The 72,089-nt window shown below is 35.9% G+C and overlaps 1 protein-coding gene across 2 annotated transcripts; it reads left to right on the forward strand.

Annotated features, from left to right (window-relative positions):
* The first annotated feature begins 4,396 nt into the window (after positions 1-4,396).
* On the forward strand, positions 4,397-52,097 carry crc (bZIP transcription factor crc). Of its 2 annotated transcripts, XM_081750760.1 has the most exons (3): positions 4,397-4,552; positions 12,578-12,928; positions 50,314-52,097. In XM_081750760.1, exons 2-3 carry the CDS (start codon positions 12,709-12,711, stop codon positions 51,333-51,335), a joined length of 1,242 nt encoding a protein of 413 aa, XP_081606886.1. In that variant the 5' UTR covers positions 4,397-4,552; positions 12,578-12,708; the 3' UTR covers positions 51,336-52,097. The 2 variants fall into 2 exon arrangements, with proteins under 2 accessions (XP_081606886.1, XP_081606887.1); XM_081750761.1 differs by lacking the exons at positions 4,397-4,552; positions 12,578-12,928 and adding an exon at positions 34,355-34,557.
* Positions 52,098-72,089: the final 19,992 nt, after the last annotated feature.

Raw genomic sequence — 72,089 nt, forward strand, 5'->3', positions numbered from 1 at the left:
TCTAGTTTCTTCCCACTTTCGTCTATCCACCATTACCATCCATATCATGATCGTCATCTACCTTAGCTTCAGTGAATAAGTGTGGAAGTGTGGGAACTTAAAAAAAAAAATCTCACCTTACTATACTATTATCCATATTCGTTACTAATTTTGAAATTTCTACCAAAAATAACTAAATAGAGCTCCGTCGTGATTAACTGCGTTGCATTCACATTTTTTATGTGGGAGACATGGTTTCTGCGTCCGATAGGAAAATATGGGTTTGTAAAATGGAAGTTCTAATTTTACTCCCACGGTTATGGCCTTGCAGGGTAAAGCAGATATCATCATCATCAGTGGCGGCGATTGGACGTTAAAAGTGGGGGAGCAAGACATGATCTGGATATTCGGCGAAAGGTTGTATAACTAATAGGATACTATCTTTTTCAGTTAAAATATCGTATATCGTATTTCATATTTTAATAAGTTAATTGACAGAGCAATGCAAGTAGGTACTAGCCCTTTGCACTCTTACAGAACAAAAATGTAAGAAGAGATTTGATTCCTTGCTCATGAACATCTTAAAATTCAGTCAGGAAAATTGTGTGATTACGTTATTTAATAACAAATTTGCGAAACAAATAAATGGAAAGAATAAAATTAATCATAGTAATAAGTAATGAAGCTTGTTTTGTAGAAGTTATATTGAAACTGGAGATTAATGTACAACTTATATTTTTAATTCCACACATGCCATTAAATGTATGCTATTACCCTTAGAAAATGAAAGACAGTAAATACTACAAGCATATGCTACGACATTTAAAGAAATAAGCAATTGCAATATTAATTGCTTTAGATTGCAATTAAAATGCAATTCCTGTAGCTATCTTAACTCCACGGGAAGACAAATAACCAATATGTACTCACACAACAGCAAATATTGTATGGCACCATTTTTTCTATGAACCAGTAGTACATAGAAAAACTTTACATTTCCAAATGAAACTATATACATTAAGGAGTCACTTCAAAAAAGTGGGGGCAACTGCCTCCACTTGCCCCCCCTAATCGCCGCCCATGATCATCATCATAGGTATTCTGCCATTATTGGCAGATAACTTGCCGCAACTGAGAAGCTTCCATGCTCCACGGTATTCCGTTAACCTCTTCGTCATCATGTACGATTTTTCTATTTTGATATCGTACATTCTAGTCTCCTTCGCCCCCTTCCTCTCATTCCTGCCACCATTCCTTCTCACAATGTCCCAATGAGCTTGTTAGCCAATGTCCCAATCACCTTTTCTTCCTCTTCTTAATAATATCTAAAATTATTCTTTTCTCCTCACCATTTCTAAACCATCTCATTCGTTTTCCGCTCGACCCTGTTAATTCTCTCCATTCTTCTCCACATTCACATTTCGAAAGCTTCATGTCTAGGGATGCGTACGAGGCGAGTCGAGACAGAATTTTCCTGAGAAAATTCGAGTCGAGACACAGTTCTTCCAATAGATAAATATACGTTTTTCGAGTCGAGATATGACTTTTACAGCACATTTTCGAGACGAGACAGCCTCAAATCTTGTCTCGTGCGCCTCCCTATTCATGTCGTATCTTTTTCCTCAACTCTTTATTCAATAGTCCCACAAAATAGTACCTTCTTCCTCCTAAAGGCTTCTTTCACCATTCTTATCTTTGCTTTTATTTCACTTTCACACTTAATATCATCACTAATAATATTACCCAGGTATCGAAAATTAGCCGAAAACTGTTCTGTTTTCTCCTCTCCTATCTCCTATCTCCTCTCCTCTCCTCCATCATGGTTCCAGTCATCATAGCTATTGTCTTTCTAACATTTATCTTCATTCCATATTCTTGACAGACCTTCCTCGAGTTTTCTAATATCTTATACAACTGACCAATTAAAGTTGATGAAAATGAAATAATTAGTGGAATGTGAATGTGGGAGAAAATGGGAGAACCTCGCAGTGCATTTTTTAAGAAATCGCTACTGGGTATCCAGGCACAAAAGGGCCCTTGACACACACAGCAAAATTCAAACGCAGAGATTTTTTAAAGTGCATTTTTGTATAATGTACACTTTTGAAACAATGATATTTTTAAAAAATGACGTTTTTGTCAGACTTCTGCTAACTGTTTCATTTCCGATTCAACACATCGCCATTAAAACAAGAGCGAACATTTCCTTTTTTACATTCTGGCTCAGATCCGCCTTAGGTCGGTACTTAAAGATAAAACTATACTGTGCTATCATAATTGGTTATTTTCCTTCATTTATTTATTTATTTATTTATTTATTTTTATGTCCATATTTTAAAAGTTGGACAGACAGGACGAAAAAAAAAAACACGCGACTGATACAGATGGAGAGGATACAAAACAAACAATACAAGACACAAACTATTGGGCCTTTGGCGTGGGAGGCCCGGGTTTGATTCCCGGTGGGAGCTCATGTGGTTCGGATTCCACGTTAATCAGTAGGTCCACGTCTCATATAGCCTCGCTGCTGAACGGGACGTTAAACTCACAATCAACTCAACTCAACAACAAACTATTGAATATGGAAATAACAATACGTGATCTTGACTAAACATTTCCCTAAAGAAATCATTTTATGTGTATACGTCAGTGCATATTGAAGACATTTTCACTAGGAGACATTGGAACTTTTGCATCATGATATGAGATATTAAATTAAAGGTCTTCGTAAGGCCCCGTTACACACTAACATTTTGTGTCAAACATTCAAGTTGCATCGCCTAGAAGAAACATGAAACCAGTGAATACCACACTTTCTGTAATATATTTTGTAAAATATGCATCAGAAGACACAGAAAACATGGTGGATTTAAGCATCCTCAACGAAATGCTATCCTACCTGGATACCCTTAACGAAGTTTTAACTAACTCTATCAAAACTTAGTCTAAAGATGACCGACAATATAAAGCATCAAAAGTAACCAACATGGGCCAAAACAAATGCTGAAAAAGAAGTAATGATTAGAACAATTTTTCGCACATAAATTCAAATATTTTATTTACCAAATGAAAATTTCGAAATTACATATAACACAACGAACAAAAATGTGTTGTAAGCTAAAGATAAGTAAAAAATGCATTTCATAAAAGTTAAATATCGAAACAGCAAGTTCTTTTCTTCTGTTATCTTTTCTCAGAGAATATTCAAAAGGCATATAAGCCAAGTGTCATTTGGACCATTACATATGAGAATTCGACTTCAACCTTTCTACCTCTTTAGTTGTCTATTAACTTTCTCTGTATTAGAGTAGAATGAAAGTGCTAGCATCTGGAGGTAGACAAATGAGTACGCGAAACGAAGGAAAGAGGAATATCTGAAATTTCAAGGGTAAAGCTCTCCAATTTCATACCAATTCACAGAATACAAGCTAATACATATAGTCACAAAACCAAAGTATATTGAAATAATTTTAAATTTACAAAATCCAAGTAATTTATTGTTCAAGTACTCTTTCAGCCACTTAAAAATTTATGAAGTGCACTGGGTATCCATTTGGATACAAAAAGGTAGCTTAAAAAATACCCTGGAACCTCAAGAAAAGCCACGAAAACGATGTTGTCAACTGCAAACTTGCGGGGCCCTCGCACTAGAGGTGAACCACCGGGCTTCCATTATATGGATTGTTTCGAATTCAAGTTTCATGTAATAAAAATTGATATTACACTTCACATAAAGAAGAAATCCAAGTATTTCCTATCATTTATCGCATTAGCGCTTAACAATTACGAAATTAATAAAACATTGTAGTCTGCTAAAATATTGGGAGGAAATATCAAAATTATACTTTAAAAAATTCTAACATAGACGTAAAATGCAGTTTTATGCATTCCAGTTTTGAGAAATTTCGGGGTAAGTATTCTTTTTCCTATTACGCTTCAAAATCTTATTCACCTGCGAACAGACGTACTCTTGATTTTGAGTATTTATGGTTTTAAATCACGCTTACATATTGACAGCGTTATCTTTAATTTACTGATTAGAAGAATACGACAATTGTTCTTTTCTTTTGTTTATATCTGAAGAATTACACGTGTCTCTCTCTCTCTTTTTTTTTTTTTTTTTTTTTTTTTTTTGTTTTAATTCCTTCCACGAAAATTTTGTTTTGAGCGAACTCCCCTTCCTTCTCCTTACATGGTAAATGCCGTGACGTCATTGCTCTCAACTACAAAATCTGATGCAATAATAACACTTCTTAATCCGCGCAGAAATATAGTTCCTCAAGATTATTCAAATTTTAACAAAAAATGAACTTAACCACATATGTAACTTTTTCAAATAAACCAAATATTTAGTCTTCTTTAAGATCATGCAACACTAATAATCAAATATTCAGACTTTACAAAACTCTATAAATTCGTGGTATCATCACGGAATTCCTCGATCATTGCTTACCCATGAAACGAGAAAAGTGGAGGATAGAAAATTTATCTCGGCAAATATTGCGGTGAAAATGGGGTTCTAGTGTAAAAAAACCGCACACGCAAGTGTGCAAAGAAAACTTTGCACTATGAGGTAAGAAATTATATTTTCTTGTTGAAATACGAGTAATACATAATTTTTTAAAAATAATTCTTTCTGCAATAAGGAAGTCGCTGTTAAATGACCGACTTTGCATGTGAGTTTGAAGTACCTTATCCTAATTTGTTATTGTGAAACATAAAGCATAAACATAAATACTCAGTAACGTGTCATTAATTTATATGTAGTATCTTGTAAAAAGTATATTTTAATGAAGATAAATCAAGTGACTTGTGACTTGTTGACAGCGACGTAATTATGTTGAGAAATTGGCGGCAATACGACGAATGTTAAAATTTTACAATATGGAATGAAAATTTCGAACTCTGATGAATTCTGAATGGTACGTGTTGAATATAATAAACAAAAACTTGTAAATATGCCACAGTTAGGTAGTAGGGGCGAGTTAAGAATATGGGTACAATAAAGACGGACTTTCTTGAAGTTCCGTTACCAGTACTATGGAATGCACTATCCAGTAAAAATTCTCGAGCAAGCTATGGTGCAGATTAAGAATATGGGGGCAACACTTGGTAAAATTGTAATGCTTAAATTAGAGCTATCAAATAGCACCCGTCCCAGAACCGGTAAGCTACCATATACTGTATTTTCGGTGCAGGTGTACAATAGTAGGTCAATGTTTTAAAAAAAATACATTTTTCATTCCTGAGACATTATAGACTGTTGTTACCCTTGCGTATGCTCTAATAATAACGTACAGATTGATAATATGCTTGAACAAAATAATAATAGTAAAGTGGGGAATTCTCTTGTATATCTACTCCTACAAATTTTAAAACCTGTTCTAGGGTATATTTGGGAAATCAATACTGATGGACAGTACAATAATTCATAGTACATGATCGTTGAAATTTTAATTCGTAGTTTACGATAGATTCCAGGATTAAATTTGGATGCAGCTACACCCCAACAGCTGTTTTTCACTTTTTTTTTTTTTTTTTTTTTTTTAATAAAAGATCATAGAACATAATGACTAATTTGTGGCAATAAATTATTCCAGGTACTCAAGCTTCGGCACATCATTCCAAATAGGCCAATTATTGAAAAATTATAATTTTTTCACTAATTTCTTTAGTGTACTCCAAAAGATTTGCGCTGGGCGATATGACATTACTGGATTTAGGATATATAAAATTCAAGGGGGCCACCAAAAGTATGTTGAAAATTACAATTGTTTTACGATTTGCATAGAAATACGGCGTCCGGATGTATAACATAAGAGCAACAGTAAAAAAGAAAAAAAACTTACATGTGCTAGGTAACCACTAAAAGGCATGAATGCTATCTAACCGAGTCAGGGCAGGGCGGAGCTGGTGGACACGTAGATAGTGCATCGGAAGTTAGCAGGCGCGTCAACGACGGTAGGTATACTCGTAACCAAGGTAGTGAAAAAAGTATGTTTTTGCAGTGATGCTAGTTTCAATAGCACTTGTCATGGTTTCACACTAGTAATGGTTCACTTGTAATAATATATTGTACCGGTACATCTTCCGTACAGTTTGCAGAAATACACCGCCGGTGGAAAATAGTATCTAATAGAGTATAATCTTTAATATGCACTTATTTAATCCGTATTATATATTGTAGCCTTTTACTTCCGCCCCCGTCATAATTTTGTTCCTCATAAATATGTCTGTTCATGCAGTGTATTGATTTTACCTTGTAATTTTTCCAAAATGTAGCATGCCAAAATTTGTCCAGCACCAATTATTCTTATATTGGTTAGGTTTCTTGTAAAATATAAGAAATAATCTCAGGTCCGATTATTGATGAGTCACATTTTACCATCTATTTGGGAAAGGTTTCCTTGTATTCATATATTGATCTCCTGTTAAATTAAAATTAAATTTACAGGTTTAGGTCCTACGATTATGAGATGTTGGAATGACAATGTAGGAGGAAACAAAATCCATGGACACGATGTCCATCACGAACTTATAGCCTGGAATCGAACTGGGAACCCTATACGCCACAGGTGAGCCCTCTACCACTGAGCCAGCGTCTCCACATTCTCATCACCTTTTGTTATGCACTAAACCTGCGTGTTATTTAGTATCTTCCCCAAATCATTTGCTAGTGACTGGCTCACTTGGTAGTGATTACGGTTCGTTATTTGTAATCGTAGGGCCGCGATGGCTCAGTAGTAGGACCTTTACCTCTGGTGCATGCATTTCCGGATTCAATCTCAGTTCCCGCCAAGTGAACTTTGGGGTGGACAAAAACCGTGAGCGTGGGTTTTCCCGGGGTTCTTCCGTTTCCTCCCACTTTATTCCATTGTTTCATTCATTTCGTATCTTCACCGTCTCCTTTAGCATATCCGGCATAACCGTGGGTCGTAAAACTCAAATATTTCATTTCATTCCATATTTGTAATTGTGATGAGTATAAATACAGTTTGCACATATGGCATAAAAACTACAATGCATAAAACGAATCAACTTGTGCTAGGTGGCCACTAAGAAAAGCACGAATACCATTCAACCTAGTCAGGCCTAGAGCGCAGTAAGGGGGGCCCGAGCGGTTAGCGAGAGGATGCGTCAGTAGGGACCATTCACATCAACGATGGTGGGTATATGCAGAAACGTGGTCGTTTACAACACCTCACTGTAAGTCACAATGTTGGCTTCAGAGCCGTCGATGGATTTGGGGGAGTTATGCTATCCATGAACATCATTATTTTCTTATCTTAGCTTCTGTTTTTCATTTATGTTGATTTTTGATTTTTTTATGTAATTTTTAGTAAGCGTGTATTATGTTATTTAATGAAAATCACAGAACATCGAAATACAGCAATATAATAATGATAAACGTAGTTCACTAGGGCGGAGGCGGAATGGCGTAATGCATGTGCAGAAGACAAGAGAGAGGGAAGAGGCTGCGGCGATGTATTTATAAAATTATATAGACCAGCGTTTCCCAATCTTTCTGATGTCGCAGATCCTTTGTAGCGACTGTAAATTTTCCGCGACCCTCTCTAATGAATTATATATTAATATACTACGGCCGTTCTATTTCAAGTGCACCCTCGGAAAATATGTGAAACACTTCGGCCTCACTCCCACCCCCTCTTACGGAGGAAATCCTCTCTTTGCTTAGGGAAAAAAGTGAATGACCTCGGCTGTGTTGCCAATTTGTCATTCAGTCGTTTGCTCTTGACGACTGAAGATCATAGACTACTTAAAATGGCTAACAGGGCAGTGCAGAACGAAGTCCGTGAAATAATTCATTCTGGCAACGCTTTCTTATCCGAAATTGAAAGATTTCGCCCGGAGCAACTTGCCTTTCCTCTTTCGAGGGAGGTACGGGAAAACACACATCGACAGTAGTCAGACTTGAAATAGAAGGGATCTAATAACAAACCATGAAACTCTTTGACTCTCCCAAACAAAATTGAAATTGCGCTGCAGAATTAATATCTTCCTTTAAGTTCTGTTAATTTGCTGTTTGTTTAGGGATGGTATTCACGATCCCCCAAGTCTATCGACCGCTCCGGAGCCGGTAATGTAACTTACAGTGAGCCGTTGTAAACAACCTTGTTTATGCGTATACCCACCGTCGGTGACGCGCCTAATCCCTACAGACGTATCTCCTTGCTACCGCTCGGGTTCACCTGCTGCGCTCTGGCCCTGACTCAGTTAGATAGTATTTTTGCTTTTTTAGAGGGCCACCTACACAAATTGGTTCGTGTTTTATGCACTGTAGTTTTTATGCCATACGTCCACACTGTATAGTTATTACACTTACAATTAACGAACCATAATCACTACCAAGTGATTCGGAGGAGGGGGAATAATAATCTTTGTTCAATTTATTAATCCGAATGAATATGCTAGACCTGGTACTGCTTGCGTATTAATAGCTTAATTCTTGATTTGAGATGCGTTTTGTATAGATCTATGTCTTTCAATATTGGTTGGTAATTTTATTCCTCCTTTGATCTTGCATTGTATTCTTCTTCTCGGTTGAAACTTAGGTAATGTACATTACAAATATTCCAGTAATGGGCAGCATGATAAAATAGTTTAGCGAAAGGATCTGCGGAGTACAGATTCGGAAACTGACATAGACCATCCAAAACCTTGATTATTAAATGTTCCCCTTCTGAACAATCTCTAACCGTCTGGTGACAGAAGGGAAAACAAAATATGATATCTTGAGAATGTTCTTATCGCAAATATTTTTCTAACTTCTTTTTCACTTCTCATGTGGCTGTGTTTTTCAAACTACATTCTATTAGTCAGAATGTTTACAGATTGTAGTATTTTTGATACATTCCTGAAAATTGTTTTCACATTTTACAAATAGTATTACTAATTGAAAGCCCCATAGTTATACATTGGCATTAATAGAAGAAAATACACATTATTTCCTTTTAATAATTGAAGGCTATTAAGAAAACTTTACACAATAGATAAAAGGATTAGAACTTGACTATAAAATGTAAGTGAAAGACGCTTGTTTATTTAACTTTAAAACTTTGAGGCTTTGTATGTGCTACTAAGTGCACTATAATTTTATTTTTTTCTGTTCTTGTGGATTATTGTGCAGTTTAAAAGGTAGTTCAAGAAACGCTTGTCATAAGATTCCCCATTCTTCATCTAGATCAGGGGTGTGCAACTAAATGGCTTCGCGGTCTTCACTGTAGGTATATCATTTGTACGACAATTGAATAGTATAGTATTAAATGATGGAACATGTTTATCGTAATTTACATCATCATCAACACAAAACAACTGTTATACTGGTAACCAAAATACTGTATTTACCACTAAAGAGGAGCAGAATAATGTATTTAGAACTTAGTCGGTACATCTAGCAATCCTTATACCGAGGGAAGTTTCCCCCAAGTATCTGCGATTGCCAAGTGCTTGTCTTTAAGGTGTTACCACCTTTCGCACCGTGTGATCGATGGAAGATATCCAGTTCACTCTTAACAGGTTTCATCAAAGAGAAAAATTATAATGATTATTGTTTTCAATAACTGACCAGCGGGCCGAAAGACAGGGTTAGGCGGACCGTATATGGCCCGCGGGTCGGCTCTTGCACACGGCTGATCTAGATTGCTGTCTCTGAAACCATTCTTGATTGCCACCCTGCCCGCTTGTCGAGTGGCTAGCGCGCGCCGGCTCGCTTTTAGTGCACGGGGTTCCGTGTTCGATTCTACCTTAAATTGCAGATTCATGTTTCATATAGTCTCGACGCTGAAAGGGTGACTAAACTCTAATCTAACCAACCAACTTGCCTCGGGTCCCTGGTCGCCAAGTGTGCTTTGTGGTGGATAAACACCGTGTCCGTGTTTTTTTTTAGGGGTTGTCCTGTTTCCTCCCACTTCATTTATTCCACCATTGCATTCGTTTCTCAACACCGTCTTTTTGCCAGCATAACAGTGGGACGTAAAACAACGCTTTCATTTCATTCCAACCAACCAACTTCAATTTCTATTATTATTGTATTTCGTGCCCATCCTCAGAACATGACCAAAGCTTTTCGAGTGTCTTCATTGTATGTATTTCTTTAGATCTGCTATGTTCAGTGAATCCCCAATTCATTCATTCTTGATTCTGCCTTCTTTTGTGTTAGATCCACGTAAACGTTCTCATTTTTGGCCTCTCACCTATTTTAAATTTGATCTATATTAATCTTATTTATTCTTTCCTTTGGCTTAACTTAAACCTCATTCCACAGAAGTTATTTGCTTCCAGTTTTTTTTTTTTCTTTCTTTCTTCATCCTATTTGTACCACAATTGTTTGTCTACTGGCGTCATTAAACTGCCAACCGCAAAATCTGTTTGCCGCGGATTAGAACCACAGTAAAGGTATGTGTGCTATGACTTGTTCTACTATTCCTATTACATTGTCTCATTGAGCCTAGCACAGCCGTTGGACGTTTCTCTTATGTACATTTCGTTTGTCTACTTACAATCAAGTCAGATGCTTTATCCTGCCTCAACGTATGTGAAGTCTTCTTTTCTGTATGGAGATGTATAGTCCATTGTTCCAAAGTAGTTTCCATACCTGATTTAACATACAGTGGAAAGGTTTCATAGAGAATACACCATTGCGCTTCTTCTGTTATTCCTGTCACTGTATAAAATATTGCGTTGAACAAAAATGGGTTCGGATTTCAGATGTCAGAGATATATAAAAGTACTAGTCGTAATCGTAACATCCTACAGAAGCATAACTAGTGAGGGAGAGACGTTGACTCACAATTTTTTGGGGGGAGCATGTAAACGTCGATAGGAGACAGGCTGGAAAATCAAATTTATTTTCTTTTCTTTCATAATTGAGAAGTGTTAATTTGTTAACTACAGTTTGCAGTTAATACAAAATTTATTATTTCGTCCTGATATTTTATTTGACGTGCGTGCGAGATATTGACCTAGGTCATTACAGGTGTTTAACAGTAATAAAACCGGCATGAATACATGCTCTGTTGTAGTCTGGTCTCAAATAATTAGTATGTAAATAATATTGCGCCATATAAACATTTCAGATACACATATGGCAAATAATTTCGATAACAGATCGTATTTAATTTGTCATATGTTCGTATTGAAATCTTTTTCTTGTGCTTGATAACAGTTTATGGGCCGAAGTTCTTCGTAAGTTTGATAATCCCTTTTTGTACGTATCCGTTATGAATTGTTCATTAGTTTTTGCATCAAGCATATGGCGTTTAAAATGCTTGATATTAACAGTCGCAAGTGAAAGAACGTTTTCGCTCTGAAGATTAATAGTATTAGTTACTTTTCTGTTCGTTCAGTAATTTCAAGTGTGCTCTGAAATCAGGTAACGAAGTACTGTATTGTATTACTCAGTTTATGAACAAATTTACTGTATGGAGAAACTTTTTTTTTTTTTTTTTTTTTTTTTTTCAAATTTATACATGTGGTCATAACACACGAGACTGTTTCTCTTCAAATGAAATATATTCCCGTATTTAACTGCATCAACTAATCCTTAAATTGCAAAATCACTTAAATAGATTTATCTGTTCTGTTGTGTATATTGAGATTTGTACAAAGTTTTTCTTATCGATATGTACGATATATATTTGTGAGTCGTTTTGTTGTTGTAAGTGGTGCTTGGATAAACTTTGGTTACGTGGTAATTTATCTTAAAAAACTTAAGTAGAATAAGTATTTGAAATACTTTGCATGTTATTAATAATTTTAATGTCTTAATGATGCGAAAAGAAGAAACACTAATTCTAAGTGACAGATTACTGATACTAAATAAGTACAGAAGCTGGATCATAGTTACCCCTTAATGTAAGTGATATTTTGTCGTAGTTATATTAGTGAGTGAAACAAGGGTAGCTCTCAGAATGTAGTCTAATTAAACGTGACAAAGGAGCCAAATTCTCGCAAAATTTGACTTCGTGAGCACTTGTGTGTGTACTGGTCATTGGGAACTAAAATATCGGGTGTTCTAAAAATGGCGCCCATGGATAACACAGCGCTATTCTTCTGGTCAAAATAAAGCGAAAATATTATGTAATGATATACCCTCCGGGGCCTCCTTCAAGCCGCTGTAAGGAATAAAAAGTTTCACTATGTTGCAACGTTGCATATTAACGTAGAACTAGTAGCATTGATCCACGAATCCATTAAACAGTTACATCGATTGTTACGCTAATAAGTGGGTTAGTGTGAAGATGTATCGACTTCAACTACCATCTGGAAAGAATTGATGTAGCTATTTGGTGGATTGGTAGATCTAACTCTGTGGTTCTTTGCGACGTTGCCGTATAGTGCATTTCTTGTCTATAGACGAGGACCCGAAAGTTATATAATTATATATATTTTTTGCTTTATTTTGAGTTATAGAATAGTGTTCTGCAGTCCGTAGGCGCCATTTTTAGAACACCCGATATATATCAACCTTAGAAGTGCATTATGTTTGGGATTTAGTATTTTATATATGAATTGTCACTCGCCAATCTTTGCTTAGTTTTCTAATACACATTTTCTAATTTGAATTCCTATTTCGCAGGTCCAATATGGCGTCGTTTTTTACTCTTTCTGTCGCCTTGTCGACACAAAGTTATTCTTCGATAGTTTACAACAAATACGACCAATTCGTTGGTTTTCTTGGTACTGTAAACGAAGCAAAGACCACAAACAATGGAGTTTTATGTTCCATGGTCATGGAAGGAGGAGCACGACCCTCTGGGTGTGCCCTCTCCAACATCTGAATCATCATGGCTGCTCGATGACGTAGCTCAGCAAGTGCCGTTGGAGCATCAATTGGCAGAGTTGGACAAGACCATCAAGACAGAGCCTGTGTCACGAGGGGAATTGGCCAAAAAACTTTTAGATGATTTGGATGACTGGATCAAAGAAGGTGAGGAATAAGTAATGCTTACACGTTGATTAGTCTAATGATTAATTACTGTTCTCCTCTTTAAATGTAATAATTCAAAAACTAAACATTCTCAAAAAAGGTGATCTATCGCCCACCTGATTTACGCCCATTAACCTATACATCAAAAGTCGAGAAACTGATAAAATTATCAAACTAAGAAGATGAAAAACACAGCATTACATACATATATTTTACATGATATATGAAACTAAAAATATTATACTACTTGCTTTCTAATCCACCACATTGGAAAATTGATCACCACCAATGATTTATCGTAAATAAATTTCTAGACCAAACACGGCACATTCAATAGGACAGTAAGCAGAGCGTTGATGCCGTAATTGTCTCATTTCAGAAATTTTGTTTTAAAAACGATCACAGTAAGTTAAATCTTCCTCAGATGAACACCATTTTTCAGTTTTTCTTGAAGTGAAGGATCATATTAAAAAGATAATGTTTTTATGACTAGCCAATCGTACGGTATATGTAAGAAAGTAGCCGAAATATATAATAATATAAAAGTGAAAAGTTAAAACCTACGTTTATAATATTGTATTTCGTATTACTTTTCGTCCAGTAAGTAATAACTTGTTTTATTGTGCGTTTTCTGTTCTTATAAAATATATTAAACATCGTCTAAACTATTAGTTAATGGACAAGTAACACAAACGGTAATAAATCACATTCATTCAAAAGCCTGAAAGTTAATTTAGACTGTCCTATCCATTTTGAAGGATCTAACACAAATAATTATTTCAATGTATTATTCCTTTGTTGGATCACTCCTGGTGTGTTTCCAGATTTACGCGATCTTATTCAAGTGACTTCTCTGTCCTGCTCAAGGTAAATTATACAGTCATGTAATTCATACTCGACCAAGAAAACAAATGTACTGTCCGGTAGGTCACCTATTGCGAGGATCTCATCTGAACTCCTGGGTTTAGTACGTACGAAGGGTTACTACAACAAATCGAATTTCTATGACCTGAAAATACTCATGCATTAATGCCCTAAAAATGGTAAAATACTTCTGACTGAATGACCTCTAAAAGTAATTATATAATAAGAATTCCTAAGAATAGCAATTTATGAAGAAGTTTACAAAATTACGTTGTTCCGAATATATCTTTAAGCTATGAAGGACAGACCACAATACATTGCTGACCCTATAAAGAAATAAACAGAATGGCGTTTTATTGGAACCTTTACAAAATAATTTTTCTTTGAATAAATGTTCTTACGCCTTGTAACGTCCATCACAACACAATCCTGGTACCATAAAGAGGAAACATAAATGAAAATAGTGTTCATTTTAGCGTAAAAAATAAAGTTCTCTAGAGCTCCGTCGTGGCTAAGCGGTTAGCGTACGCGCCTTTGGCGTGGGAGACTCGGGTTCGATTCCCGGCTGGAGTTCATGTGGTTCGGATTCCACGTTAATCGGTAGGTCCACGTCTCACATAGCCTCGCTGCTGAAAGGGACGTAAAACTCAAAATCAACTCAACTCAAATTTTGCTAATAGTTACACTTAAAAAATTATATACCGCTCTATACAATATGTAGTAAACTGGAGGGGACGCTCGGTCGAAAAAGTGTAAAACGCTTTTTCAGGCCAGCTACTTTGAATGAGGTTTACCTGGGTTTCCCTCATTCACACCAGGCAAATACCGGGATGATACCTAACTTATAGATCCCAGGCCGCTTCCTTCCTTCCCCAATCCTTTCTTCGTTTCATTTTCCCGAATAGTGTGCTCGCCGGGGACGTCATTCCTCAAATGTGAGGGGCTAAATGGCTGTAGATGCTGAAAGCCCAGAAATCTAAAACCTAACCTAACCTAGCAATAAACTGGACTTGAAGGATCACTGCAGAGGTGAAGAAAGGAGGCAAAGGTCGAGGTGACGATGTAGTTTCTCTTTTCGAAGTGTTGATGCTACGCCAGGTTAGGATCTGTTATCCTTGTATTCCTTCAAATCCCGTTGCACAAGACTAAATATTTCTAAGAAAATAAGTTTTAAATCACCTCGTTGCTAGTCTGGCAAATATATTTCTGAGCAATAAGCGAAACTCGCCTAAAATGTGACCAAAAGTATGCTTTTATATCATTCGGGTCTGATATGACTTAAAGCTAAAATGTGGTTTAAATAGGCATTTATATGACCAGTAAAACTACTTTCGTGTTCATAAGAGTAAGAAATGTGTATTTAAATTAGACATAAGATGCCAGGATTAAAATATGAGAAGTCATAGAGATTCGAGTCTAACTTATGATCGACTAAAGAGCATTTGCACGTTTGTGCTCATTACTGTTATTTTTGGCTTTCTGTACCGCTGGCTCGTAAGTTAGAAAATACAATCACTAGATCATCACATAACATTTTCAGTGAGCGTAGAGACGTAACTCATATTGTACATTAAGATCTTCACATGCTTATAACTTCAGTATTAATGGAAATTTTAGGCAGCATTGAACTTTGTGTGGATTTCATCTTTGGTGGTTGGGGAGGCAGGAGACCGCGCCAAGAGGATTGCAGGCAGACGTTAATACGTACATATACTGTAAAATAAGACCTCTGGTGCAAACCCTGGTCCCTCCAAATGAACTTTGTGGTGGACAAACACCGTGTGCGTGGGTTTCCTCGAGGTTCTCCCGTTTCCTCCCACTTTCTTCATTCCACCATTTCATTAATTTCTCATCATCACTGTCTCGTTTAGCCTAGCGGGCATAACCGTGGGATGTAAAACTCAAAGATTTCAATTTCATTTTTTTTTCAACATTACCTACGGGGAATGAATAGTATTATAAAGACCCCTCATAATGGTTAGTATTTAAAAATGCATTGCTTCGTATAAAAATTTAAGAAGTTCACTGATACTGAAGTTATGTACATGTGAAGATCTTACTGCACAATATCGTTGAAACCTTTTTGGTTCTTAAAAATGGATTTTCACTTATATATCCGAAATATTGAAAATTATTTCAGCTTGTAGGAGTGCTAAAAGGTTCGAATTGTTTTCATCTTGTAATATGTAATCCATACTTTCTATGAGTCAATATAACTTAGTGTTTCCCTTTATTTTATGTATATATATACACTCGAAATTTTGCCAAAATTAAAAGGAAAAAGTTTCGTCTTGTGAGTATTGCATATCACCATAATAATAATAATAATAATAATAATAATAATGGTCATAATTGTTCTATTAAATACATTTTTCTGATAACAGGTTCGGTTACATACGGATTCATTGTAGATGTTCTTATAGCATGGTTAATCCCTTATGTTGAAGGAGTGTCCGATCACCGAATACAAATGTGAATTTATGAGAAATCTGCTGTTAGAATACATATATTGCTAGATTGCTTTAGTTCAGAATCCGCGCATGTTTCAAGTGCTCATTGTACGGACTACCAACTGATGATTTCTCTCTCTCAAGATAGAAGATTACTACATCTCATATTCTACAGTAGTAACTCTCCAATTGTCTTACTGTGATGTTGGACCAGCACTGAAAATTGTAAGCCCTAGTCAGAAATAGAACCCGGTACCACATATATCAAAGATGCACTCATCTTAACTATTTGGCTATTTGAAAGCAGAAGTTAATTTTGTATACTATGAAAAAAAATTACATATAGTTTTCAAAGTCGAATTTTACTGTTCATACTCACGTTGAGTCGTTACTTTGATGTGAATTATGTGTATTTCAAAAATACATTATAACATAATATTTACGCATGGACATCATCCGACTTCGTGTGTTCCGTCTGTTACATTCTTCAGCACCAATTATTCGTATAGTGTACTTTATACAACTCTTGACAATGATTTTATATACAATCAAATACTACAATAAGAATTAGTGTTAAAGTAGGTTCCAGAGCAAACCAATATCATTTTCCGCATAACATAATTTGTTTCTATATGTTCCATATTGATTCGGTCTGGAACGCAGAGTGCCCTAAAAAGGAGAGCTTCCATATTGGTCTCATGAAATTAAAATGTAGTCTTATTTGACATAGTTTTGTAATTCTGTATAAAGATAAGAGACAGAGCTTTGAAACGTATTAAAGCTTCCAAAATTCATTTGCAAGTTCCGAAACAAATTACAGATTCTGAAGCATAGCACTTACATGCACTCTGCTTTCAACTGAAATTAGCAGTTAAATGAACTAGAAATGTGTTCAACTGCATCAGTATCAACCTTTGATATTTAGTACCTTCCTGTTGAATCAATATGAATTTGGACACCCACGATCTTTAAAACATTGTGAATTCAGCAGCCGGTCCATGTTGTAGCATAATATTCACAACAATTTCATTTAACTTACAACATATTATAACCTCTGCAAGCCACCAATCACAATCATACACATAGGCCACAAACATTATTTTTTGTAGGGTGTCAACCTGAATATTCTCCTGCCATTTCTGAGATCTTGGTTGGACAAATGTAATATCTTCGTGCTCTTTAAAGTTCTTACAATAAGTTCGCTCATCATTGTGAGTCCAGATATGTGTCTTCTGAACTTCTTTTTTGGGTAACAGGATGAGGGCTGCTGATGCCTATGACTTCAGCACACTTGTAAAATCCTCGACATTCTGAATGGCAGTTAAACTTGGGCTTGAAAGATTATATTTGGTAGCGTGGTGCTTTAGCAGGCCCCTTACACGATCGCAAGACCCTGTTCCCCATTGGTACAAGCGACCTCGTCAATTCAAACCGTTGGTAACGATTTTTGAAGAAGCTAGGGGCACCATCAGAAATATCGATGATGATTTCTGGCTGTGATTGCAGCTGTTGAAGAATTTTTTGTGTTACCAACAATGCATGTGCTGAGTCATGTTCTCTATCATTACTTATTACTGCAACACTTTGATCTTGTTTTGAAAATATGTGATTTCTATAAAAATTAAAACTTGATCATTATTCCAGTGATACCCTTGTATTTCTTGTAGCTGAATCACAGACCAGTTCTCAGGAAAATCACAGTGAAGCACTAAACATAGCTGTTCAGCCTCTACATATCCCTTCTGTTCTGCAGTGTGCAGGTTTTTCAGATGTTTGTGTGTAACTGCTTTCACTGTCCATCTCCCAAGTTCGTCAATGAAGGTATCAATGGCAACAATTTTCGTATGAGGTTATTTTCTGTCCATGTTGCATGTGTGATCTCAGAAGAGCTTCTGCTATGTTTTCCAGACCAAGTGTCTGTAAAGCGAGTTTTCAATTTCCAGGCCAGTCACCACATTCGTGAAACAAACCAGTCTCTTTCTCGTTGTACATCACAGACTACTAACGACTTCACACGTCCAACCAAGGTGTCAGATGTCACGTCTTCAAGTACGTTCTTCAAAGTTACCACGCAAAATTCAAAACTGGCACAATACACTCACAAACAGAAGGCTCTAAGGTGGGTGTGGAACTTCCCACTTAGGTTGTAGTGCATGAAATTTTGATTTTCCCAAGTGGAATACTGAATATTTCGTCTTATATGTGGCGAAAGTATTTTTTTAAATACTGTGGTTCAGGTATCTTTTCACTTCACCACTTTTTCTCCTGCAATTGTTATATAGTGTCTTTTTGATTGGCACTCTTCCAGATAAAATGACTGTACAGTTTGAATATGTGCTTCATTCATAGGATGACCATGATAGGGATTCGGTTTTCCAAACAATACCTTTGCAGACCCTTACTTTTCTTGTTTTGTCTACCATACATTTTGTTGCAGATGGAGTATGATGCAAAATTTATACCTTTGAAGGGACACTGTGATAATTCATAGAACGTGCACTTTTTAATTGTATGATTCACATGATTCAGCAATCACATTTTGTTTGACATAAATTCACGGCACAAGCTTCTTTTGGTTCATTTTCTTGTGAAGATGCAATTTGTGCTTCAAAGAGTTCGGTCAGTTTTGATTGGTGTACTTACCCACCCTGCAGTAATTTCGCTGTGCTTTCTTGATGCATACATGGTTTCCACATTCTGGAAAATCGGGGAATGTCAGGGAAATCATGCATTTTGCCTAAAATGACATAGAAAGTCAGGGAACGTAAATGTGCAAGTGTAACATTCTTTTTTTAAAATCTAACATTGTTTCATCTCTATCAGTTCTACAGATTGGCTTGAGAAGAGAACTACAATGATATAGCATTCCCATGATGACAGTGATGCAGTGTTGCTATTTCATGCTGAGGGAGTGAAGTTCTGTGTATTTGTGTATGAGACAGAGAGGGTGATAATTGATCATGTAAAAGCAGAAATCGAAGTATGGCTTGTCATTTGTGGATCTCGGTTTTAAAACAGAAAAACTACTGAAACAACTGAAAGCATCAGATAAGATAAACCAACTTTCAGACTTGACTGTCGGAACTTTTTGCTGGGCACAATCAAGAAGATTGTTGAAGGAGTCCTTTGAAGTACAAATTGGTACGTGCTCTGTCAGCTTTGGACCCCAGGCTATAAAAGAACAATCCAGAACTTGCGCAGACTAGGATGAAACACATCTTACAAACTCTGCTGAGCATAACAGAATATCTGATTCTGTACCTGAGAAAGCAAAGTGTCAGTTTGTCTTTCTGTCTGTACTGAAAAATCAGAGGTCTCATGACTTAAGAGAATACGAAGAGAAGATGAGCAGGATCAGGTTAGATGATTTCTTTGTCAAGTTAATATACAAAAAACAAGAATATTCTCATTTGTAGAATGTTGTGAAACTGTTTAATTTCATCCCACGGCATTGTCTAAGTGGAGGGCGGGTTCTTAGTCAATATGACACTTAACTGTAGACACTTAAAACTAAATCGAAGATTCTCTGATAGCACAGAGGCGGATGCATGATGCAATTATGTACTATGAAGGTGTAGAATCTTTTCCTGTTGATCGAAGAATGCTTCTCTGTTTGTTTAGCTCGGAGACGCTATGACGAATACCTTAAAAACAGAAACGAATCAGAAGTGCAAAGGAAAGTAAAATCAAAGGTGAAAAAAAAAAGAAAAGAAAAAGAAAACAAAGAAAACTAAGTCCTAAAGTTAAGAAATTGGAAGCAAAGAAGAAACAAATGGAATTATGTTACAAACAAGAACAAGACGCTCAAATTCAAGAACTGAAAGCAAACAAAATTCTGTTTAAAAAACGCAAATGTGAGGAGTAATATGTCTCAGAGTTGTCAGCATTAAAACTGATAGTGAGCCACGATTGCTCAGTGATAGAGTGTTCACCTCTGGTTCATGAGGTCGCTGGTTCGATCCCAGCTTGCGCCAGGCGAACTTTATGATGAACGAACACCGTGTGCATGAATTTTTTCAGGATTCTCCCGTGTCCTCCCACTTTCTTCATTCCACCATTTCAATCATTTCTCATCATCATCATCTCCTTTAGCCTAGACGACATAACCTTGGAACGTAAAACTTAAAGGTTTCATTTCATTTCATATTAGGACTGATAGTAATTGGTCTCAGGGAGAGTTGGCAATATATTGACTGCTTGTTATATTGCTTTTTATCGTTTTTTCAAGAAAAAAATAAAAATGTCAAGGTATGTGTTACTGTATCATACATATAGTATTACATACTTATATGATAAATTTTGTGTAAATAACAATTACTCATATTGAACATAACAGATATGTAAATGCTAATTAAAGGAGTATGTGTTTGATGGGGATGGGGATGGAGGAGGGCGTTAAAAAAGTGTATGATAGAACTTGCCCCATATCTTTCCATTTATATTTAGGGATTTGTCAGGGAAAACAAAAATTTCTGTCAGGGAAAGTCAGGGAATTCGATCTTCACTTTTATGTGAGAACCCTGTGCATAAAACGTACAACTTGAATGCACTGACCATGGTTTCTTAACAGGACTAACATCATCATCATAGCTAACTGATTCAGGGAGTGTAGTTTGTCTTCTGCAGATACAAAATCATCATCCACACCAGAAAAGACTCCTTGTTATTATTATGTCAAAGCATTTAGGACACAGAAAGTCATCACTGAAAACACCTTGACTTTGAAACAGAATCCTGAATAAGCACTCTTGTTCCTAACCTGAAGAAAGTATTTCAAATTCAGCCATTTCAACAAAACTCCCTACAGCTTAGTTAATTAGCATGATTCTGACAAAAGCTCACAGATAATGTTGGACCTCAAATTCGGTGAACTGCTCTCTTTGTTTGCCTGTTGACAACTGAAATGTGAATTCATGTGTCCTTCCTTTTATATGCTAGACCAGGCACAATTATCTGGATGATTTTAGAAGATTCTGTTACATTGTGGAATAGTTTGGATGGTTCCACATTGTTCGAGAAACCCTTCCTAGTTGGAAGATTCTGGGTAAAGAGAATCCAGAAGAATATCATTTGACTAGTTCCAACTTTAATTTATCGTTTTTATTCCATCACATTGAGCATATTGGTCCGAGTGTGGATTTCTTACAAAACTATTGTGAAAAATTTCATAACAAAAGTGGCGTGTTCTCCTTTTCAGGATATATAGTACCCTTAGAGATATAGCTCTTGTAAAATTCTCAGAATTTTTGGGAGTGGTGTTTCTGAGGCAACAACAAAAAATAAATGAAATGCAGTCAAGACATTAGCCACAGAATTTAAAACATGAACATTGCTGAAAAAACCTGTTAAACTCAAAAAGTGGAAGTACTCCTTTTTAGGGAATGTACTGAATGGTGCTGATCAATAATAATAATAATAATAATAATAATAATAATAATAATAATAATAATAATAAACAAAAATGAAATTGAAATTTTTGAAAGAAAAAGCATTAAAAAATTGAAGGCTACAGCACAAGAGCTTATTATATTAAATTTGACACTTATTTCTGTACGGAGGGTATGATTTGAATCAGTAAAATTATTATCTTCCAAATAAAACAAGAAGCAACAAAATATATTGAATCGTTTCAGATATAGAGCATTTTAATATTTTGTCGGAATTCGCACGAGAGAAATGGCGCCCAAGCCTGTATCTCAGGCCAGGATTTTTTTTTTTTTTTTTTTTTTTTTTGGCAAAACAAATAATACGGGTACTTTGTTCTGCATTTTAACATCTGAGAGGATCAAGTTCAACCCTCCTACCTGAATTGATATGAACTATGCCTTAATAATTTTCTTTCAATATCTTTTCTTATGAAGTTAATGCGTTAATTAAACGAAAATACCATGAATAAGTGTGAAAACGTAAAATAAGTAGAAGTTCGTACGTATAGTCAGTGACCATTTTAGTAGAGAAGAGTTAATTGGTACTTATAATATACTTACTGTATATCATGTTGAAGAAACTTGTAGTAACCTACTTTTCATTGGAATACTACATTCATCTGAGAATGGAATAATGTTAGGATTAGGGGTCATTCTACCGAAAACTATTCATAGTGCTGCATGGCCATCTTTTAAAATTCTAATGTTTTGCTTGTATATTCTTACGTAGACAACGATATTATGTTAAAATTCGGATTCCCCCTACGTCCATTTCGGGCCATATTTTCAATGTGACATGTTCCAATTGAAGCGCTTGGAGGATAAAGGTGTTATGTTACATTTTCTGAAACGTTGCATTCTGGCGATTCATGCACGTCTTATATGTTAATCATGCTACGTAACACATTATGTAGTGAGTTCTCGTCTGAGTGCAGATATTTAGAAAGATGAAGGCGGTATGTTAACGGACAACATTGTGAAAGTCAATTTTCCCGTTATATTCAATTTGTTACATGACACCTTTATCCTCCAAGCGCTACAATTGTAAGGCGACTATATACTACCAACTAGACGATCTAGGTTTTATCCTCGATGAGGTCTGGAATAATTTTCTCAGTAGACCCCACATTCAAAATGAGGTTCAGTAGATCATCCATTCTTCCGTCCAATAAAAAAACATAGGTTAATGGGAAATAAGGATGACCGGAGTGTAGTGGTGACGTTCATAATTTTCTCGCTTTGCTGAAGTCATGGGAGATTTGGCATCGCTACTATCATGCGTGTAGTTGCACAAGAAACATAAAACCCGATTCATTATCAGTGTGCTGTCTGAGCTTGAGGTGTCGGAATATTATGTAGGTACTAGTGAAATGAATTCCGAAAGTGAAAGGTTATTGAGAAGGACATATCACGACTCTTTTTCACGCATATTTTTTGTACGACCGAATATTGAAGCAGCGTCGGGGAAACGTTTAAAATGTAGGTACACTCATGTCCAAAATTATTGTCGCATGTCTATAAATATGTTGTTGTAGGAATATGATTGGATAACAAATTCGCCCTTTATTTCTTATAATGTTAGTATGTGAATAATTGGCAAAGACATGTATGTGGAAAATTTCATGTCAAAAGAGCAGTAAATAAGAACAATAAAACGAAAATAAAATTTTCTTGTCTATTTAGCAACATTTTATTTTACTCATTATAATTTTCGTATTTATAATTCTTTTCCTACGAAATTTACCTCAAATATACATTTTCCGATTATACATATAGTATCAGTATTAAAGGTATCCTGCAAAATCATTATCAAATTATATTCTTACAAGAAGACAGTTATAGATATGCGACAATCATTTTGGACATGAGTGTACATTCGACAACAGAAAAAATTAATTCCAACTTACCAGTGAAAGTCCTCTAGATGCTTCGCGGTGTTCGTCGACTGACAGGCAAGGAGAATCCACGACCCAAACATAACATGACCCTGAGATTAAATCTTGCGCAGTCTACTGTCCACAACTACCTCAGATGTGATATTACTGAACATAGGCGGACTTCCGTAAACTGAGGAAGGATATTTGGTGGGGGTATAGGGTTAAACCTGAAGATCGTTGCCACATTGGATAATGCCTGTATTTATCTCAGACTAGTGTTAACATTCAGTTAATTATATGCCATGACACCTCTCATGGGAGATTGTAATTGTCTCTGGCTAAGGTTACGAGGGTACGTAGGGTGGATTAAAACTCGAAAGTGAATACTGCATACTTTCAGGAATCCAGTGTATTGGAAGGACACCTCTCGTTTGTATACGGACCAAACAAGAACCATGTGCGGATCCTTATGGACGAAGCGTCCACACATCCCCTCGGTTTTTATCATGACACGGAGTTGGAAATGGGAATCCGTGTTTATTCCCTTTTATTACTTTCCTATCAAAAACTGATGATCCCATCCTAATTGATTTCTGCGCATTTGGAATGTTAAAAGGACGTCTATAACATCGCCCTCACTACCTATGGAAAACTTGCATGGAGGAATGAGATTGAATTTCTATGCTTGTGCTTCAGCGCAGTTTGTCTCAATGGGAAGTTAGATGTCGGGTCATAATCCATAATGATGGTTGTACAATTGAACACAACCGGTGTGATTGCACGGCTTTTCGTAGGGTAAGTGCACTTTGAAAATCGGTCAGATAGAAACCAGACAATCTTCGGTTTCATTGAGAACTCCTAATAAAACTGCTTACATAACAAGTAAACAGAGCATAAAACTTGTATTCGGTATTCTGTCTTCATCAGTACTTTAGATATTTTCATATACCGGTAATGCAAAATTATGTTTAGGATTTTGCACTTACAAAAATATATTGCATGCGTCGTACCATCTCGCGTGTCGTTGACGGTATTGTTGAGATGCTGTTACTCAAGAATTTGCAAGTCTAAACGTCTTAACATTTGATTTTTCCCCCACCCGTTTCCGTGTCTCCGTGTAAAAGAATTTTATCAGTGTGGAACATATTTCACCATTACTTCGTGCTGTTTGATTACTTGGTCAATGTAAACTTCGGTGAAGGAACGTAGCGAAATAGAGATTTAGAACATCCATTAGTCATCATGCAATAGACTTTATGCTGTCTCTCAAGCAGTAGCCATTGAAATTGGATGGCTTAATTGTTCAGATCGATACGAAGTGTAACAGATATGAATTTAAAGAAGGTTACATGTGTGCAAGTAAGAGTCTATGTAAATGAGGAAGTTATCGGTAATATACATAAGTTCTTGTCAGGGTAGGCAGAATCTCATCTCAAGTTCTGCCCAAAGCTTTGTAGTATGCTCTGATTATATTTACAATATCAGCTTGTGCTTACTCAACGGTTATTCTAAAAGTGATGTCTGGCAAGTTGAGTAATTTCTTGCTAGCTTACTTTACAAGAGTTTAAAGCAAGCGCCGTGAGAAGTGGCTAGTTTTCTTCGTATAATCAGTATATGAACTTGGATTTTAATTTATCGAGCGTGGTGTAACAACGCAAAGCTCGGTGGAAAGCATCGAGCTTCATCCGAGCTGCTGTGTGTATCATCTCTTATGGGTTCAAGCATTTCGAAGTCTGGGTGAGAGGATATGTATTTAACAGTACTGTACTCCACGAGTATTTTAAAAGTTTAATAAACACTCCGTGCGATCACTTTAGTGCATTTTAGTTGTGGTGTATAACATGTTGAATTTGTATTGTATAAACCATATATTCGTATGTTAAATATTCAAATAAATATGGGTAGGTGACATGCATATTAGAGAACCTACTTGTGGCTTATTGGGACCCTAGATAAGTTCTGTTTTGATATACAGTTCATGTCTTGATAAATTATAGCGTTCTTAACCCTTCCCTCCTTTTTTGGTTTGTATTTTTTAGTTTTAATATTTTCGACCTCGAAGGTTGGAGCGCGAGCTGTTCCGAAATTAAAACTTCAACAATACAGAGATAGCGTTTAGTCATATTTTCTATAAAGGTACTTTCGAACGAATGGTCATTTTAGATTTATAATATAACTAATAGTTCTGGAAAGAACTAAAAGGTGGTTAATAAGACGGAAAAGATGTTAGTCGACGAAAATTGTTAGATAGTTCATAATACTTCTAGCGTAAGCTTCTGTGGCAACTGTACACTAAATAGGTGACCACTCTTTGTCTGTGACAGTTCGTTAAAGTACGCAAGCAAGTCACGTTTGACTAAGTAAGGTTGTTAGCTATTTTCAAATGTATATAAATGCGTGTCATGTTTTTTGGCCTTAGCATTTAAACACTTGTTTATGGATTTCACAAATTTTTGCATATTAGATAATCTAGTGATGGTTGTATAATTTAACTGCGTATAAATTTCCATCTATTTTACATGTATTGTTTGTTGATTGATGGAGTGTTGGTTTAGTGGGTACGTCAGCAACGAGACAGTTTGCCTTTCTCTTCGCTATAGGCCAATAACCTTAATTTGTAGCTTAAGGAAGGATTGCCAAGTTTAACGTAAGAACGAGTAAAATTAAGCCCATAATAGTGTGAAGATTAGAAGAATAAATAGCACAGAGAAAGTAAAATGAAAATATCAGTACTGAAAAACTGAAGACAATCAAAGGAAATATAAAATAACTAGATATGACACAAAAAATTCAGAGAGCATTGCCTAGTTTGGTATAAAAAGTAGAAAACAACCAGTTAAAACGTCATCAACAGGCATTATTGAATGCAAATATTCTTTGTCAGTCGGTAACTTGTTTGTTTATGACAGATTATTGTATTTGTATTTTTCTACAAACGTAATATTTAAAATCTTATAAAATGCTAATACGCAAAAAATGGATTGACGTACTAAGTTGACCAAAAGTATTTTCAAGTGACGAAAGTTCAAGGCGGAGAAAAAAAAAAAAAATAGTATCCGAATATAGACCACTCCCTTGAAATTCGAGGAAGAAAAGTCCATTAGATTCCGAAAAAATAGTGATTTTATTGTACCTTAAAAAGAAGTGCTTTTTATTTTCGAACTGTGAATGTTATAACAATTCTTTTAGAAGGTGGCATTGATTGACAAAGAAGAGAAGAAACCAAAAACTGTAGACCCGTCAACGACGTGTCAGGAGAGCTGGTACTGAAAGGTTTAGAATGTTCTGCCAGGGCAGGGGGCAGTTAAGTCGCAGAGCCCACTCTTGAGAATCTTCCATCGTGTACTTATTCTACGCCTGAAAACAGAAATAACCAACGAATGACCGTGTGGAGATAGTATAATTCTTAGCGTAGAAAAGCAAGTGAATATTTGGGTGAAATGAAGGGCAAAATACTGCTTTGAAATTGCTTTGGTAGACGAATTATTTGAATACTTATCAAGGAGTCGGCCAGAAACTCAAACTGAACGAAAATTTTATGGCAAATTTGTGGTTGCGTTTCAGGGAATACAGTAAAGGCTTTGGTTCGTATACGTATACTTTCTTCTTACCAGAAGTTGTCTTTTGAAAACCAATGGAAAATTCAGATGGGAAGTTCAGAAAACACTTTTGATGTGATCAGGCAAGTTAGGGAAAGATATTAAAATATAGTTTTATGCTTTTTGTTCTGCCAATCGGCACATCTAATAGAGGACCGATAATGAAAATAGTTTCATTTGATTAGGGCAGAGTAAACGTAATGAAAAGCCATTTGTTAGAATGATTTCAGAGCTTGAAATCCATTGTCCATTTCCCGATATAAAGACAATAAAAGTTTCAAGGTGAAATAAATTTGATCTCAGAAGTTTCTAGCAAAGAAATAAACACCTTTTAGTAAATATAATGATAGTAAAGTATTTTAGGTTGAAACTATGTAAGAAATAATTTCATTCGTGTTTCAAATGTTGATCTTTGTGCAGAGAAATTTGGGTAATGTTTCAGCTAAGTTTATATTATGGTCGCGAGATAGACTCCAGAAAACTTTACAAGTCACTGCTCTTTCTTCGTGTGTAATCTTGAGTATGATCAGTTGCGTCGAACATCCTGCAGGTGATTGTGCATTTTTCGACGCTGTATTTAAAAGACGGAATTTACTTTACTCGAAGTCTGTTGTTCTAGGTTTATTCATACTATTAGGAAAATTGATGCATCAGTGTTCCATTATTGCTGACTCAGAACTTTTCAGCGAAGAACTTTTGATGATGTACTTGACAGAAATAATAGTGTACTTTCGGTGAAGTGGAAGGACAGCTGAAGTATAGGGCAGCACATCTCTATGGCCTATGGAACTTGAAGGTTCAATGCCGCACTCACAAAAACTCTACATTTTACTTCTGTCTTTAGCCAATTGGATCTAATTTGTACTTCGTATTCTATTTCTGCCAGAGCCAACTTAATATTGTCCTCCCATCTGTGCCTATGTCTTCCTAATAGTCTTTTATTGTAGTGCGTTTAAACTTCGAAGGCGTTCTGGTTTCTTCATTCTGGCTACGTGACCTGCCCAGAACTTGATGATCCTAACAATGTTCGGTAAACGGTATAAATTATGCAGTTCCTCGTTATGAAGTTTCCGCTATTTCCCATTCCCGTCAATCTTAGGTCCGATATATTCGTCTCACAATCTTGTTTTCAAATACTTTCAGTCTGCGTTCTTCCCTCAGAGTGAGCGGTCACGCTTTGCGACCATACAGCATGCTTATCGTTTTACATACAGACATGTTCAAATTATTAGATTCAACATTGAGTTTCTGAATATTTTACTGTTCTTGCAATATTACGTGAAAAAATACGCTCGAACTTAGTCCAAATTAATACTTTGTAACTCTGTCCTTTTAAGTGGGTGTGGCATATGCTTTTCAATATCAATAAAACAAGTGCGTACGTAACATTCAAATATAATTACTATAAAGTGTGTATATCCAAATTAGAAAAAAAAAAAAAAAAAAAAAAATAGAATACTTACAAGAAAATGATCTCTCACACAAAGATTAATATTTCTTATGAAATCCCTTATTCTTTATTAAGTCTTTTATCCTTTGTAGCATCCTGTGTACGAGTTTAGCACATTTTGCCTTCACTTCAACATCATGATACCACAAATTGTTGATTTCCTTGATCAGTTGAAGTTTGGTTTCAATGTGTTTCTCTAGCTTTTCTTTCATGAAGCTCCAAAAGTTTTCAGTCGTGTTCAAATGAGGACTAGTGCCTGGCCACGGAAGAACACTAATTTTGTTGTTCTCGAAGAATTTTGTCACAGCTTTGGCCCGGTGGCATGGGGCTCCATCATGCATAAAGATGAATTGTACGTCATCAAAGCAGAGTGCAGCCTGGGAAAGCAGTTCTTGAAGAACTTGTAGGTATTGGTCGTGTTTCATTGTCCTCTGTACTGTATAGTCTTCCAGGCCCGAAGACAGAGATCACACCCCAGACCATTCTGAAGTAGGATGCTTTACGGATTATTAGACATTCCAACTGGAATTCCTCCCAGGTCAACGTCGCACATATTGTGAACATTCATCAGACACAAAGATACATGATTCATCACTGAAACACACTATTCTCCAATCGTCAGCAGTCCAATATTCTAGGCCTCGTGCCTATTCGAGGCGCTTCTTTGCCATGATTGGAATAGACTAATTTCTATTTTCTTTCTTGACCGTGTGCTTTTATTTCCTCGGCACAAAGAATCCTTCGAACACTTTCAGACGAAGTGTGTGCACCATACGTAGCCATTTTTATGTTTAAGTCTCTGGAAGTTGCGTTTCTGTTTCCCAGAGCCAATCTTTTTAGTTTTCTGATACCTCTTAGCGATAGCTTTGGTTTTCGTCCACACTTCCCAACCCTATTTTGGCTCTTGTTTATTTCAACAGAGATTCTACTCACAGATTTTTGTTCTATCCAAATTCTACTAGCAATGTATTGCCGTGTATATCTTATTTCCACCAGAAGTATTTTGTTAACTTCCATTTTACGCGGAGAAAGGTCTTTTGCTTTTCCCATTATGCTGCAATTACAGGACTACACAGAATAAAAGATTGATACATGAAACATGTCACGATCATTTTAAACTGGCTCATTCGAACTGTTGAACGCTTTGAATGTCGTTAACTTCTTACAACAGCAACCACAACACTTCAGACTGTAACTTGTTGATAGGAACCACAATAGCTATCTACAACTGAAACATCACTTTCAGAACGTCTCCCTTCAGTAATACCATCTGCTGTTCAACGGTGATATCACCACTTCAGCTGTATAGTAAACAAATGAAGGATCCCATATTGGTGGTTTAACCATTAAATTAAATGTTCTAGAACTTTGAAATTAGGACTTCTACATCATTTGCATTCTACATCTTTGCATTTTTCGAGCGTGAGTAATAATTTGAACACGTCTGTATTTTAAACTTGTAATTCTCCAACAGAATTCGTGAAAACAGAGTTTGGATTGAATAATAACACGAATTTCCTGCATCATTCGTAATTTTAATTTCTTCGTGGACATTGTTTTGGTCTGTCAGGGTTGATCCTAGATATTTGAAAGTGTCCATTTTGTCGGAAGTATTATTTGGGATTGTAACGTATTTAAAAGGTAATACGGTTTATAATTTGCAACATCATTTGTTTAAAATTTTGACGTTTGCCTTTGGAGTCGCTGAAATTCCGGTAAATTTAAAAGAAGCAGTTGGTGGCTTCCGTGAGTATAATCGGAAAATGAAAGTGTCGGGCATACTATTTCTACTAAAATCTTTTGTAGTCATAATTGCAATATCTTCTAGTGAATGTGAAAGAGAATTCTCGTAGACGAATCTTGTGGTGGTAACTTCATATAGGCCATCAGCTTGTAAGGACAACTGCATTGATGTCATCAGGGTAGTAGGGCTACCTCTCACACACAGTTTAAGTAGCAAATATGGGACTCATGGCTGCTCCGAGGTCGTCATTCTGCCATTGATGTCAAAAGCAAGAAGCAATTTGGAGACGACGAAGGTATGTTGGAGAACATGTTAAGAAGTGGGGAAGTTGCTGTAATAACATATTGATGGAGAACACCGACACGTTTTCTTCCAGAAAGAGCATTGCTCATCAGGCGGAACGATTAAGTCTAGTCATAAGATAGTGCAAAGCAGAAGGACGACGACCTGTATTCAAGCAACGGTATGTCCTTAAGTCGTACACTGAGTAGATTGGAAGTGTGGATGACTGGCTAGGAGGGATGTACTCAGTATAGAGTGATCGATGTGATCACACTGAACTCATGGATAATTTGTTCAACAATCCATGAAACAAAAGTAGTTTCGCTGACTAGTCATTGTCAAATAGCTGTTCCGTACGTGAAATTGCGTGTTTGCTATCGCTCAGTGCGTGAATCCCATATGTGATCATCCAAAGAATTCAATGCTGTGCATGCGGTAACTAAGCTCACTTGAAGTGAAGAAAGGAATCAGCAGAGAAGATTGCAAGGTAGTAATTGCAGGTCAGAACCAGCTATGTCTTAATGAAAAGCTAACATGGCATTTATACTAAAATTTAATAATAATCACAATTATAATTCAGTGAGGAACTGATCTGTACAGTATTATTAGGAAGGGAGCTGAACCCAGAGGAGCTGGGAAAAATATTAAAATGTGCTGTAATGCTGGTAGCTGGAATCTTAAAGGAGACCGATTATGTAAATTATCTCATTTGATAATACGCGCACAGTACTAGTGTCACTAATTTCTGTGTGAATGGTGCTTTACCTAGAGAAAAGATGTATGCTTGAAAGATTAAGTAAAAAATATTGATAGGAATTAAAAGAAGTATTTTAATAGTCCGTAGTAGCTGATCTCACTTTTGGTGGGTGGTATCCCTAATTAGATCCCAATCCATTTGCATGTATTTTCTCGAAGTTTTCCCGTTTTAACCCACTGTCTTCATCCCACTAGTTCTTCCATTATCATTATTAATTTCTTTCATTAAACACTAGTTCATACGCGGACTGCATAAAGCGCGCTAGCTTTTGGCTAATAAAAACAAATGCAAATGGCGGTAAGAAACTAGTATCAGAAATTCAATTTGATTTCAGATACAGTAAAAACTCGAGAGTTTTGTTTGCATAGTAAGATGGTATTAATGTATTCTTCGTCAGCGATCAGATTTTGCATATAGAGATGTAAAATTGCGAACGAATTTATCAGATATGTTTAATTTTACGAAAATTCTCAAAAGTGGTCTCTTATATTAGTATTCTCGAAGTAAAACCTAGCTAATCATTTTCTTGCAACTCAAAACTGTAGAAAAATAGTTAGACCCATCTTCGAGATAAAAGTTTTATATGCATTTTCAGAAGAAAGCTCTTATCTACGGTATCCTAACAAAGATGATATTTATTTCCTCATAAACACCCAGCCGTACGCAGTCAAGTAAGACCGCTATTTCAGCCCGAAAGTCGACCCATAGAAACGTCGAAGTGATTGTACATGTAAGAGAGGGGTGCGGGAGAAAAGGGGAAGGTTACAAAGAATTTGATATTGAAAGTTTTCGGTCGATATCATTTTCTATTATGACCGCATAGATTTTCTTTATTTTGAACTCTATAGTACGCAAGTATCAAACAAAACAAATGGCTGTGGGCAGCGTATTGACGCGTCGGCTCCTATCGTCATTATTCCTTGCTTTCTAGACTGAGTACACTATCTCGTAATTTAGGTAACTCTCCAACGATGTTACGATCTTCTTTCCCATCCAAAATCAAACACCAATGTCCTTTCCGAGATCGAGACCACAGCTTACGTGTAAGTTAGCCCAAAGCAAGCTGTAGGACACAACTAGGACTGAACACAGTTGGACGTGAACTTGTGAGTCCTAGATTTTACTTTTCATATTCTTATTCTAATATGGTTTAATGTATCCAAATACCTGAACTTGTGTAAAACTGACCCGGCTCTTCCAAGGAAAGTGAGTTTCATGCTTGAAAAGTGCCCGTTCTCACGGGAAAAATAATGTTCATGTAAGATTTTGAAAGTAAAGAAATACATGAAATATACAAGATATTTCAAAACAACACCGACAACGTTTGGGAAGTGATTCCTGACACCAAGATAAGACAAAAAGTATAGACCAACCTGGGTGCACAAATGCTTCCTTTCGGAGTTACAGGGTGCCGAAAACATAAGATCCATAGTTCCAATACTATGGGACCTATTGTAGTCGGGTCAAGACTTCACTTAAGTAAAATGTGCCCTATCCAAATATCCAAGTCTCACAATCCTGTAGTACTTCCGCAAGTTTTTATGGAGGTAGTGAGTACTTGAGTTTAATTGCTCGTAGCCAAATTCCCTCTATAAAAATTGCGGAAATACCACAGGGTTGTGAGACTTGCATATTTGGATAGGGCATATATTAGTTCCTAAGTGAAGTCTTGGCCCTACTAAATAGGTCCCATAGTATTGGAGCTATGGACCTTTAAAGTTCATTTTTACATGTTTACCGCAGCCTATAACTCCGAAACGAAGCATTTGTGCCCCCAGGTTGGTCTATACTTTTTGTCTTATTTTGGTGTTAGGAATCACCTCTCAAAACGTTGTCGGTGTCATTTTGAAACACCTGTATAAGGGCAAGCAATGTCTTCGGATTGCCCCAATCGATTTTCGGGTCAGTAACCTAAACGAGAGTGTGGGTTGTCTACCTCACAGGTTCACTACAAACACATGCTATAAAGTTTGACTCCACCTAAATCCACCTCTAATCAGAAATCGAAAATACAGCTTACGCTTTTAGATCTGGCGAAGGTATATCTGTACACATTTGGTGGCTGTAGATGACTTCTTTTTATGCAAAAATTTGATGATAAACGCACATATTTTTTTACTTATTAGTATAAAGTATACCTTGAAGTGTTATCGCGTGGCCTAACTGATAAGCCTTTCAGGATAGAGAATCAGTGACGCAACTGGGGAGTGAACGGGGCTTGTGCCCCGGGCGCCTGATTTGGAGGGCGCAAAATTGGGCAAATATTTGACGGAACGTTTTGGTTTGATTGGTCAGGGAAGCGCCAGGGCAAGTTTATGCCCCGAGCGACAACTAGCGTAGTTTTCTGCTGTAGAGATTGACAGGCTAGGACAAGAAATTTTGCATAATTTCGTAGGACTAGAATTCGGTGTTTTAGTTTTCTGGATATTTTTTTTAAAAAGGTTGAAAGTACTTCTTGAGTTGTGCTGAGAAAACTATTTTGGTTGCTTTTATAAAATGAATAAATAAATAAAAAAAATAATTACTTTTAATTTTGCATGCACCAAGTTGCATTGTTAAAAAAGGAATTTACAAATCAGCATAACAAAGACTGGCAAACAATAAAAATAGCTTAGAAAGTGAAATCAGAATACCAATAAGCGAAGCAGAAAGCACTTATTTCATGGCGTTGTGATTATTTGGGTCAGTGTGTATGTAAACAGGAGCCTAAGATTAGAAGCTAAACTCATGGAATAATTAAATAGAATATGTATTTCTATTGCATCCATTATAAGCTAATAGTGATTTCATATTTGGATTGGCGCGAAGTGGCAAGTGTTTGCGATTGGTATGCTAGTCACCCGAGAGGACTGGTTGTTTTTCTCGCCTGGTGGATGTTGGACTGTGAGGCACCAATAAGAAGGAAGGTGTTGGCCTTGTACAGGGTGGAGCTAACCTAGTTGGCCAAGGATGCCTTCGGAGCGCTTTAGTCTGTCGCAGACGCTTGCACAGTCTTCATGTACATGTTACAGTGTGTCGATGTGGATGCACTATAGCATGAAGTGCACCTATATCATTTCTTGGAGTCGGGAAATTATTGTAAATTCACAAAAATTGGTGAAAAGAAGGTGAATTAAAAAAAGCGTGGAATTGGATTTTTATATGGATTTTTAAAACACATGGCAAACACGCTTTGTATAGGTATAGTGATTTTTTTTCTTTTTAGTGTGTCATTTTAATGTGAGAAAGTGGAGTGAAAGTGGTTATTTGAAAGTTGCTATTTGGTTCTTATATGTGTCTCATAACGTGAATAAATTAAAATGCTGCCGGTTTTTAAATTGTGAACGGTGTATTATGTGTCTTTATAGTGTTATTCCAAAATATTATCTTTTTCAAGTGTTACTTAGTTCGCAAAATAAAGTTTCTATGGTGAATTAAATTAATAATCAAAATGCTTGTCCGTGTTACGTAATATGTCTGAATAGTTGTGTGCTGCGGAAGTAGGTAAGTAGAATACAAGTATTGCAAGCTTAACGTTTTAAGTAATTAAAAAAAAAGAGGAAAAACTGGCTTGTTAATTACCCTCTTCCGCTCCTAAGTACCCGCACTGTGCGGAACTTTTGCGACTCGTTTTGTATTCTAGAAGTTAATAATAATGGTTGCAAGGAATGTTTAATGATTGCAGGTGGATAGCGGTTCAGATCCCGTGCTAAAATGTGAATTTTATCACCGGTTTCACTAACAATCATTAAAAAGTAACATCTCATTAAATACTGTGTAACGTTTTGTTTCCTAAAAGAAGTTATCCTTTCATAACTTCGATGTCACTGATCATAATGGATCATTCATTTAACTAAAGTATTTGGAATGTTACCGAACCATTAAGGATATTTAATGGACTTGTGCAGCCGATGGTTAGTTACTTATAAGAGATTTGGTTAAATTGTATAAACTACATGGCTGCTAAATACTAAGCGAACTGCTAAATCGCATTATTATTATTATTATTATTATTATTATTATTATTATTGGTGGCTCAGTGGTAGGGCTTTCACCTCTAGTGCATTGAATCTTTGGCTCGATCCCAGCCCGCGCCAAGTGAGCTTTGTGGTGGACAAACACCGTGTGCATTGATTTTCTCGGGGTTCTCCCATTTCCTCCCACTTGCTTCATTCATTACTCATCAGTCTTCTTTAGTCTGACCGGCATAACCATGGGACATAGTAGTAGTAGTAGTAATATATAGTTTCTAAATACTACTACTAGAGGTTAGTTCCGTCGAGTGGTTAGTTCAGATGAAGGCCCAGAAAGATGATAACTTATTCGCATTCGAGAAAGATTGTTTCGTGTCATTTTAGGATTTTAAAATAAAAGTAAAATGTCGTTACTAGAAAGCGGAAAAATGTAAATGGCTTACACATACAAGATATATTTGAAAACTTATACGTGATTTGGCTAGTTAAACAACATTAAATTGTAGGTTCTGTCGTGGATGTGTATTTGTACTCAAAAATGTGTGATTAAAAACCGCAATGAGAGAGAGAGAGAGAGAGAGAGTGAAAGAGAGAAAAGTGATTTGAACTATCCTGTAAGGTCGTGGGTTTAATCTTTTGCACTCTTTTTAACTTGGATTAGAAACTAAGTAAGGTTAGGGGCCTTCTTTGTCCCTGCTGTGTGTTGTTACAGACGATGGAAGAAGTTAAGACCTGTTTATAACGTGTAGGAAGTTAAAATTTATAACTAAATCAACTACTTTCATATTGCATTAAACATTGGCATTACTGACATTCAAAGCGAATTTTTAAGATTCAGATTCGGCAAATGCACTATAATAGGGTATTCACTTGTTTTCCACTTCGTTTTATATTTGTTTAAGTATATCAATTAAGTACAACAGCGAAAAGTATATCAATTAAAAGTAGGGCTTTTGTAATAATCAAATAAACTTCTGTTTCTGGGCTATAAGAGAAGACCGCGGAATGACTTCTTTCATATATATATATATTTCTTTGTCGTCTGGTTATTCACACACAAAGAATAATAGGCGGGATGGGGAAATGTTATGAGATTCATAATGTAATAATGGTGTAAAGCGGAACGCGTTTAACATGCCATTTTTAGCCCCTCCCCCTACAGCAGATGTAGTACTGTTTGGTTTGAACTAAGCAAGCATGTTCTTGTGAATTCACAAAGAAGTTGTAGTTTGCTGCTGTTTAAAATAAAGACTGTTTTAGATTTGTTCATTCCAATTATTATGTGTAGATTTCGTTTCTATCAATCTCGTTAACTGTTCGCGTTGCTTTGCTGTGTAGTTTTTTTTTTTTTTTTTTTTTTTTTTTTTTTTTTTTTTTAATTGTGATAATTAGTATTTGGAAATTCTAAATCTAGTGGAACATGCGCCTTATGGTCCGCTCTCTATTAACCTAAGAGAACATAACAGCCAAAGATGGAGCACGCGCGCGCACAGACACACATACAAAGCTTGATAGTTTCACAGTAAAATCAAGCACAAAATGAGAGACTTAAAACAAAATAACGTAGTTGGAAATATAATAAGACAGTGTTGTTTAAGTTATATTACAATATACCTTTTTTTAAATGATTTTTGTATCTCTGTACCATAATATGCTATCTGAGCAGAGTTTTGTACTCGAAACGGGACAATCCCAATTAAGAAGGACGTATGACTCCCTACCTCCATATACTGATATTTAGAAATCATGGCTAACTGTAGTCAACATAACTTTATAATTAATAGAAGCAGATTTATTTAAAACAGAATGTTTGGTCACAAAAATTACTCGTTAATAATAATAATAATAATAATAATAATAATAATAATAATAGTATTAAAGTTGGATCTGGACGGGGAATCGGACCCGGGACTTCGTGTATCAAAGACATGCGGGCTAACAGCTAGACCAACCAGACTGAAATAACAGTAAATTAGGACAGTTTATACAAGTATAATAGATACATGTAGAGTATTCCTATCGTATATTATTTAAAATATTTGTTTCAACTCCAGTCAATATTATTATTATTTGAAGATCCGACTAGGAAACTGGTACCTAAACCTTTCATAAATTAACTTAACTGTATGATAAGAGTTTTACTGACGAGTTTGCTTTTTGAGTCCATCGAAACGGTATCAGGTGCAAATATAGTGAGCTATTAGAAATGAAGCATTCTTCTTTATAGGTCATTCGCATGTATTTGGATGGTAATTACTTTTGAATAATAAAAACAACTACTAGAAAGCTGGTAGATTTTCAGGGTAACATGTATTTGAAATGACTGGTATTGCATAAAATTTTTGTTTAGTCTTGCGCAAAGCAATTAAGCAATGGTTTAATATTATTATTATTATTATTTTAAAAGTAACTTTTCCTTGTCATATACCAGAGAAAAACTGACATTTACTCTTAACGTAAATAAACACTACAATTGTGACATGTGTGCATAATACCGCACAGAAAAGCGGTGTGAGACTAATGCATGTTTTAACTTAAATGGAAAATGTTTTGTAAGTTCTTTCTAGATGTTTTTTGTTTAGTCTACTCAAATGTCCATGCCCTCAGATTAATTCGAAAATAACTTTATATGGATTATCTTAAACAGTTGCTTTAACCTCTCAAGGCTGCTTAAGTTTCCTTTCAGTCGAAGAATACTGCTATTTTGGACTACCTCAGTCAGCGGTTGATAACTACTGTCTAGTAATAGTATCAATACTATGAACTCCCAGTAAATCAAAATAGTATTCTTGAGTTCATTCGTGGCTAAGCGGTTAGCGTACGCAATGGCGTGGGAGACTCTGTGGTTCGGATTCCACGTTAACCAGTAGGTCCACGTCTCATATAGCCTCGCTGCTGAAAGGGACGCTAAACTAAAATCAACTCAGCTCGATTCCACGTTAATCAGTAGGTCCACGTTTCATATAGCCTCGGTGCTGAAAGGAGCGTTAAACTGAAAATCAACTCCAAATAGTGTTCAATATAAGAATTTTTCTTAATGGTAACAATTAAATTTGTTGAGATATTAATTTTTTTATTTAAAAAAAATGATAGAGTATTTGGGTGGCACATTCGCCTTCGGTCTCTCCCCCCCCTCTCTTTTTTTTGTTCTGTTCCCGTGTTTCTGTATTTTGTATCTATTTTAATTGTAAAATCTTTACGATATCTGAGTCTTTGCAAGGCTTTTTAAATATCTGTTCTACATCGTCAGCATTGTTCTTGTTGTAAGGCCACTCGTAATGCGGATGTAATTTCAGACAATTTAATTTTTACTTGATTTTTAACAGTAACTCATCTGACATTCAGGTAGTCTAATTGAATAGATAGGTGGTAATACTTTGTGGTTGTTTAATGTCCAAGATTCTGATTTTGTTGTTGAATCCTACATTGATAACAAACAGTTTTAGATAAGAAAAGTTGTTTTCATATGTACGGGAACAAACTAGAACTTTGATCACCTCTGGCGACTTCTGTTGTTTTCCTAATCCAGGACAAACGTTGAGCTGATAAAGACTTATGTCCAATCAGAAAAATGTGTTTTTATGTGCGCTGTAGTGAAGTCAGACATTTCCTCGTACAATGCCCAAATTGTTTAATAACATACATTGATGTAGTTGCTAGAAGATTCCAACAAAATGAATCATTAACAAGGTTCACTAACCGATACAGGATTAAATGCGTCATTCTAAGTATTAGAAATCGGAACGAGCGTCCATCATTATTTATTATTGTTTAATTGAGATTTAGTCATCTGACTTAGACATAAACCAATAGTTCATGTAAAAACTCTTGAAAAAGAGAGTCGTAAGTATTTTGCTCTGCCTTAAAGAGTTAAATTTATCCGTCGTCGGTGTACAGTTTGCAAGACCTGCGCCTTTGGCATGGGAGACCCGGGTTCGATTCCCGGCGGAGCTAGTGTGGTTCGGATTCCACGGTAATCAGTAGGTCAACGTCTCATATAGCCTCGTTGCTGAAAGTGACTCAAAATCAATTCAATCGTCGTCGAAGTTTCACTGTCATACTTGACGTTATTTTTAAGATTAAAGTCAAGGAAATAATTTGCTAGGGATAGAACAGTGGGAAAATTTTTGTGTGCTCTATTCGACAACCCTTTGTTTTTCTAAACTACAATACGAGAAAATGTTCTTCCGATTATGATAAATCGAGATAAAAAATATCTGATTTTGAAGTTTCATGTTTCCTGCAAACCCAAAAATTGGATGTTCATTCGTTTCGTCCTGATGTATATATGTGCGCCTTGAAGTCATGCCATTCAGCGTATCCTTACTAAATTTTAAACCTAAAATTTCCTTATAAGGTTCTTCAGGAGAACTGTTTTCGAATTTTCTGTGTATTTTCCTAAATAAGAATATAGTTTATCGGATAATCAAAATACGATTTTCTAGAAAATGGCCGTATTTAATAAATCAATTTTCCTCAATGGTAGAGCGCTCACAACTGGTGTGTTAGATCCCTGGTTCGATCCCAGCTTCTGTTAGGTTGCCAATTAGTTGGGACTAGGTGTTTGCTATTGAATAATCGGACAAGGTGTTAAGAAATTGTGAAAACAAATGAAGGGCGTAACTAGTGTAACTATGTAATATAAATAATGTGTAAATGTGTTTAGGTTGGGATGGAGCCATAAGTGGCTGAAGTTATTTGTAGATTGGATATAAGCCTTAGGTGGCTGAGTTTGTTGTATAATTATCAAAGTTAGTTGAAGTGTAGTTATCTCTGAACCTTAGTGGTTGTAAAGTGTATGTTAATTACCCAGAGATATACAGGTGCATTAAAAAGTTGAAGTAATCAGAAAGTTGCTTTGACATTCATTGGGAATTACAGTAGTTTAGAAGGTTAATTAAAAATAAATACCTTGCACTAATTTTTGACTATCTAACAGCTTCATGGTGAACAAATAGCGTATGCGTGTATTTTGTTGGGGTTCTCCCGTTTCATCCCACTGTCTTCATTTCATTCATTATCACCACCACCGTCTCTCTCAGCTTCAGAGGATAATCGTAGAACGCTAAACGAGAAGTTACTAATTATCGTACAATATGACGTAAGTAGTCTTTCATAAATAAATCAACAAGAGAAAGAGTTTACTCTGTAGTTTTTCTTTTTTTTTCTTTTTTTTTTTTTTTGACACTTCCTCATAAACTGATCAAGCAGTCTTTCGTTCGAGAGCTCCTTCGTGGCTAAGCGGTTAGCGTACACGCCTTTGACATGGGAAATCCGGGTTCGATTCCCGGCGGGAGCTCGTGGTTTGGATTCTACATTAATCAGTAGGTTCATGTCGCATATAGCCTCGCTGCTGAACGGGACGTTAAACTCAAAATCAACTCAAGTCAAGCAGTCTTGTGCGTATTTTGTGAATATGTATTTAATTATCAGCCCTTATAATATGGCACGTCATTTTCCTTGGCAAAAGCTGAAAGAGGAAATTTATTATTGATGAGCCATACATGCCTAAAAAAAAGTACTTTGGATTCTGTCCATGCGTTCGTTCATAAAGACTTAAGCGTTTACCTTGAATGTATCGAGACCGAAATTTAAAACCATTTTAATAAGATTCTACAGGGAGTGTTTCCAATTTTCGTTCCACGTCAAAATATTCGGGAAGTTTTACTGAAAAATGAAAAACGAAAACCGCTATTTCCTCAAAAACTATTTTATGTTCATATCTCTTCAAACCATATTAAAACATAATGGATTCCGTCCCTCCTTTCAAAAAATAACCAGAAAAATTAATTCATATAAAATGAAATACATTTCTAGCTTTACGTATCACGATTGTGGACTCTAGACTAAAAGGGACGGATACATAACGAAGAGGGATGATATTGAAAGAATTAGTGGATTGAGAATGTGGAAGGAAACGGAGAACCCACCGACATGGTGGTGTCCACTACAAACTCACTTGAGCTGGGATCGAGTGGTTCAGTGGTAGAGCGTTCACCTCCGGTGCTTGGGGTCACTGGTTTGATCCCAGCTCGCGCCGTGTGAACTTTGTGGTGGACAAACACCGTGCTTGTGGGCTTTCTCGGGGTTCTCCCGTTTCCTCCCACCATCATTCCACTATTTCATTCATTCGTCTTCTTCACCGTCTCCTTTAGTTTAGCCGGCATAACTGTGGGATGTAAAACTCAAAGATTTCATTTTCAAACATTCCTACCTTCAACACACTTGTTTCATTATACTTTAAATGTATATGTGGGATGTCATATTGGGTAACCCTGTATATATATATATATATATATATATATATATATATATATATATATATATATATATATATATAAAATTAAAATTATGTATGTATATAAAAAACTAAATTTTATCCATTAAGTGTTTTGTATGAAAGCATCGCGATTTCTCATTTTTGTACACATTATGGTTTCATGCAAACTGGTATCGTGTGAAAATATTTTGTATGCTTTTTCAAGAATGAACAAAAATATTCCGAAGAGCCTGGTTCCAGAACGTAGTCCTGTTTGTTTATAGTACACCACAAAAAATTCATCATAGTCTCTAACAGTTCCATTTTAATTTTTTAAGTGCAGAATTTGTCACATAGAGTGATTTTTTTTTTTTTAATGAGAAAATATAACTAATTCTGATAGAGGTTAGACGTGCTAGGGATGACAGAATTTTTAAACGTCATCAGAAAAATTTAGAGAATATAGAAATGAAAACAGTGTATAGGTACGAAAAAAAAAAAACCCTGTAATTGGTCCCCCCCCCCTCAGTCGGAAATTTAAAATACTGTTAATATCAAAATTATACAATTTTACTGTCAATAATAGACTTAAATTTTCAGCTGAGATCCGTCTCGTATGATTCGGTACTGGAAAATAATGTTAATCTCCAACCAACTAGATACTATTATTCTGATTTTCGTATAGTTTTGGAAGTAATTGAGAGAAAAAAATACCGCAACGGAACCCAGCTTTTGAACGTGACAGTACAATAACTAACTAGTATCAATTTAGTATAATATTTTCAGAGTATCGAACCTTAGTTTTACATGCAAATTTTGCAATTTCTCCTCTCTCTCCCTAAAAATCCTCTATTTAATAATCCATTTCTGGTTTTATAATACGAAATTTATAGTACAAATATGCCAATTTTTAGAATATAATTGCAGCTGTTGTTATTAGAAATATTGGAAGCACTATAGAAAGGGAAACCATTTCGTCTGGTTTAATATATGGATTTTTTTCACTCGTACTGTAACGTTTTAGTACCTTATTTACAAGGAAGATAACAGCTTCAGTAATTTTGAAAATATTATAAATATTAAAATTTTGAAAATAATTAGTACGTATGAAGCAACCTATTTGAAAATAATTAGGACCAAATTTGCGTAGCAGTGTAGAATATATCGGAATTCAGATACGAGATTTTTTGGGTTATGAACGAAAATCTTAACTCCAAATTGCAGTACTTTGTTTCCTTTAAAAGTAAAGTGTTTTATCAGTTGATAGGTAATTAGGACATAGTATTTGCATTATCAGTTATATACAGAAGTGCTGTTTATTCTTATCTTAGATCAGAATACATGTACCGCTGTTCTTGTGATACGGTATTTTTGCTGTCTGAAGAAGTGAAAGTTAACTTTTTAACTTTCACTAGAATTGTAAGCAGTTCTGAAACGAATTCAGGTTATATGATGATACCAACAATGCTTAATAGTCCTGATTAAAGTCTTCTAATGGCACTTATCTGTAGCTCGTCTTACGGTGACTGCATTGTCAACTTTTGAGTTGACAGAAATGTTGACCACGCGTCTTTGTCGCTTTCAGTTTTACATTAACATGCATCAGCAAACGTAACACGTAGGATAGATAAAAAACATTGCCAAACCAAATAATTACTTGGAAAGGTGATGTTGCCGGACAGTTTGAGAAATCACGCTCTGTAAATAATTCACGAAAAAGAGTGGGTTATTTATCATTGCTTCTTCTGTAAAAGAACACTAATGTTCGGAAATTACGTATGCTGGCAACTCTGCAAATCCTTTTTGTATTGTTTAATGGCCGGAAGATAATTAATCTTCGTGGAAAGGTCATCAAGTTTTTGACATACTCGTAGTTCTAAAACTGAAGCGTTCTTCTATTCAAAGTTTTCGAGCTGCTGTTTTGTTTGTTAAAAGAAATAGCCTCGTGAAGTTTGGTTGCGATTTATCAGTACTCTATAGTTGTTTCTATTCTAATGGGAGATTTCAATGCAATTGTGGGAGAAAACCAGGAAGGTAGTATCGTAGGCAAATATGGTTTAGGCGAAAGAAATGAAAGAGGAGAGGGACTGGTGAATTTCTGTAGACGAAGACGAAGAAGTTAGCGGAGGACCGTGGAGCATGGAAGCTTCTCAGCTGCGGCAAGTGACCTGCCAATAAAGGCAGAATACCTATGATGATAGTTGTTTCAAATACATTCACAGCTACCCTATACACCATAGTACTTAGGGAAGGGAAGAAGAGGCTTTAGTTCTTTCTTTCTTTATTTATTGTAAATCGTTAAATTTTCATTTTTTTCGCGATGTTAATTTTAGTGTTGAATGCAGTTACAGTTGATTGACTTACTAACCCTATGAATTTCAATGGGAGCTCCTCGAATCCAAAAAGTAGTTTTTGTTAAAATATTCCAAAAAACGTATTTTTTTAAAAAAAAAAAATATTTGTTAGTTACGGTTAGTTAGAAAATTTGCCATAGTGATATAAAAAAAATTAGTTCATAAATAGCATAGAAAGTAGGGTAGTGAATCCGGAGCCTCTCCTTCCCCTTTAAAACTCTTAGAACCATTTCATTTAAAGATTATAATGCATTTAATCTTAGTACCAGACTGTTATTTCGGCAGAATGTGAAAGGTAATTTTATCTTCCATGTATCCGAATTAAATTAAGTATGTATGTGGCTACTCTGGCTAATCAGACAATAGTTTTGTACTATTGGGGGCAGATGTGTCCGTTTTTATACACTTTGTTTTCAGCTTAAAATCAACAAAGAATACTGTAGCTTCCTGTAGAGAAAACGAAGTAAGTCGTACGTGTTGTATGCATAAGAGAACATGTAATTTAAAATAACTCTTTTACCTTTAATTATATAAAATAATTACTAAATGCGTTCGAGAATCCCCTCTCTGCCTTGGTATGACCTGTTATCTAAAATAACGTGGGGTAAATTAAGAGAGTTCGAAATTCTATCAGGATTAGGCCATTTTATACTTCATCAGTAATGAAGCATGGGAGAGGCTCTTTGTTATGGATTTTAAAGTATGTCAAAATACAGGATAGCCCAAAATCACTTGACAATGCATGCAAAATAGAAATACAAACAAACCATTGTGAACCAGCAGAGGCGCCCGGTTTCGCACGGAAATAATACTGTTTATTCGCAACACTTGAAAATAAAGAACTAAGTAGAATCAATAACGACGAGCAAACTTTGACCTAGCATTTGTTATTTTCTGAGCCGGCTGACATACATGTTCTAGACTAAACTTGGGCTTAAATGTCATCGGGATCGTCATAGATCAGTCGTGGATTCAATGCTAATCAAGATTATTTTGGACATTTTATTTTTCACCCCCTTTTCACCTCTTCCATATCGATGAGGGCTCATCTTGGACTTAAACGGCATCGAGAGTGCCACTATTCATTTCAGCGACCCCGAAAACTTTGGATTCGACACGTAATATCGCTAATTTTCGATTCCTTTTATATATCACCTACTCCCACCCAGTAAGGGTACCTTACCTCCACAGTAGTTTTTTTCCCTTCAGATTGTAAGTCAGAAATATGTGTCGTCATTTTTTTTAATGAGTTTACGTACCAAGTTTCATCTTCATTAGAGGTGAGGAGATAATGAGATCCCTGTTTTTGGTATAAATTTTAAACTCTTTCTTTGAACCCCCCCCCCTCCTCCCACTCTTAAAACACTTATCAAAAAAATTAGTCTTTGGTCTCCTCCATACTTCGATACATTTACTTAGAAGTATTCCAAGCCAAGATGTGGGTTTGTATATGTGACAAACATAAAACAAATTAACATTCATTTTTATATATAAGATTTTCCTTTGCGAAGATACGTTTTCTCAAGACTTAACTTCTCTTCTAAGTACCCACTTTAATTTTCAGTTTAAGGATATGAGAGTTTGGAAACCACCTCCATATCTTGATATTTCACTGTGTCCCTTGGTCGCCGATGGGCTAACGCATGTGCTTTCTGTGGATCTGGTCTCAGATTCGTTTCCCGATAGGGATACTTGTCCAGGACGCAAACCTAATAGTGATTTGAATTCCACTTTGAACAGCAGGTGAAGTCTTAATGTAGCCTTGGTGCTGAAAAATTGACGTTAAACTCTAAGTCAATAAACTGACTGAATTTTCACCAAATAAATTGAATTTTCCATTATCAACAATGAGTGAGCATCGCGTCTACTGATTGATGCTTTACACGCATAAATTTAGATTCATCTTGTATGATGTTCACACGTAAATGCAAGCTCACACTGCTTTTTGTAAGCCCCAACAATCTAACCTTCATATTTAATGTGTTTTTGTTAAGGCCCAGCGACACAAATACACTTGTTGTCGCCCGGTGAAGAACTCGCTGTAGCACCCCCTCCCGACCAACCAAACCAGAACGCTCCCCCAATTCGGTGCCCGGTGCCCTCCTAGTTACGTCACTGTTAAGGCTTTTCGCTAAGCTCACCCTCACTTAAAAAAAAACTAGTGAAGGCAAATGATAAAAGAGTAGAAAGTGATCCTGGTAATTCCTAAAAATTGGTATTAACCCTTTGTTTTCTAAGTCCTTACAGTTACATTATTTACCGGGTGAGATGTAAATCTACCCCAGTACATAAACTACTTTCTTCAATAAAAAATATATACACCAGACTTGCGCTCAGGTAGAACCAGAACCATTAGAGTAAATAAACACAAAAAATGTATTAACACAGAACATTCTAGAAAAATAAACATGGTCAGTCACCTAGTGATAATTCAAGAAAATGTTTGTTTCTTTAGTTTACAAACTGGGTAGTAAACTCTAATTTAATTTTCAAATTTCTACAAAACAACTTAGTGAATTCCATTGCTTTTTTGTGCATATGCTTAATAGTTATACATTTCAAGGAATACAATTGGTAAATAAACAATATTACTTTAGTAAGGACAAAATAAATAACATTGTAAACAAGGTTAAATAATAAACTTTATAGAAGGTTAAATAACACTAATAACAGTTCCTAAATCTTTCCTTATTTAAACCAGAAATCGAGTGCACAGTTTGTCATCATTATTGGGCATCCAAATTTATCCACTATACGAGAGGTCTTGAAAACAATTATTAATTCATTTGATAGTATTTTACAGATACCATCTGACGTATTTTCTAAATTTTTAATGGCTTTTTGCTACCTTCAGTTATTCACTAAAATTTAAAAAATGAAAGTGAGGTAGAGCGACGAACCTTAAGTAACTACCGTGTTTACCAATGAAGAATAAGTTAACTGCTAATTTTACACTATCGCTGGGCTTTACAAAAATATAACGACGAACTGTTCTAACGCTTGTAAAGTATTATAACCTAAAATAGGCAGGTTTTTTTTTTTTTTTTTTTCTCGGGAAGTTTTTCTTTATATGATTTGGTTGTAGGGTTAGAGTTCAGCGTCCCTTTTCATTTAGGGATTTTAGGATTTAGATTTCTGGGCTCTCGGCATCTATGGCCATTTAGCCCGTTACGTACATGAGGTATGACGTCCCTCGGCGAGCACACTATCCGGGGAAAGGGAAGGAAGAAAGGATTGGGAAAGGAACGAAGCAGTCTGGGACCTGTAAGTTAGGTACCACCCCAGCATTTGCCTGGTGTGAATGAGGAAAACCCGGGAAAACCTCATTCAGGACAGCTGGCCTGAAAAGGCGTTTTACACTTCTTCGACCGTCCCTTTTCATCACTGAGTCTGTATGAGATGTGGACCTACAGTTTAAGGTGGGGTCCGAAGCTCTGTAATGTGTTAAAATTTCAAGATTCTTTCACCGGGAATCGAACCGGAATCCCGTGCATCAATAACATTGCGTGCGCCAGCCACTAGAGCAGCAGGGAGAGCTATATGATCCATTTTAAAAAAAAGTGATCCAAATGTTTGCAGGTAAAAATGATGTAGGAATACTCGCTTTTGGACTCCTTTACCGTTGAGAACATTTATGAATATGGTCGTTGACATTTTGTATTAATTTACACATGTAACTCAACTTTTTGAGTACCTTGACTCCCTTCTCCAAATATTTGAAGACAATCCAGAAGTTAGGATTGGAATTTTGTTCAGTATTCATAATTTGAATCGAAGTAGTAGAATAATTAGTATTTTTAAAAATAAAATGCTGAACTTAACGTGACACTTATACCGTGACAAATTTTTTATTTACCAAGTATGTTATATATTTTTAAAACTGTTTATTATATTTCATTATACTGTGTAATAAATTAACAAAGCTAGCAATGAGTTTTCATATTTTTAGATGAATTTGGAAAGAACTAGGAGAGAAAACTGATTACTATTGGCAAGTACTAGACTGCAACTTTGTACAGCCGAGATGGGATAGTAATAGTCAGAATTGAAATTTGCGAGAATCTATGTGCAAACAGAAAATTGTATTATTATTTAACGTCTTAAAAATCTGGTTTAATGCAATTTCAGTATCGTAGGGTAAGGCGTTTTCGCGAAGCCAAAGAATTCGTGCTTGCGTATTCTGTATGTGGCCTCGAGTTCAGTTCTCACAGAGGGGACAACGCTGCCTAAGCTCGTAAGTCTGGAGTGTAAAGTAGATGCTGAATCTCCTCAAAGCCACAGTCTTTCTCTGCAGCCTTGCCAACAGCAGTTATTTGACTGGGTTAGTGTCATGTAGTATGCGTATGCGCACAGCGATGACATATGCCATGAAGGCTTATTAGTTATTACCAGTGGCACGATATTTCCGTGTCAGGCCAGAAATTTTTAGAAATGCCTTGGTATAAGCCAGCTGTTGCAATAACCAGGATGTAACTCTGTATAACCTGGGAAGATAATTAATTATTAAAAATGATAGAATGTGGGGTTGTTGTGATATTTCATGCATTGATCGGTCGATACTTCGCGCGTAGGCTTCCCAAATCCAAGCCTGGGTACCGCATAGCCCTAGACCATAGTCATACAGTGTTACTTTGCAGTTAGATTAGTCGACAGGGATCATATAGGCCAGTGTTTCAAAAAACAGGGCACTAAAGGGTCCTCCAGGTCTGTCCATGTGACTCTCTTAGTTCAACATTGGGCCAATAAAGCAGAAAAAATAAAAACATTCAAGTGAATTTTGCATCACATACAGATCATACAAATAATAGATTATACATTTAAAAAGGAAAAGATTAATCAAATTTTAACATCTTTATGTAGACATATTATCATCATATTCCTATAACTCTCAATTATTGAAAATAAATAAATTAAACTAATAGGTATTTTCTCCTAATTAATACTATTTTTAAAGTATTAACTACTGCATACTATATATGCTGAAAATATGTTTTTCAAAGAGACGAGATTAGGCTCGTTAATAATCTAACCTCACGTGATAAAAGTTTGAGAAACTGATATAGGCAAACAGTCAAATTGCTCCAGAGATGCTGCTGAAAGGGTATTTCTCTCTGACATACGTAGAGGTCAATACTTCGTGCGACAAGTGAGCTTGAGGCGAAACGAAGTTATTAGAATATTGCAGTTATTATTACAGAACAGTGATGGTAATGCTGTAAACGCAGAGACTGAACCATGAATTTCTGATATACTATGAAGGTAACTAATTGGCTTTGCTCATTTAAAATGAAAGGGAATATTTCGGATCGGTATCCTAAGTTAATGTGTCCATATAAGCAATTAGGTGGTTAATGTACCTGCCTTGGGTGAGCAGTCCTGGGTTTGATTCTCGATGCGAACAGAGGATTTTCTGTGATTCAGCGTTATGAGGAGACAGTTGAGGAGCTATTGTACTCAAAGGGTATTGAACTTTTATTTAGAAAGTCAGAAATAACTTGTGATGGGTCCCTTGTCGGCTGTAACAAAGGAGAATTTTTAGATTTTAAGTTGGACCAAAAGCCAGGAGTTTGTGAAAGAATTTATATCTGCATGTGTATTAACAGAATTTTTTAGACAGTTCTACTTTGTAAACTAACAAAATTATAAAGTATTTTTAGTACATAGGAAATGTTAAAAAAAAAAAAAAAAAAAAAAAAAAAACTAAAGCAAAAACAATCAGAAATTCCGCAAGTTTTCTTCCAGTTCTATAAATTTATATGCTGAGGTTCCGATGTAGTAATTGTTGTCCTTTTACAGACCTTTATTTGTGTTCAATTTTGCAAAATAAGAAATTGTAGTTTTTTTGACACTCAAGATTTTGCGCTAAATGAAAGGCCTTCATACTAACTATACTCGGAGCAAAATAAATGAATTTCCATTTAGAAGAAGATACTCTGTTGTCACATTGTGAATATTCTGCAGAGTGGTCCTCTGTAGCTACTCTTTCGTTAAAAATGGTAGTTATAGCGGACTCTCAGCTGAGTGCTCGCAATGTCAAGAGGGTAATAAGTCTTTGTTTCTTCATTTATTTAAAATTTTGCTCCGAGTGTACTACGTAAATTTATTTATTTATTAATATATTCCAATTTTCCAAAATTTCTCATTGTTCTTTATCACATTATTTTTTAATGCTTCAGAAGAAGGGTTGGGATATGGCAAAAAGGTCTAAAGTGGAATTTTTTTGGTAAATGGGAGTCAGTTGTAATTTATTAAAGAAAGATCTTGTAATAATTTTCGGTTATTCTTAGATGGTGAATTCTTTTAAAATAACTCTTGTATATTATTATTAGAAGAGTGAAAATCTAAGATGTGTTACTTTGTTTCTTTGTAGAACCTTTCTCGGACTGGTACGAACAACAAGTTGATCTGCCCATCTTTGAAGAATTGCCCGGTGACACCCAAGTGCCTAACAATGTCCGAGAACCTGAAATCCCGACTTCAGGAAAGCCTGTGGAAATTAAATCCATTCCAACTCTGCCAAATGATACCCTGGCCCTACTGCAGGAGTTTGAAACCGTGTTCGGGGAAGTGGAGATGTCTCATGGAGCTCTGACACCACCAGAGAGCCCAACGACTTCTGTTGTTCCAACATTTCCTGTTGAAATCATAGAAAAACAACAACAGCAGCAGCAGCAGCAGAATGACAACAGCAGTACTGAAAAGGGAGAAGATCTACTGATTCTGACCCAGCTTCAGCCAGTTATGCCCATCACCCCAGTTGGGTCGATCGCTGGAGACGACCTGGCTCGTGAAATGGCTGTAGTGGATGAATTGGTTCGCACCCGCGTTGAAGACCTGGTTCCAAACACTCCCATGCAAGTATGTGTGGTTGACCCTTGGAGGGAAACAGTCTCCTCCTCGCCATCATCATCATCATCACCCGAAAGTTCAGATGTAGAATCAGATTCCTCTAATCTGTCAACAGCAGTTATTAACCACGTGACTCCACCTAGTCCCGCCAGCAGTAGTTCAAGTGGCTATGAGGAATCGGACCCAGAGTGGACTCCATCCAATTGGAAATCCCCTCCGGCGTCCCCGCAACCCAGTAAGGCTCGGCGGAACAATAAACCATACGGGCGTTCGAGTGATGGCGGCGCGTCTAATCATTCACGAAGGAGGTCAGCCATTGGCGTAGAAGAAAAACGGTTGCGAAAGAAAGAACAAAACAAGAATGCGGCAACGCGCTATCGTCTAAAGAAAAAAGCCGAGGTTGAAGAAATTCTTACTGAAGAAAAAGCTCTCCAAGATACAAACTCTGAACTTCAGCAAAAAGTGTCTGACCTCTCTCGTGAAATCAAGTACCTGAAAGGACTCATGCGAGACATGCTCAAGGCTAAGGGAATGCTGAACTAAACGATCTCTGTATGTATAAAATTTAGTTTTTAGGACAAATAGATTTTCGCAAATAGGTAGTGATTTTATTAGCTTTGAGCAAGTAGCATTAGAGAGGGTCAACTACACATTTCAAAATTGTATCGTTGAATTCCTGTTCTTGTAGGTAGTTTTAGATGTGCTGTGCTACGTCATTACATTTCAGTCAATAGTTGGTATTGGATGGTCGTGTTTGTTGTTCCAAGTTGTCTTGTTCTTTTGTACATTTCAATATCATGTGTATGAAGACTTCCTGCTGTGAAGTACTGAGGACTGCATGATCTTGAAGTGTACAAAAGTTAGATTGACTTGTTTCCCGTTTTAATAATATTTGGCATGTACCAAAAAAATGGCTACTTTGTTAAAGAAGCGGCACTTTACTTTTTTTTTTTTTTTCATTGTACTGTACCAGACGTAGTTTTATATGGAACAATTTGGATTTTAAATAAATATTATTCATATAGTCTCGAATGATTTCTTGTTGAAAGCTCTTGTTTTTTTCTTTGTAAATTTTTAAGAACACAATTTCAGACACTTGTAAGTAAAAATCAGTTTTATTGATGCTTTTTTTTTTCTATTTGTGGGAGTTTACAGTATTATGGTGTGGATATACAACTATATATATACATATTTTATTTTTTCGTAAAGTTTCACAGATAGTCTCTTCCTTTTATTTTTGTACTATTTCACTTGTAATCCACTTGTTTGGGATCAATAAAGTAGGAGTGAAGAGTGGGCGGAAAATGTCTTTCCTTGTAAGATTTTTAAGACTTAAAAAGAAAAAGGAGGCAGCAATCAATGTCCGTCGATTATTTATCCGCACGCTCTTAAGGTTGTTGAATACCTACGCCACCTAGAGATGTTCATTTTTGAATTGGGATCTCGTGGGCTCAGACACGCTATCCTCAGTGGGGCTCACTCTTACTATTCTTAATGAGGCTGAACATAGCTCGTTCGCTCGATCTCGGCTCGCTGTCTCAGTGAGGCTTGAGCTCACTCACCCTTAGTGAGGCACGCTCATACTCGTTAGCTTCACTGGAAGTTAACTTTCTTATGGGCTCGGGCTAGCGTTACACTTTTATAGTGCGTATGTTCATACGGCCGTGCGCTTGAGGCCAATTGAATTCGAGAGCCGGCCTCGCGACTTGGGACAAATATGGCGCCACCTAGGATTTTCACTTCAAATTCTTGTTTCTCTTTGAAATAAACGGGAACTAGTTGCAGGGTTCAAGCCTTCAGTCCTCTGTACCATAGATTAAAATCGTTGTTAGTTGAAATCTCGTAAAATAGTACATGTTCATGAAATAAAACGCAGAAAATGAAATCTTGAAGTTTTACATTCCACAAATATGCCGGCGAGGCTAAAGGAGACAGTGATGAGAATGGAGGAAATGGTGGAATGAAGAAAGTGGTAGGAAATGGGGGAACGCCGAGAAAATTCACGCACACGGTGGTGTCCACCACAAAGCTCACGTGGCACGAGCTGGGATCGAACCAAGGACTCCTGGTACCAGAGATATGAATGCTGTGGCCCACTGCGATTCTGCGGCCCCTACAGTACGATGTTCAGTATCATCATTTACCATTTTGAGACAATTACATTGAAATAATACAATGTAGGTTGCCGTTAAATCGTCACAGTTGATTAGCTTAAATATATACAAATATTAATCTTCAGATCTGAATATGGTTATAGGCTTTGTCCTATTTTGAAGTAATTAAGTGGAAACAATGGAGTTTTAAAATTGCGATTAAATATTTGCAATAGTTTTAAGGCTGCAAATTGCCTTATATTAGCGACATCAAGTAGGCACTTAGTTCCATCTATTAGCTTGACTGTGTACTAATAGGAATTAGCGTTACGTACAGACTAACATGTTTTTGTATTAAAAATAGGTAATCTAATAATAATTTTAGTGTCCCATACTTCCTACTTATACAAATATGGATATTTATAAATACAATTAAAGTAATATTTATAAGGTGAATTAAGGGCCGCGTTGGCTTAGTGATAGAGCATTCACTTGTGGAACGTGGGGTTCCTAGTTCGATCCGAACCTCCGCCAAGTGGGTTTTCTCGAGGATATTCCGCTTTTGTAATTCCACCATTTTCGTCCATCTGCGCATCACTTGTCTCCCGTAGCCTTGCTGGATAATCATGAGATGTTCAAGAGACGAAAAATAAAAAGACATTAATTTTGATAAATCTAGAAACAAATTAAGTAGAAGTAAGTGAAACATTCTAGTTCATTTCAAGGACAAAGGAAAAATTTTCCCCATGCAAATCAATGTGCTAAGAAACAAAATATAATGAAGGTACAACACCCTTAAGAGGCGTTGCAAATAAATTTCTCAGTATTTTACATCTTCGTAATGAAAAGAAGCAAAATTAAAATTTAAGGACATAGTTCCCTAAATCTTCGAAAAAAAAAAAAAAGTTATTAAAGGAAGATTTTTAAAGACTATTTACAATGAGAAGCTTCAGCATCGTCGTGCTGTTTGTGTAGTCTAAACACGCTATGTTATCTAAATTTTAACTTTGCTTTTTATTTTAAGTTATTTTGAGAGATGTAAAAGTGCGCCAATTTTACAGGAATGACCTTATTTCTAATTTACGTAACGAAGAGTACGGAAAAAAATTAGTGTACCTTGGGTAAGTATATCAAAAGCATAGAATGGATTTGGACGATGAGTGATTGATTTTTCATGTTTCAGTAGCATACATCCCGAGAGGATTCCAATTTTCCACAGCACCGACGCATCTTTGAGATCTAGTTAATGTGGCAGATAATCCACAAATGACTAGCGACGAAAAAAACAAATGAATGAAGGAGAAAGCTGTAACTTTGATTGGAGCCATAGAAATATTGTAATCATTGATTTCACTAACGATCTCTAAATAAATATATCCTGAAATATTTAATGCTTCATTAAGAGAATTGACTGAATTTTTAGTTGAATTTATATTGCGCTTTCCACTTTTTTTTTTTTTTTTTTTTTTGGTGTGTGTGTGTGTGTGAGAGAGAGAGAGAGAGAGAGAGAGAGAGAGAGAGAGAGTAAACAATACACCAAATAACAGCTTTGGAAAGTAGCTGTGTAATATTTACAAAACACTAAACACATTAACAGTCGTTTTCTAGACCTTCCATATTGTACAGAACTTCTGAATCCCTGGCAGTTGTAATGTCAAACTGAGGCCCCAGATTTCCAGCCAATAAGAGGACCTATTTCATGGAAAGTATAGTTAGCACTGGTGTAGCGCACATAAAACTTAATTTTTCATTTACATCTTACATACGTAAATGACAGATTTAAAGGTAGCCATTGATGTCAACAAATTCCATTAATATTGTAATGTTTCAGTTCAAATACTTTACAACCTATTCCAGGTGATCCTTTCACATTGCTTCTATTCATGACACGAATTAAAATTAAGAAAAAGTTAGGATCATAATAAAAACTAGTAAATAATCTTTTAACTATCGAGGAGAATCATTATTTTCTTAATTTTGATTGTGAAATATTGGTATTATGCAGTGGTGCTATTCAACCGGTAGAACCGATTGTTAAAATATTTCGAGTTCGCAGAACCGTCTGTTATATGGAGACGTAACAGTAAATTTTACCCTTTTATACACAAGTACAGCAAATTTTAGTTTAACTATCTTTGTATTTAAATATTACAGCTACAGGATTAAATACACAATCTCTAAAACAAGGTATAAGCGTTTATTTCTTCACTCAAATGCTCAGATATGAAGAATGAGAACTGGGATCACATGAGGATAGTGATGGTTATTTATATTTGAAACGCATACATACCTTCATCAACAAATGTCGATCCAGTGCTGGATTAAGATCTTTCCAATACTTTTTGACAACCATCTGTCGTGGATTATTCGTTTCCAAGATATTCGCAGTGCTATCCATCTACTTTCTTTCTCTCTCTCTCTCTCTCTCTCTCTCTCTATATATATATATATATATATATATGTGTGTGTGTGTGTGGAACCGGTTGTTAAAAAATTAGGATAACACCACTGGTATTATGTAAACAGAAAATAATCACAAATTGAATTTTATTGTTGGATGGTCCTCTGCCAACATTCCATGAGAACCACAATCCCACAGTGATACCATTCGGCGGATTTGGATGCTAAAAATTTAAGCACCTTGTTTTCAGATCGTCTATTTCAAAGTGTTCTTGTAGGAAATGGAGGTAGCAAAACAAATTATAATTTGAAGGAATTAGGTCTGGCTGTACGCAGTGTGTTGTACGAATTCAAATGTGCAATTCTTGGAGTTTCTGGAGATCTACTTTCGACGTTATCGACATTAAGCAGAACCCTGTTCGTATCGATGAAAGTGCGTTGTTTCTATCACGTAACATGGCAGACTTGCTGAAATTGTACAACGTAAGTGTTCTGACCCACAGCACGGTCGTCTGGAACGAGACCCTTAAAAAACCGGACTGGGACTTTTCTATTTTAAGTGTGCTCCCGCTGACGCTCCTGTCGATGTGTATTTTCCCGTACTTCCCTCGAAAGAAGAGGGACAAATTGCTGTGACCTAAATCTTCAATAGTCGGACGCGGACAGTGTTGCTGCAACGAGTTGTTTCATTGTCTTGTTAGCCATTCTAAGTACCCTACGATCTTCAATCGCCAAGACCAAACGACTGAATGACAAATTAAAAACAGCCGAGGTCATTCACATCTTTTCCCAAAGCAAAGGAAAGATTTTCTCCGTAAAAAGGCGGTCGAAGCATGTTTCACATATTTGTAATGGAAAAGTTCTAGCCATATTCAATGTACAAGTGACTTTTGTTTCAAATCACCTTTGGACAATTGCCAGTCTCTCTTGACCTCGTAATTACATTATTATCCGGAGAGTGCTGCAGAAATATTCATTTTTCATTGCAGTTGAAGACTGCAACATATGATACTTTGAAATTGGAAACCAATTTGCGGTGGCAGTTGACGTGGATTGGTCATTAGTCTGCGCCAGGTAGTTCATGGCAACTGCATTCTCAGTCCGGGGTTTGTCTTCAGCGCCTCATCTGAATCACGTAAACCAATCTTAGACTGTCTTTAATTTTCAGATACCTCCCGTTCCACAACACAGATTTCCTGTACAACTTACGTTGCTTTCACTGTTCGTTCTTCCAATAATGCCTTAACTTTATACGAATAACCACTCGATCCAGCTCCATAATTTGAAGTGCGGGAGCAGGCGCTGTCTGCATGATGAAACAAAATGTGCACTGCGTCACTCGAACTCATGGCCCACCGAGGATCGAACCCAGGTCTGTTGCTTTGAAGACGAGAATACTAACCATTTGACCATGAGAAATATTGAGTCTACTAATAGTAAATAATCGTTATTGAATAGCAGTACGCTAGGAAATTGTAAGTCTTAATTGAAGTCAAGTTGCAGAAGTGGATGCAATTAGGCAGCTCTATAAAGAGGTGTTTGTGTCGGCTGTGCTTTATTCAAGATTAGTACCTTCCATTACGAGGTATGGAGTTAACTAAGCTGATGTCATATCGTTGTCCCTGTGCAACTTCTTCCCACGCATTAAGAACTAGTTTCATAGTTTCAGCTCTGGTGAGTTGTCAGGCCGAGAATTCTAGTGAATTTCCTGTAGAATTCGAGTAGATTCTACCGATAGATTTTCCATTGAATTCAGGTCGGATTCTCTAGAAACCAAGTCGACTAACTTAGGAAGAAAAAAAAAAGTAATTTGAAAATATACGTTGAAAAAGATCAATTAAAGGATCTCCTTTAGTCTTTCGAATGTTAAAATCTTTGAATAGTTTTTTCTTATATACTAGTAACCTGCGTTCTCTACACAGCGCATCATTCACATATGAGCGTGAATCTCCTTGCTATTCCTCACAACATTTGTACCTGTCCCTTTACAGACTCAAGTGAGAGACGTCTTGATAAAAATCGGCAAAGGGTGCCATAAAAGGGGTATTTTTACGATTATTTTTTCAATATCGCACCGTTTGCAAGATTTGAGCCTACATCCGGTTCGAGTTTCTAATTCATATATGAGCAGTGTTTTCTTTCTTCTTGCGTGTAGTACGTAATAAGCAAATATATTACATACACAATTAATTATAATGTCAGTGATATATGGTGTTCATTGGGGAAAACGCTCCAAACAATAAAGATTAATCTTAGACTGGGGAAATAGTTATAATTTGGCCATTAAACGCCGGAGAGGTATACAACCCCTGTATACAAGTATGTTATGTTGGAATGTATAACTCAGGATATGATGCTTTATTTTCATCTTTTAAATTTCAACACTAAATTTGGAATCGGTCAGCGAAAACGGCACGTTTCTAGCACTGTGGTTTTCGATCTCATTGTCGAAAGTATTGAAGACAAACATAAACTTTTCTTTGGAGACAAACATTTTAACACACAAACCTAGCATTTTAATATAGTATAGATATTTTACTAGCTGAAATGCACATTCTTTGCAAGAGAAGGAGAGATCTAGGGAGAACATTTGAAAGCTATATTTAACCCCCCCTCTCCCCCTTAAGATATGCATTTTAATCGAAGTATAAATCCCAGGTGGATCCAAGTGTTAACAGGCCCATATTCAGATATTCATTTTTAAACGGCTCAACTGTTATCCCACTTTGGCCATTTTCTAACAAAATGGAAAATGAAAATATGGACATAGTAATTGCCCACTTTCCTTTTTAAAAATTGAAAGTTTCGCGAACGCTGGGACATGTGTGAACCAATTTCTATTCCGAGTTTCATTTTCCAGACTAAACGGGCAAATAAGATGTATTTTTCACATACATTTTAAAGTTTACCTCCTCCCTAAGAACATTTAGTTTAATAAAAGTGACATTATAAAACGGCGGCTCGAGAACATGTGGTGTTCAAATGTTCATAAAAATTAATTTCAAGTGAAGTAGCCGTTTTCGTGTGAGGATACATACAACGTCGACTTGAATGTGTAGGAAAAGTTATTTCAAATCATTCCTTCTCCCTGTAAACGCGGAATTTCCAGAAAAGCTGGGATAATATTTGTTTATTTTTAAATAATGAGCTTATAACTGAGTTTCATTTCCCTAACTTGAAGAGCTCCTGTGAAATTCATTTTTTGCATTAATTTTGAAGGCCCTCTTTCTCTTAGGATACACATTTTACCAGAAGTGACATGACAAAAACCCGGCACCCATTTCTTCATGATCATGAGACAGACGACCTTGATGTAATTTTTGATTTGCGAAAAAATCGGACATTGCCCTTCTGCTTCCTATTAATACCGGAATTTCTTCCGAACACGTTGGGAGTGTTCGCTTCAAGTTGCATCTCCCTAACATTAGCTCGTGAGATACCTACTTGTCACACTGTGGCAAAAAGTGCAGGGCAAAAGAGTCAGATCTAAAGGGAATTCGTAAAGATCTAGGGTTATTTTATCGGACTTAAGGCCGTGTCCAAAAGATACAAGTGCACATTTGAAGTACGCTTATTTCCGGAAGTGACGTCCCCTAGTGTGCGTCAAAAGGTCCAAGTTCACAAGTGTGCGAGTGCATAGTGCGTAGTGTGCGAGGATGTACACTACGTTAGTATACTTGTGTGCTTAATATGGCGATTTCTCGTAGAATGACCTAATAAAATTTTAATAGGCATATTCTTAATATTTTTGTTTAAGTAAATATATTTGTGGACTGATTTTATAATAATTTACTTGATAAACATACAAGTTAGTGATTTTACAAGTCGAATATAAAAATATTACGCAAATAACAAATGTATTTACGTTATTTTCTTTGAGTATGCAATAGGATTTAAAATAGTATAGGGAAAACAAACAAATAGTTTCTTTGACAATGCTATAAAGACATTTGTCCTTAAATATTACATGGTTTATGTAGCTTAATTGAAATAGTTGCACTATCGGTAATGCGGCTATTTGCACGTAAATGACAAATTTTAATGGTGTATGAACTAAAATATTAAGTTCTAGCATAGTATACATAGATTATTTATTTCTGTATAGCTACAGCTACAGCCGCAGCCGCAAATGTTAATTCATAGACACATAAGCCTAATTTTATAGTTTTGACTCTAAACGAATTCCTTTCAACGCTACCATACTTGTATTTCCTTGCACTTGAGAGAGACTGTAATATACCAATTACCGTACATTGTGTATTTTTGACAGGTACCGAAAAGTGAAATACAGATCAAAAATTCCTTTCTCCACATTTATCAAAGATTTCACAAATTACTCCTGGTAGGTCTTTACTATGGCCATTTCATTTTTTTTATTCTTCGATTTAGCGATTTGATCTCTCGGTTCCGGTTTTAAGAACTTGCCTCTTCACCCATATAATGTATATAAGGTAGTAGCTAGGTTGGTTCCTTTTTGTACCAAAGTATAATATTTAATTCACATAATATTGACGAGCGAGTGTTAGCGAGTGAAGGCTGGTTGGAACCCCGCAGAGCACTTTCTTTTCCGTCTTCGTTACGAATCGGTTCATTGAACGATTCATTGAAAGAAATGTCCAAAGTAAAGACTTGCCTTCCTCTTAATTCATATAATCCCATTACTGTACCCAGTATTAAAAGATTATGAACAAATAATTTCTTCCGTATAGTTGAACAATGAGAGCCATTACATTACATACTGTATTTTTTCATAAAACCGTCTCTTAATTTTCATAAAATTCTTTTATATTTTTAGTATTTTATTTTACGTTCATATTTGGACGAGGGGATTTGTTTCGTTACTGAATAACCATTTTCGCAGTGGGAAGCATGTAGGAGAGTATATTTCAAGAGAGATGTAGGGCGCCGAAAGCGTAGTAAAATGCACGTAAATGTTGAAGTGTATACAATATACAGAACTCCATTCAAGCAGGCTTATAAGATAGTAATCTCACTTTTTTTTTGTTATTTTTACCATACTACTTTAATTAGGGTTATCCGCCTTGAGTATGCATTATCCTTATAAATTGGTATTTCATAGCGGCATAATAGCTTTTTCCTGTAATTTTGGTTCTCGTGTTGTTCAACTTTACCCTTTCTTTCCTTGTCATCCTTCTATGTGTTAACTTTTGCTGTAGATTAAGAATACGGAGACACTATTTAGATGATTTCCAGGTAAAATCAATAAATTCACAGTGAAAGAATAACATGTAAGGAACTTCAATATTAGCGCAATATGGTAGAAACAGTTCAATCAGTTTGCCTGAACTGAAAGAATACAGTAGAACTACAACAATTATACTGTCATTGTTGAGTAATCTACCGTGCAGGAAGCAATTATACTCAGTATCAACCCTCTCCCAAAGTAGTTTTGTGCCACATTATTGTAAATACCGCTCCCCTCGGTGTCCTAACGCTCTTGTACGTTGCCTACTTTCAGTTGCAATAAAATTCCCCTCGGTGTCCTAACGCTCTTGTACGTTGCCTACCTTCAGTTGCAATAAAATTCCTAAACTAATTCGCAAAAGTGTCTTCAGCGCCCAAATCACCAGTGCTACTCTTCTTTCGGGAGATTATTAAATATTCCCTCCGCAAGCATGCCTAATAAAGTAGAATATCGCCAATAGTTTAGTGTTTTTTATGCTGTTACGAGTTTATTGTGCACATAAGACAACGCACACATATATTATATATGTATTGCATTTATGCTCCGCTCTTGTTAATCTGCACGTGAAATACCCAAAATGACAAATATTTGCAGGCACGGCAAAGCTGAAGCTGTTGGCATACATGAAAAAACTCTTAAATCATTCTATAGTTACCCCATATAGTCAATCTGTACGGTTTATTTATCTTTAATATAACTGGAAAGTCATTCATCTAAAGAAAAAAAAAAGCATGCTAATTTTTTCTAGTACGCGAAATTCTCCCTTCTTTTGTTATCAATGTTCCATATTCCACCACAACGAAGCGCTGTAACCAAGTGCTGATCAAAAGCTAATTTTACGAAGTGTACACTATTTAGTGTGCACTCCATTTGTAGACTTCGAGTGTGCATCCTCGAAGTGTGCACTATGCACTTTTGGACACGGCCTCAGTCTCTGGAAAGTAGTCCCATTTTTTGTAACCAGAACTTTATCAACAACCGAGCCTATATGTTAATGTAAGACTAAAGTAAATCAATAAAGAAATTGGGAAAAAATTGTATTGTTGCCGAATGCTTTCGTTTTGTTTTGGTAAATTATGAGTGTGTAGCCCCCTCACTCCCATTCCATTTTAAATTTTCCCAGTTTCTCTTGGCTGAATTGGAATAAGGCTGCAGGGATTATACGTCGACGCAAACTTTGTGTTAGTTTTATCCTTTTCTATGAGTTGGCAGTCCTGTGAGTGGTGACTTGTGCTTTCTGTTCACCGAATAAAAGGGATGTGGTGTGGCCGCGATGCTACAAAGAAATAGTACCACAGAATCGAAAACAATCTAGAAATACTTTTATTATTTTTAGTATTTTAATTAGTTTATTTTAATAAAGAACACATTTAATATATATATTCGTTGTAAAAAAAAAATACTCACAGATTTTTTTTTAAAAATATTTTTCTCTGGCATGACTGGCGCAATCTCACTGACGCAAGAAGGACAGCGCGGGAAACAGTGCGTGTGAAAATGGACGTCGTAGTGAAGAGAAGAGGTATATGACACAGCACAAAAATCTAATGTTAATTTAACAATCTTTTGCGAAATTGCATTAATATAAGTAAGAGTGAACTGCAGAAGTTATGTTATTTTCTTATTCGCGCATGTTACAGTGAAGCTCTACGAAAATGATACAAAACGCTTTAACTTAACTCAAACTAAGTACGAGCACACCTTTTCAGTTTCGTGCTAACGTTGTTCAGACCTAAATAATAAGTCTAATGTTGAATTTCACTCGTGTTTATGATAAAGAAATGTAGGTAAAACGAGAGATTGTTAACCAGTGGAACCATAAATGAGTACATGGCCAACTATACTGCTGGATAATGAAAATTGAAACTGACCTGGAAAACAGGACATCTCTTCGAAGAAAAATGGGAAGAAGATTCCAAAGAACTGCCCTCCAATACCTCTACTGACCCCCTCCATTTTCTGAAATCTCCAAAACCCAAGTGCGTGTGTGAATTGGTGTTTTGTTAAGTAATCTGCCGGCTTCGTCGTTACAATTTAAAATTCAAATTCAAGTTTTCAAAATCCTTTTTTTATTTTTTTATTCTCCAATAAAATTCATGGGCTTGTATTTAATATGGTAAATGACAAAAGAAAGTTCTAAAATATAAAACTTACAAAGGTATCGAACTAAAACATTGAAGTAAGTATGTATGCTGTATGTATAATACTTGTGTTTAAGTAAATCAATATCATACATGTATTATGTTTCAGTTGCTCCATACCAGTTTCTTACGCAAATCACTACTGGAACGGTAAGAATATTTATCTGGTGTAGAAATTGTACGGATGTGTATCGGGCGTGTCACAGAGCGTGGGTACGCGCATAGACTGACTTGGATCGAACCCATCTTAATCGATGATTATGTGCAATTCTTTCCACAATCTCTAACCACTACTGTACAGAAAAGAATCTTATACTCCGTTCCATCATTCAGACTCATTACAAATGGAAACACTCAGTGTTTGAATGAAATAACTATACTTAGTGAAATCACAATACAGGCGTACCGAACAAGACACGAACCCTACCGGTCATAAAATTAAACCACATGCAAGATTTTCATTATAAAGTATAAGTATACAAAAAATTGAGAGAATGCTGGTATTATAAACACGATACTGGAAATCGGAGAGAGAGTGAGTTTCAGCTGCAGAGTCTGTTTTCACTTACCTTCTGGGAGGCAAAGCTTGAATTCCAAGGTCATCTCCCGAAGAGCTTGCTTTCCCGTTCTCCGTCATCTTGGCTATCTTCTGAATCAGATGACAAGTTAATTACTAAACAACCAGCGAGTTCATCTACTAGTTTGTACTTTTCCCAATAAAGTTCTTCACTTTTGGCATGTTCTACAGCTTTTTTCCAGTCTTCCTGGGTCTCTGAACTTACACCTTTGGACAGAAGCATTTCAACAGTAGAAATTTTAAATATTCTGCTTTGGCACATAATCCTTAACTCGAGTTCATATCAACTCTATTGGATTAAAATTACAATGATAAGGTAGTAATGTAATAACAGTGTGTCCTTTAGATTTTGCTAAAGTGTCTATTTCGTATTCTCTCCCGGTTCTTAATAATAATAATTATTATTATTATTATTGAAAACCAGGAGAGAATACAAGAATACGAAATAGACACGGGAATATGAAAATACATTATCAACTTGAAATGTGTTTCTCTGGCATCGTATTATCGAAATATTATTCTCTTGTAGCCAATTTGCATCTCAGATTTCCTACTTTTCGAAGTCTATGCTTTATTATTTTTGTTTATTTATTGAACAAATTCCCAGATATAGCATAACTTTGCCATTTTACACAGGGAAAGTTAACAAACAGGAAAAACAAAAACAAAAAACAGTGTCAACAAATAGTGCAAAAGTAATATTATTTCGCCAAAATTCATTTAATTGCTCTTTCAAACACCGGGTAGCTCGAAAAAAATGTCCACATCAGTTGCTAAATGATTATAAGTAAAAAAATCTTTGAAATGAAATCTTTGAGTTTTACGTCCCACGGTTATGCCGGTTAGGCTAAAGGAGACGGTGATGATGAGTGATGAATGAAATGGTGGAATGAAGAAAGTGGGAGGAAACGGGAGAACCCCGAGAAAACCCACGCACACGGTGTTTGTCCACCACAAAGTTCACTTGGCGGGGGCTGGAATCGAACCCGGGACCCCAAGCACCAGAGGTGAACGCTCTACCACTGAGCCACCGCGGCCCCGATTATAAGTAACAGTTCGGTATTCTGTAATAAAGAAGCCTCTGTATAATTGCCAACCTAGGACGGGTAAGATGAAATTGGTGGGTATTTCGAGTTATGCGGGAAGAGTTTCCGATCTTAAGTTTCCATTAACTATTTTATGAAGAAATTTCAGTTCAGAGTTATTTCTGCTTACTCCCGGAGTCTGGATATTAAGATATCGCAAGAGTTACTCCTTAGGTAATATTCGAAGATCGAAGTGCGGAAACACGAAAATGTACTATAGAAATAAAGAAGTTGAGAATAGAATCAAGTCTAGAGAGATGTGTAGGTGCTGCCATAGCCCATATGGGAGAGCAATATTAGATCTTAGGCGCCATTAGAATTTTATAAAATGTTACTAATGATGACACAGTACATAGTTCAGTAAATCTATAAAGAAGTCCCAACATGAGTATTGAATTCTTTTGGAGATGTGGTCAGAGAATGTAAGTTTCGAATGACACCAAGATCATTATGACTAGCAGAATGTGTAATAGGAGAATCGTTGATATGGTATGTGGAACGGGAGACTCAGTAATGATAATACTGTCGCATTTCTTGCTGTTATGTTTGAAGTGCCATATTTTACACCAGCCTGTATGGTAATTTATGTCTTCCTGTAGGGCACTCGAGTCATGGAGACACGCTATTTCCCTATATAACTTACAATTGTCAGCAAAAAAGTAGAAGGCCCTAGGATAAGCTCATAAATGTGAGCAGAGGTCATCCATATACAGGACAAATAGCAGTTCTCAAGTACACTTCCCAGAGATCACGGGTTGGGAGTTAGAAGCCGCCCCTGAAAGAACAACTCTGTTTATGGCCCTTCAAGTAGCTGGTGATTAAAGAGAGAAATTTGCCATATATATGTTAAATTTATTGGAAAGCTTGTGGAGAAAAATGTGACTGACAGAATCAAAGGCCTTGGAGAGATCAAAGAAGATAACATCTAATTGAATATTGTTATTCATTCATTTTTACTGCAGAGGAAAGAATAGTACTTAAGTTAGTGAGACGAGCTTTTCGGTAGAAAGCCGTGCTGAGAAGTGTGAATGTAAGATGATGTTAATTTAAGTAGCCTGTGCTTGATTATTTTTTTTTTCGCAAATACAGTAATTGAAATTACAGAAAGAAGAGATATTGGCCTATAAAATGATACATGATCTTTAAGGCCAGATTAATATATATTGGGGTCACGTGAACTAGTTTTCAACTGGTGGGATAATTTATTTGCCCTGCATGATTAGATGCATTATCCTTTACTACGACCGAATGTTCCGGAATATTTGGCAATGATTGTTCTTAAAATCACTTTTATTACTGTCCATTTCTTCAGGATAATCTCGTCGATCTTGACCGGAATAAAAATTCTATTGATATTCCTGGATGGACGACAATTATTCTTGCACCTCTACCTGAAAAAGCTTAAAAGGAATTTACTTTTTTTTTTTTTGTATGGTGCACATTAATCCAAGTTTCATTAAAGTAAATAATAGTTCGATCACTTGATCTTAAGCATTTCATGCTTCTTAGGAACTCATTCCTATTAACGATTATATCCCATCTCTCCATCAACAACTTTCATCCGGAATGTTTTTTTCTGTTTACAAACTCCATCTGTTTCATTACCTGCCTAAAGGTCCATAGCGAACCCAGTTAAAGGCTTAACTTATTCATAAATTCTTTCCACACTTGGAATAACTCCCTCTATATACATTTCGGAAACTCTTCCTAATGACATTTTTTATCAGTCATTTATAATAGAATTTATTTTTTCCCGATTCATTCACCGTTTTCCCTGAGTTCTCAATGGTGAATTATGCTCTTCAGCCTTGTCTTTCTCAGTGAGAACTCTATGCTTTATCCTTTTCGAAACATTCCTAGCTTTAACCGTTCTGTCCATGACACGACTTACAAATAAAAAGGGTTTACTATTTCAAGCAGCATCAAACTCCACAGCAGAAAGAAGTTATACACACAGACAATTATTTCACACACATCATTATGAAACAGTTTACCTTGTTTCAGTGTTCCACCTTGTATAATAGCTAGGACTACGAGAAAACTGACGAATGTATGATTAAAAAAAAAAAAAAAAAAAAAAAAACTTGCTTTTGCTACAGTAAACAACTGCAGCACAACACACTAGAAACTGCAAAACACCACATCACTCACAAATCACTGTAACAGACTTGTTCATGTATCGCAACTAAGTACTTCAACTACCCGCCAAATAGCAATTACCTCATTTGATAGGTTGGCGACAGCTACTGCCACCTACACGACAAAACCAATAAGACTCCTATTGGATTAAAACGTTCGCGTGGGTGCTAGCAGAAAATACTTTAAATACCAACCAAGTGCACTGGCGGGAAGTATTACTAGATAGAACCAGTGTGACCACCGCTAGTACTTTCGTACCTTTTATAATATTTTAGTGTTCTAGTACGCTCACAACAAATCTAGTACTTTTCTCCTCCTCTTCTTTTCTCATAAATATATCTGAGAGAGAAAAAATTAATCTCATGAAAATTTGGCAATGTACGACATTTTCACTGCTCCTGGTAACTTTTTCCTACCTTTTTTTTTTTTCAATAGTAGTATTTACAAGAGCTGAAGTGGGACACACGTGCTGTCCTGTCATCCCCAACCTAAAATTTTATTTTCTCAATGAACCCATTTTATGATATTTCTTGTTTTCTTCCGACATCCTCTATATTTGATATACTTATGTTACTTTAGTGGTTTTACAGTGAGTTCTAATACGACAATTAAACAAGAATTCCGACAGGATTTTTAGTTTGGGAGTGAAGTCAAAATTGGGAGGGTGTAAGTAGTTTGCGCGGTTCGTATCGAATTTTGACTGTAAAACATTTAAAGTTGGGAGTTCTTTCAAGAATGTGGAGATCACTCCCCCTCCCACAAGGGAGAGGGAGCTGCCGGAAATCTTCTAATAAGATATTCATATCGTAAAGTGTCATAAATAGGGTGAAACGGGAGCAAACAAAAATTTTATTATTTTTTCTCCACATCTAGTACTTTTTTTTTCTGCATAGGTTACTACGAACTATTTTTGCTGTGTGATTACACTGGATAAAACAGACGTACTCGAATGTCGGAAAGGGCTCAAATGTGGCCCTCCCAAAAGACCGTTGACGCCTAAGGCTGACTGAATCCTATTTTGACTTCAAGTAACTATACCTGTTCTGTTCGGGAAGAATGTAGCGAGAACTCAAGAATATGTTTCCCATAAAAAAGACGTAGGACATTTTGCGAAATAAGCACATTAACATTTAAAGAAAAAGTACTACAGAAAGCTGTTGAGAACGATGATGATTGAAGACGATCAGAAGTGTATTTCGGGTATTTCATGTTTAGTAGTTGAAGAAAACAGGAGATACGTATGACAAATAATTATACAGGGTGTTTCAAAACAACACCGACAACGTTTGGGAGGTGATTCCTGACACCAAGATAAGACAAAAAGTATAGACAAACTTGGGTGCACACAGCGCATATTTTAATACATTTTCACTAGGCGATATTAGAACTTAAGAACAACTTGCAGCATGACATGAAATATCAAATTAAAAGTCTTCTTAAGGCCTCGTTACACGCTAACATTTTGTGTCACACATTTGAATCGCATCGCCTAGAAGGAACATGTGAACAGGGAATGTCATAATTAGTATTAGGCTACACTTTCTGTAACTTTTTTATAAAATATAATCCTTGGTGCCCGAAGGGGAGGGCAGGGTATGGTCCGGGCTTCCCCCTGGCTTACGAAAATGTATACGTAATATAGCAATATTTTGAATATAAGTGACACTGTCATTGATTTAATGTTTAATCTTTAATGGTTAATGGCTTAATCATTTAATGATTACTGTCGTATTAAAACCTTAGTACTTCTTACAACGACTCACCAAAGGTAGTCGTCAACCTGGTTCGGCTAATGATATCAGTGAATCTTGTGTGGCAGTAATTGTTTACACATAAAAATATCTTCAATAATTATATACACTATTATTCTCACCTTTTCTATCGAAATTACAAGTCGATGATCGGTATTAAATGGTTTATTAGTTGATACTCTTTTAACGTATTTTCACTCAAAACTGTCTTACAAACATACGTGTTGATTAGGTATCTATAAACAGCTACATAGCAACGAATTATACAATAATGTATATTTCTTACATATATCAAAAACATTCTTCTTCTGTTATTTTAAATTGACATTATCTCAAGTATAGTGCTTGAGTATGAGCACTTTCTGCCCAAGGTACAAGTAATTATTAAACGATACAAAGTATCTCGTTGTATAAAAATGTCGCCCGACGATGGGACTGAATATAAAAGTTACAAGCGAGCTTAGCTTTTATATTTAAGAACCACTGGTCCGTTTACAAATAATGATGTTACATTACTTATGTCCTTTACATTTTCATCGCCCCTCGTATATATATATCTTCCTTAAGCTTCATATATATAAATACATTTATAATAAATCTTTTATTCCATTATCATTTATCTTTTTATTACAAAAACGTCGTCGCTTAATAATATAATTACTGAAGGGTGCGCAGTCAAAATCGTAAGAGGCAAATTACCTTTTAAAAACATAAATCACAATGATTAGCATTTTCAATCATTATTAAAACGGTGATGTTAAGAAAAATAATATTTGATCTTTCCAGGGCGCATTATATGATAACTACGTTAGATGATGTTTTAAAATATACATTGTATCCATAAGGCATCAGAATATAGAAGAATCTTATTCGGGTAATATATAAAGTAGCGCATAAAGACCGTCGTCGGATAAATGACTTAATAGAATGAACCTTATTCTTAACATAATCTTTGACAACAAATTCTCAACACAAATCCATATAATATAAATAACCTTTGCCTTTGATCAATTATAAATCGAATTATAATTCTTCACATTAACAAAAGAGAATTAAAAATCATTTGAAATTGACATTATCATCTTCGGACCAATAACGATTTACTACAGGCATAAATTGATACTGACATCTATTGATTGCTATTTCCGAATAATTATTTACAGATATGTCATGTAAAAGGTCGTTTTCATCATTAACATGAACACAAAAATTTGAAGATAAATGTTCATAAGAATCGATAGCTGATATGGGTTTTACATTATCGCATAAATTTGAAAGTAAATGTTCATGAGAATCTATAGCTGATATGGGTTTAACCCCTACCACATCAGCTGCAGTTAGTTTAAATTCATACTCGTGTATGGTTCCAATAAAGTGCATTGTACTGCACAATCGTGATTATGTCCCGTATTGTTATTCTGTACAAGAATTGTGTCCTTCTCTTGATTTTGATGCGGAATGCCATCTCTTGAATTACGACTACGTCTATCCATGTAGTTTACTGTACTCCTTGAATTTCGCCATGTATTACGTCTATTTTTAAATCTATTTTGGTTATATGGTCTAACATAAGGATTGCCACGATTAATTAGGTTAGGTGGATTTCCACCATATCTTTGCCTATTTTGCTCGTTCGGATTGCTTAAATTCACTCGATTTAGGTTGTGTTCCGTATCGTTCGCTTTACGGATATTTAGATTACGAACAGGTACAAAGTGATCTGAATTATTTTTAATTTTACCTACTCCCGCTTGATGATTCTGAGCGTGGTATTGAGTTTCATAACATTGTACAAGCATTAATAAATGATTAAAACTCATACACGGGGTAGAAAACAGGATCTGTTGTAGTTTAAACGGTAGCAAATTTCTGATTGATACAATTACTCTGGATTCTGATTGCAACGGATTAACGACTTTTAATTCGTTATATGTATTTACAACAAAGTCAACAACAGATTTGTGCAAACGAGGATTGAAAGGTTGATTTCTAATCGTGGCATCTCTGTTTGCAAGCAAAAAGTCATTTTCGTAATTTGCAATCAGCGCAGCTTTAAATTCATCATATGTATTGACGTGATCTCGTACTGCTTTAAACCATAAAGAACATGGTGGGAGTAATAAATGAGGGATTAGTTTCATATATTGCGATTTATCTATACACATTATATTGCACTCATCCTGAAATTTTTCTAAGAAAGAGGTAGCGTTTTCGTTACATTTACCACCGAACTTACTCATCGCACGTATTTCACTCATCTTTACACTTAACTTTACCTTTCTTTCACCTTTCCGTGTTCGTGTTGAATGACAATTCCTACCTACTGCATGATGTGTAGTTCCACCATCTCTTTTACGCCCATCTGTATTCCTTGGATGAATTTCTTCCAAAACAATGTCCTCATCGGATGGGTTACTAGAAGATGAGATAATGCGAGGTTCACATTGATCTGCTACAGGTGACTGCGAGGTCATCTCCTGTGAACAAGGGAACTCCAAATGATCATTAACCATGTTGTTTTGGTATGCGTTGTCCTTAATTTGTAGCATCCTGATTTCCTTTTGTAGTGCAGATATCAACTGAGTATTCGCACGTATTTTGGTAGAATTATCCGTGACCTGAATCTTTTGTTGCCGTATAGAAGATTCTATTACTTCCAAATCCTTTTTTACACAGTTGACTTCTTGAATTGTATGGTTGTAATTATCCTGGCAATCTTCAGATACTCTTCTTAGCTTTTCCTCGAACTGTGATGTAATGTCACTCACCGCCTGGATAATAGATTGTTTCGTCTCTCCGGATGTCTGTTCCAATCGTTTACTTAATTCCTCGTACTGTTTACTGGAAGTCTGCTTTAATTCTTCATACTGTTTACTGGAAGTCTGCTTTAATTCTTCATACTGTTTACTGGAAGTCTGCTTTAATTCTTCATACTGTTTACTGGAAGTCTGCTTTAAATTTTCCGACATCTGGGCTAAACTTTGTTCCAATCGTTGTTCTTGTCTCTGTAAAGCCATTAAGATTTTGTCTTCTAACGATAACATTTCGGGTACAACAGGAGCTGTATTTTGTTCTTCGTTATCACTGTCACCAGTTTCTTTTTCCATTACCTCACCGATCATCATTTTTCTTGTGATTATTTTACCACTTCGAAGTATAGTAAAGTTCGTAGTCATGAACCTTATTACAGAAGTAAATTCACCCTTACTTTATACTTCAGGGTAAGAATTTACAAAGTTCCCGGGTGAGGTAAACCAAAAATTTTACAACGACTCACCAAAGGTAGTCGTCAACCTGGTTCGGCTAATGATATCAGTGAATCTTGTGTGGCAGTAATTGTTTACACATAAAAATATCTTCAATAATTATATACACTATTATTCTCACCTTTTCTATCGAAATTACAAGTCGATGATCGGTATTAAATGGTTTATTAGTTGATACTCTTTTAACGTATTTTCACTCAAAACTGTCTTACAAACATACGTGTTGATTAGGTATCTATAAACAGCTACATAGCAACGAATTATACAATAATGTATATTTCTTACATATATCAAAAACATTCTTCTTCTGTTATTTTAAATTGACATTATCTCAAGTATAGTGCTTGAGTATGAGCACTTTCTGCCCAAGGTACAAGTAATTATTAAACGATACAAAGTATCTCGTTGTATTCTAAGTTCCATATTTTTATCTATGAAGTTGACTAGTTTTTGTATGGAATCCAACGAGAATGAAATTCAGAATATTTAAAATGAAACAATGAAACACTAGCTAGCATAGTAGAAACAGAAACTAAATTAGCTTATAAGTAATCGTAGTGAAATATTAGCATTAGAATGCGTTAACACACATTTGACCGAGAGTGAAGAAAATATTAGAGGATTCAAGGATGGATCTTC

This window comes from Thermobia domestica, chromosome 3 (assembly GCF_964235325.1).
Source record: "Thermobia domestica chromosome 3, izTheDome1.hap1.1, whole genome shotgun sequence".
In the NCBI taxonomy this organism is placed as follows: Eukaryota; Metazoa; Arthropoda; class Insecta; order Zygentoma; family Lepismatidae; genus Thermobia; species Thermobia domestica.

Bases quoted from the DNA above. Each gene is read 5' to 3' on its own strand.
- crc (XM_081750760.1), top strand. From the start codon at position 12,709: ATGGAGTTTTATGTTCCATGGTCATGGAAGGAGGAGCACGACCCTCTG. The intron at 12,929-50,313 runs GTGAGGAATAAG...GTTTCTTTGTAG, and splicing joins GGATGACTGGATCAAAGAAG to AACCTTTCTCGGACTGGTAC.